The 57,617-nt window shown below is 37.7% G+C and overlaps 1 protein-coding gene and 1 pseudogene across 2 annotated transcripts; one reads left to right on the top strand and one right to left on the bottom strand.

Moving 5' to 3' along the window:
- Window positions 1-244: 244 nt before the first annotated feature.
- Window positions 245-46,237, bottom strand: CAND1 (cullin associated and neddylation dissociated 1). 2 transcript variants are annotated; one of them, XM_050750199.1, is made up of 15 exons: window positions 45,767-46,237; window positions 33,001-33,144; window positions 22,107-22,261; window positions 19,757-19,880; window positions 17,277-17,533; window positions 17,087-17,192; window positions 15,848-15,993; window positions 12,357-12,649; window positions 10,248-10,389; window positions 8,397-9,890; window positions 7,499-7,594; window positions 4,923-5,092; window positions 4,677-4,841; window positions 3,070-3,177; window positions 245-2,269 (listed from the first exon to the last, which is right to left on the bottom strand). In XM_050750199.1, the coding sequence occupies exons 1-15, from the start codon at window positions 45,832-45,834 to the stop codon at window positions 2,045-2,047; spliced, it is 3,693 nt and encodes a 1,230-aa protein (XP_050606156.1). In that variant the 5' UTR covers window positions 45,835-46,237; the 3' UTR covers window positions 245-2,044. The 2 variants fall into 2 exon arrangements, with proteins under 2 accessions (XP_050606156.1, XP_050606157.1); XM_050750200.1 differs by lacking the exons at window positions 33,001-33,144; window positions 45,767-46,237 and adding an exon at window positions 23,271-23,382.
- A 5,163-nt stretch (window positions 46,238-51,400) lies between these two features.
- Window positions 51,401-52,918, top strand: LOC126931628 (N-acetyllactosaminide alpha-1,3-galactosyltransferase-like; annotated as a pseudogene).
- The last annotated feature ends 4,699 nt before the right edge of the window (window positions 52,919-57,617 follow it).

Genomic DNA, 57,617 nt, shown 5'->3' with positions numbered 1-57,617 from the left:
GCATATAAACAGGTATATAAACACTTAAAGCCATAAGAGAGTAGTATCTGTTTCTTTAGTATTAAAAGAATTTCAACTGTTAGAAAAATGAGCTGGCTTGCAAAACAAAAACAAAGGGAAACAAAACAAAACATGCATCTTGAAAGTTAAAAACAAACTGAAGAAAAAGCCGGTTGAAGTATTTGGATTTAACTTTACCCAACTAAGACATTCATTCACACAACATATGCATGTCAGTCTCCTATTCAGTCCTAGAGCCTGCAGTATTGTAATTTATTGTGAAACCATGTAACCAAATACTTAAATATATCCACAACATCTATACCACAGAAATGCATAGTACATAATATACTAACATCTCAAAATAAACTTCTATTACAGTTTTATGCAAATTATGATATAAGATTATCACCTGCCACATTTTGAAATGGCACCAACTTCAACATCAATGCACTAGTCAAAATCCTTACTAGCAGTGATGTCTTCTGCATTATCATCTGAACATTCAAAATCAAGCTGTTAATCTAATAACCACAGTATGTTATCATTTAAAATCACTGTATATTTGGATGTTAAAGCAGGTAGTAATACAGCAGGAAGTGTTTCTAATTCACAGTTTCAAAAATAAAGGGTGCAGTTTTCAAATATCTGATTGCTTAAAATTGGTCACTCAATTTAACAACTGCCTCCTTCAATACATGTAAACTATGTTTGCACAGCATTAGGAGATGTCTTTTATTTCAGAATTAGTTCTTACTGTTACAGGAGCACCACAAATTTGAAGGAAGAGGCTACAGTGTGAAATGAGCTCACTGAAGGATATGTTAAATAAAATTTTAACTACAATATAAGGTACTGCAAAAGCTTTGCTCCCCAGCACAGATCCCTTAATCAGGAAAAGTAGTTAACACTTAGCAAATACAATATGTAAATTAGCTCTACAGGAGATGGGGAAAAACCTAACTCAACTAAAAGAAAATACTATTATTAGCTAACAAAGCTGTGATAGCTGGCTTCAGAATTTTCCTAAAAATAAAATTCAAAAGCATACACACTATTTATATCCTTTGATAAGGAATGTAGACATCCAAAGGGAATGAAAGAAAAATCTGGTTTTAAGAATTTCTAAGTGGAAACACACGCACACAAATGGGTAACTGAGAAAAATTGAGCACTTAAAATATTCAAAATTTAAGTAAGAAGATTTATAATAGAAAAAAGTGGCAAATTGTTATTGTGACTCGATTTGCTGAAAACATCTGCAAATTCACACTGGCATTAAGAAAACCAAAGTCTCGAAAATTCTCCTTTCTTTCTCTCCAGATAATGTGTTTTCTGTGCAAAAATAAATATCTGAAAATTGCACTAATAATACTTATTTTAACTTCTATATTATGAATAATCTGCACATGCTGCTTTACAGACAATACATATTTGTAAACTTGCTCATGCAAAATTAGTGTGCGCAACAGGGATATTGTTAATTTTCATACTTTAAAATGATACCTTATTATCTTTTAAAAATTGCCAAACCCTCTGAAATGGTAACAAATCTTACATGGATATTCTTGTCTGCCAGCTAAAAATCAATTTGTGTTGCGGAAAACAAAAAGTTGTACAAGAAAAAGAAACATGGTTTTTGTTTTGCAAGATTTTTGATTTTTAAACGAGAAAATTTATAAAAGAAAGAAATTCATGGTCACAAAATTTCAACATTTTAATCCTAAACATTACAGGGTAAATAGATACTGGACCTTATCTCCATACTCCATAAAATCCTAACTTTTAGTTTCCATTTCAAATGTTGCTGTAACCACTAAAACACTAGTGGTTTTACAACCTCTGGATTATGGAAATACACATTTCTGAAATAAATGCTACAAAAACAACAATGGAAGAAAGCCAAACAAACAGTCTCCACGAAGGAAAAAAAAGTGGAACATTTTGAAGCTTTTAGACACTTCTCTTTCCATGTCTTATGATTAACCTGTCAATTCAGTGCATTGTATGGTCATCTGTAATGGTCCCCATGGTGATCAAACATCTAACTAGTGTCCATTGATTCTAAGTTAGTAGATGATGAATCTTTCTGGATACTTTCAAAGATAGCCGCCAGCTCAGGGTTAGAACTGATCTGTGACTGGAATTCACTCATCAGTGGACTCTTCTCTGCTTCTGGAATGGTTAGCAGTGCTGCTACTGCTCTCATGGCAGATCGCTTTAATTCATCTTGTTTTTCAAACTCCTGCTTTACTGAGTTTGCCTTTACCTGTAACATGGAGTAAACTTAGATTACATGCTATAAAAGACAACTCTTACATGAACAAATTTGAGCACATAAGATCTTCCTGGTAAAAGTTACTCTCATAGGTCCATAAGGCATATTATATTCTAAGCACAACTGTTTTTAAACTTATTTTTAAAGAAGTTGTCTCCTTTTCTTTTAAGGGAATATTTTACACAAAGCACCATTATAACAACAGAAAATCTAGACCCACATGACTGTAACAAAGAGAGCAGGACACTCTTTTCAACTATCTGCTTAGCAAGTCCCATACTTTGGCCCCCATCAAGAAAGTACTACTCTAGCTACCCTATTCTTTGCTATATTCTATTAGACACTTTTTCAAACACACCATATGATGACATCTCCAGGTCTTTATTCAAAGCCTGTTTCATCTTCTTGGTCTAAAAAAAAAAATCTGGATTTTTCAAGGTTCACTGCAAATGTTGTCACCCTAATATGAAGCCTTCTATGACTCCCCTTCCAATCAGAAGTAAAACCTTCCTCTTTTGTTGCCTGATCACATTTTATCCCATATCAGTACTTCAAATATATATATCAGTACTTCAAAATGTTATATTGATATAGCAATAAACAAAAACTTTTAAGAATAGCAGTTAACATTGCTAAGTTTTATAAAACATCAGTATTTAATAGGTCAACTTTTTAAACCAACTGCTACATAGAGCACTGGAATACTTATATTTGGAAAGCTAGAGAAAAGAATTGGCTAGGAATCCCCAATACACCAAGTCTGACCTAGGTTGATACTTATCATTTCTTACCTTAGTTGTACATGTTGCACGTAATGGCTCAACAAGTCGGTCCAACCTCTGCAGCACTGCACTTGGACAAAGGGTAGAAAGTCTCACCAACATTAAAAATGTCAGCATCTATTAGGAATAAAAAATAATTTAGATTTGACATCATTTTCTAAAAACAAAATTCTAAATTCTGACAGATCCTTTAAAGGAAAATACCATGCAAAGTAAAGCTTCCTTTTAATGTAATCTGCCAATCAGAATCAGACAGATTTGTCTCAGACCTTATCTGAGTTAAGTGCTAAAGAGACCTCACCAGATTGTATTTTAGGTGAGGTCTCTTGAGCAGCATATTATAGGTGAGGACTCTTTAGCCCTTAACTCAGATAAGGTTTGAGACATCTGTCTCAAACAGATACGAGAACCAGAAAAGTGGTTTTCAATCTTGGTTGCACATTAGAATCATCCAGAGAGCTTCAGAAACATACCCATTCTTCAAGTCCCATCCCCAGAGTTTTACTGAACCTGTCAGAATACGGCCACAGACTCTGTTTGTTTGTTTTTTGAAAAGCTCATGTGCACCAGAATTGAGAATCACTGAACTGGAATATTACTGAGCTGGAACACAAGTTTCGAAATAAGTTTCCACTATCATAACAGAGTTGACCAGTTATTCAGATTAATCCATGCAAAACCTGATAACCCATAAACCTTTTTCTCTTGGACTATAAACTCATAGAATTAAACAAGCATGTCCTTTTAATTCTTGGTTGGGGGGCTCTCTTTATTGAACTTTGAGAGGCTCAGGTCACTACCACACATGGAAACCTAAGAGTAGGAGTTTGGGTAGTATGGCTGAATTACCGCTGAGTTACCACTTTTGCCATGCTTGGCCAAAAGCCCTAAATGGAAGAGTAGATGAAAAAGACACAATGCATGCATTTTTTATTTTTCAAATCACTCTTTTACTGTTCACATTTTAAATGGAGATGTTCATTTCATCACAGGAAAACAAAGAACACTTATACGCAAAATTCATTATCCAAACATAAGATGCAGTATGATTTCTCTCAAGTTGCTTCTACAGATTGCTTTGTATATCTGAAAAGTTCCATGTCCTCTAACAAAATTCTTGGTATTAAACACAGTATATTATATTGGAAAACAAAAATTCCTCCTTCAGGTAAATAATACAGTTACAATTCAGACTAGCCCCAAAGGTAGCTCAGGAGAATTAATCAAGACAATGCTAAGAAAACCCTCCATGGGTAGCAACTATGGTCCAGTGTTAAGTCAGGCCAAAAACTTACAGATTTATACTTTAAACAGCAAAATCTGTCGGGATTCTTTTGAGGGAAAGGATCTAGGGACTATTCACTAAGCAAGTGGGCACAGAGCATTTTGCATCCACTGCCACTTCCTCCTCCAATAAAAAGGGTTCTGGATCTTTCTTACATGTCAACTGGTGTTACACTGCCTATTACTTTTGCACTTTATAGTTTACAACGTGTTTATCAAAATCTTGACAGACAACCTGATTTTCTCAGACACATGAGTAAATTACAAGGGTGAAAGTTGCTCTAGCAAAGTCTTCTTCTAAAACATTGTATAAATAGGCACAAACATCTTACCTTAATATCATAATGGTCCTTCAAACCATCTTCAACATGATTTAGAAATTCAAAGATATCAAGTCTATCAAGACAACTGTCTAGAAGTGTGTACATACACTCAAAAGCTGCCTTTCTAATATCCAGACCATCATCAACTGTATGTTTAAAGGGACCCATTTCTACCTGTTAAAGCAAAAAAGAATGTGTGGATATATAATACTGAAGTTAAAGACAAGCTCAGATAAACAGTGTGATCTAACTTACCTCTCTTATAAGCTCCTTTCTAACTTTCGTTTCATTGTAAAGATGTGGAAGAACAGTATCCAATAGGTCCCTTATTAATGATGGCTTGTTATGTGCTGCTGAATTAAATGTGACCAAGGCCACTCTTCTCACATTCAAATCCGGGTCTTCCAAAGTTTTTAAGAAATCACCTGAAATATTACAAGAAAAGCAACAGACAGACATGGTAAACTTGAAATATAATATACATTATATTTTCTCTAAGTTGATATAATTTATTTTTGCTGGTGTCATTGTTATTTCTTCAGCGAAGGTCAGGGAAGAACCTGATGAAATACTAAGTGAACCATAAAGTTTCTTTCTGCAGCAAGGCAACTATCATTTCTGAAGGTGAATATATTTTCAACTGATAATCCACTCTCAGCACCTATAATGCAAAGGGTATGGAAGAAGAGTCCATAAAGTTCCTCAATATCACTTTCATAGATACAAGATATGACAGAGATAACAGCTAAAAAGACTAATAACATGCATGATTCTCCTTGGAGTTCACTAAAAGCAGCAACAAAATATTTTTAAACTAAGTTCAAAATAAGAATAAAAAAATGAGGTGAAGACAGACCCACTGCTTAATAAAGATGGAGTACTATTAGCGGATATACAATTCATCAAAGAAAAGAGAAACGTGCCTCCAAAAGCCCTACTTTATTTCTGTCTTCAATAAGAAATACATGAATTCACAGGAAAATAATATAAAGGGAGAAAATTGAAAGCTAACATAGGACAAAAGCCAGAGAAGGCATCTAGGTACTTTAAAAGTCTGCTTATTCTTGCAAATGTGGGAAAGAAAGTATAATGCTTTGGAGTCACATGGATGATGGTTCAAACCATTTTACTTGTTAAATGTATGATTTTGTGCAAGTTACTTTAGGCAAGAACCTGTTTCTCACCTCAGTTTCTCACTCAATAAAATGAGGATTATAAATCTTTTAGAGCTATACAGAGCAGAATAAACGGCACGTATATTGTTGAAGACAATGTCTAGTACACACTAAGTATTCACATGTAGCTATTATTCATCATTATATGATCTCAACTCTATCATCAGCAATCTTTTAGAATACACAGGGAAATGCAGGAGAGGTAACAAAAGACTTGAATGCCAACTTGAAAAACCAGCAATTTGAAAATACGGGAGGGAAGAGAGACTTCAGATACTGCAGATTGGCAAACTCAATGTTGATATCCAAGAAAGTTCCAGCACTGACTTAAAAAAAAAAGTCTGAGAGACAGCGTGGTTTCAAAAACAATATAAATGTACCAAACTAATTTCCCCTTCCCTTTATTTGCATACTAAACTGGTAGATTAGAAGAATAATTACAATAGAGTATATATCTGCTTTCAGGAAAGCATCTAAAATATTGCTATTATGGACAAAATGGTGCCATGAACTAGCAATTTCAATTTTTAAAAAGTTTCCTAGGTGGTTCTGATGTTCAAACAGTCATGAATATCGAACTAGATCATAATTCAATTACAATGCTAACTACCTGGTTGAGTAACTATATCAACAATGCATACTGGTTGACTGCTGTCAACATGGGAAGATATTTCTAGAGATATGGCATGGGCCTCTTCCTCTGTCCTGTTTTGCATAATACCAAAGTGCTCAATAAATATATCAAAGCAGAAAATGGGTGGGGGAAATGCCAGTAAGAAGTTTCTCATATAGACTTTAAATAATTTCTAGGCCCCAGCAATAGAACCTATTTGTGCCTCTGCCTTCCTTATTCTGAACTGGCAATCCCTTTCTATACAGCTCAAATTTTATATTGTATTTTTTTTTTCTTTCTGGCACACTGCAGAATGGCACAAAGCTACAAAGCTTCTTTGCCAAATCCCTCAGTCCTCCCGGATGGTTATCTCCATTATCCCGTCCTCAAGAAAGCAAAAAACTAAATTCTGAGGGGTTTTTGGCTACTATCAAACTCTAGGAAAACCAATGATAAAAACAAAATGCACGGAGGTTATAAAAATCAGAAATAATCCCAAAAGCTAATTCTTGTCTTCACAGAAATAGAGAAAGCCCTAGTTTTTCTTGGGTTATCTCCTCTTAGTTCTTCCGCGAATTAGCTCTCCCCCACTTTATTTTTTATTCTTAGGTTATTTTGACCTTAAATATGGAAATCTCCATAGATCTCCTTCGGTGTTAGACGTAATAATTGAAATCTGAGGCCTTAATAGTTCAAATGAGACTCATTTACATCTAGGGAGAAACTTCAGACTGGCCACATAAATCTAGTACCTTTCTGCTCTATCCACTAAAGCTATCTTAAGTCACCCCAAAAACATGGTTATCAAATATGTAGTTGACTCTAAAGACATGCTGGTATATTATAACTTCATTTATGTGTGCAAAATCATCTAGGAATAATTACAAACAATATAGGCAAATGCAATTTGTTAAAGTTATAAGATCATATCAATTTTATTTTAAACAATTATTTTAATTCCTTGATATTTCTAGTTACTAAATTCAAGAGTTTGAGAATTCTAAAATCCAAAAATCAGTATGTTTATCTTTGTTTCCACTTACCTATGCAGTTCTTTAACAGTGGATCAATAGGTTGTGGATGGTCAGAAATTGTAAATTTCACAGCTGTAACCACTGAGCTTCGGGCATATGATGAGCCTAGTTAAAAATAAATTGCAAGTCTATTGGTATGTAGTCCACTAAAACTCACGGACATCATTTTTAAACCACTTCAAATAACACCAGTGTCTTCAATTCCTTAGAATTTTCCTTGGCCAAGAAGGGTATTTTTTATTGCACACATGAATCCAAAGGAGCCAAGTTTACTCACTTATGAGCATAAAACAAAATCCTGTTAGATTTCAAAAGAAACAATTCCTTCTGGGAAGGAGGGACCTGAAGCAGCAGTGGAGAATCTCACCCTCACAAAAGAGAACTAGCTAAATCCAAAACCGCTCAAAAATCTTCAAATTTTTTACTAAAAAAGAAAGCAATGCCTAAGAATGAATGGCTATTACTGCTATTAATGTTATTACCTTCTACTTGTTCTAATCAGGATGACACTGGTAAATCTGAAAACTCTTCCAGGATCTTTCATTTGAAAAAAGTACTTTCACCAATTTTATTTATTGTAACTAGTATCAGCAAGCTCTTTAGATTATGTTAATTCATGAGATATGTCTTTTCCACATTTTAACATAACATAGCAACATTAAAATGTAGTCATTATGAGGAATGAGAACACATTTAACCATTATCTAATTACCACTCTATCTTTTAAAACAACAAAATGTCATTTGAATATCACTCTATACTACAAAAGACAGGTTTTTTTTCCATCACATACTTAGCTTTTAGGTTTAAGAAAATATAGACATGGCTTAACTTCTTTATTAGGCATCTTTTAAGGCAACCAACTATCAACAAAAAATTTTTTAAGGAAGAAAATCTAGATACCTACCTGATATCAAGTACCCCTTAAGCCGTGGAAGGAGAGTTTCTGGATCAATTAGAGTGAGTTTTCCTAGACATTCAGCAACAACATTTCTGGTTCCTTCCTCTGCACACTCACAGTGCTTTAGTAATAAGGCCCAGATGTTTTCAACATATGGTTTAAGGCCCACCACTGATGCAGAGCTAATAATTTCCTTCAAGGAATGAAGTAAAAGATACTGCCTTTTGGGCTGACTGGTTATTTCTTGTAGGACAAATGGCAGATATTCAGGAAGGTTGCCCACACTAATGCTGCCTAATGCATAGGATGCAGCTGATTTGACTTCTTCACTAGGAGATGAGAAAGCTTCTAGTATTACAGATTTTAGTTCCAACTGTCCACTTAAGTCAATATGATGCCCAACTTCTCCAAGAGAAAGTAGAGCTAAGAGACGAATGGAATCTGTTGACCTTGAGTTCTTGACATCTTGAATAAACTGACCTACTACAGCTGGTCCCTCTTTAGGGCATGCTCGAGTAAGGGCAGCTACACATTTGGCAATGGAATAATAAGACTGCTTATGAGTAAGAGCTGTGCTCTGAGAGTAAACTGGACCAGTCAGCATGCGCAACAAATCCATGTATCCTAAATTATTTGTTCCAGTGACAACCAGAGCTTGGAAAAAGTCTAGCATGGCACTAAGAGCTCCCCCCTGCAATAAGGGTGATCTCACAAGTCCAATAAGTTCATTGAGAATGGATCCACTTATCTTTGAAAGGGAGGAGGGATACACTTTTGCCAAAGTGGTAAGAAAACTGATAGCCATTTGTGAAACATGCATATCACTTTCGCTGATAAGAGGTGGGAGCTCATCTAGAACTGCATCAATCATGGCAGCTGTCAAGCTGTCACTATAGTTTTTTATTAGAATATCAAGGGCAGAAAGAGTACCCAGTTTCAAAGCTCTCTGGTTTTTCCTAAGAAATGAAGCAAGGATAGGAACCCCTTCTCCCAGAACAGGCCTCAAATCTATCTTCAAAGGTGACCCAGCAATCAGTGTCAATGCCTTTACTGTAGTTAACCTGGTAATTTCATTCTTTAGTCTCTCCAAGAAAATCTGAAGTGTATTAGGCAAGTCAGAACCCAAATTGTCTCCAAGGTTGCAAATAATTTGTCCCATACAGGAAATAGCCCTTTCCTTGACTTCCTGATCAATGTCAGCTGCTTTTAATCTCTTAATGGTACAGGTAAATAGATCTTTGATATAAGGAGTTGCATCAAACGAGGAAGGCTGATCTAAAGGACGAATTACTTTGACAAGCTGTTGAGTAACAAGAAGTGCTTCAGATGTAATTTTGTAAAATGGGTCTCCAACACAAGCCACCACTGGAGGAACCAAAGCCTGAACGTGAGGATGGAAGACTTGAGGAGAATGGTTACAGAGGATTACGTATAGACATGACAAAGCATCAATCTTCAAATTCGATGAGCTTGATTTATCATTCAGTGAGAAAATGATTCCTAAAAAGCCAACAAAAAATCCAATCATTGCTGTGCAGACTTTTAAGAAAGAAAAATGAAATATCAACCCCTAGAGTACTGCTAATGTTCCCACTTCATTATATTATTTCTATAAGTAGAAATTTTCACCATCTATAATAAATACTACAGCCAAATATTTTAGGGTAAGACTTTTTATTTACAAATTTCTAACTTCAGGTATTCAAGATGGTTAGATTAAAAAGTTAGCTCTACGTGCATATTAAGTTGTCACAAATATTCCTTTAAAAGGAAATCATTATTTAAGCTTATTTAAATCCTAACAAAAAGGCTATGCCCTATAATAAGTCCCAAAAGAGATTTATGTTTCTTTCATACCTGGTACAAGTACAGGAATGTGTTGTGTTAGGGCTCCAGGTAATACATTTACTAGCTCAGTTAACATGTTAAAACAACACTGTCGGGTCTTCACGCTTTTTTCTTTCATCTGTTTGTGCAGAGCTTTAACAATGTTGGGAACCTGCAATTATCATATACTCATTAGATGGTTCAGCTGTTGGTATTTCCTCAGTACCCTTAACATGAATTACGGAGAATGAAGATAAAGGGAAGAGTTTATCTTTTTTTGTTAAATTCCTAATTCAACTATCTACTGCTATTGCTAACACTAACAAGATCAAGTTTGTTACATGTATTATATATGTTCTCTTATAATAACTACATTTGCTTGATACTGATAAATTACGAAAAGCTATCATTTAGCTTTCAAGGGAGCAACAAAACAGTCTTCCCTACTTAATTTTTAATTGTGAAACATACATGACTATAAAGAAATTAATAGGCTGGGCGCAGTGGCTCACGCCTGTAATCCTAGCACTTTGGGAGGCTGAGGCAGGCAGATGACAAGGTCAAGAGATCAAGACCATCCTGGCCAACATGGTGAAACTCCGTCTCTATTAAAAATACAAAAATTAGCTGGGTGTGGTGGTGGTGTGCACCTGTAGTCCCAGCTACTTGGGAGGCTGAGGCAGGGGAATCGCTTGAACCCAGGAGGCGGAGGTTGCAGTGAGCTGAGATAGCGCCACTGCACTCCAGGCTGGCAACAGAGCGAGACTCCATCTCAAAAAAAAGAAAAAAAAGAAATAAAGTAAACAAATAATATTTTCAATAAAAAATTTAGGAGGTTAATTCATAAATGGTATTTTGAATGACAAAAGCACAGATAAAAGTCAAAGGAAACAAGATAAATTATGGAAAAGCAACCATTGAACAGGTCCTTTTCTTACTTTCCATTTGCTGTTACAAGGAATCAACCTCACTTCAAATGTAGCTACAAGCAGCAGGGGTATGATTAAAAGATATCTGCTCTAAACTTTCTAATGTTTGGTTAGTCAGTAAAACAAATAGGGTCTCTACTAACAAATCTTATGGATGCAAAGCTATAAACGGAGCTTCTAGAATACCTCAACAGCAAAGCAAGTAGAGATTAAAAATAAAAACAAAGCCAAGAAAAATCCCAACAACCAAACTACAAGGATACACACCATAATTACACAATGATCTAAGAACTAGACAAAACAAAAAAATTGTCTAACTTTCCACAGCATTGTCGAAATTCCTGGCAACTCTACTGAGCAATACCTGACTTCTACATACTCACTCACTCACATATATCCTCCATACACTTTATCTTATTTCCTTCTACAATTAATCTTCAACATTCACCTTTATGAGTAAGTTCACCACAAAAATGTATTTATTTGTACTACTTGAAAACAAGATAGATACCATATGTGTGTCCCATCCTCTCCACTGGTTTAATCACTGTCAATATCTGTTTTGTAATCTATAAAAATGGATCTAGTATTTGTGCATCCCATAGGGCTACTGTAGAGATTACATATAAGATAGGAGAATGCCTGGTATGTTATATTCAATAAATGGGAGCAATATAATAGCTCTAATGTTTAGGACCTTAGAAAAAAATGCCTTCAAGTGAAAAAAAAAGTGTATTTTATTAGTAAGTATATATGTAGTAGGCACTACACTGAATGCTCTATACAGATCATCCAGCTCTCACAACCACAGGTAGGTATTTCTAAATACACTCTTATTACAAATAAGAAAAGTGAGGTTTAATAAAGTGACTAACTTGCCCAATATCACACACCTAAATTAGAAGTGAAGTCAGTTATGTGATCACAAGTAGTATGACTCCACAGCTATAAGACATCTCTATTAACATCAAAGATAAAGACTACTTTACTGAATCTTAAAATTATTTAAATATTGTTTATCAAGTAAAACCAAGAATACTTCAATCAGAATAGTTTACAAGTAACATAATATGAACATGCATTAACTATATAAACATATCCTAGAACTTTCTGCTTCTCTATATTCTGGAACTCACATTTCCATACAAAGACAATTTTAAAAGCATTGCATTTACTATCATGATTTTGTAAACTGTACTTTAAAACCCACCTGACTCTGAAGCATTGTTAAAGGTGTTTCTCCCTGTTCCATCGCATCAGGGTCACATAGCCAACTTTGTACAGGACGAGTTTGCTTCAAAAGAGAAAGGTATGCGTGAAAAACATCTGCCTTTACATTCTCTTCACGCTCTTTAAATCTGGATATTAGTGCAGGAGAGACGGTCTTGTAGAATTCTGGAAGCATTTCATGCCTTGTGCTAACTACAGCATCCAAGCACTTCGCAGCTGCACGTCTCACTTTCCAACTCATGTCATCATCATCACTGTATTCATCATCACTCCCTAAAGGGTAAGTTTTAATGTAAACAGGCTATTAATGACAAGAGAAGTATATTATTTTAAACAGAAAATGAATTGATATTTTTAACCAAATCAGTTAATCTAACTTTCCGGTAACATATACAGCAACAGGTAGGTTTCAATAGAACTGGAACTTGAACAAAGAGCTTGTTACTTCTATAAGTCTGCACATAAATTAAACTTAAAAAACAAACATAATTGTATTTTTAAACATTTTCTCATTTATTTTGTAATGAACTGTGCTTAGTTATAACACTTTAAAATCATCAATTAACACATTCAACTTCTTTAGAATATAAATATTTATAGTCATAAATTTCCCAGCTTTTGAAACAAAATTCAAAGAACTTACTTAACAGCATAGAATCAAGCAAACTATCAGGGACTTTCTAAGAAAAACCATGAAATGGATTTGAGGTAATAGAGTAGGTGATAAAATGAATGGTTACCAAGCCCAAAACACTGTAGAACTAATTTTCTGGGAACAAAAAGAAGGTTGATATCAGCTTTGTGACTACAAGGCTTTTCACTCGACTTGTTGATAAGCTATGAGGACCAAGCATGTATATTCTAAACCTTTCACAATTTTGTCTTAATGTACTTTAAAACAAAACTATTTTTGCTTAATTATAACAAGAAAATGCTGCAAACTTAACAGAGAACCATTTTTCCCCTAATGCTAAACCTTAAACATTCAAAGCAGAAGCACTAAGAATTGTATCTCACTTATCTATACTTGATAGATAACATGTGTGTGAAATCTCCAGCAACTCTTTCTTTCTAACACCATCAGGTTTAATTAGTTGGGTAATATGAAGTCAGAAAGGTGGCAGAAATACTAGCAGTTATCATGATAGTCTAAAATTATCTCACAATAATTTCGTGATTCTTAGACAAAACTATACATAGCCTTGAAATAACTGAGAGGAGTGATATCTTTTTACTGGCTTTTATTCCAATTAGCTTAGTGACAGTCAAAGGTAGCCAGCTAGGCCTTAGAAGATTCTACAATATATAATAAAATAATAAAATTTTCCAACTCAAAAGCTTAAAATTCACCTTAGCACATTATAGGAAAATACAACCAAATACCACTAAATGCGAGGCATTTGCTTATTTACCAATATCTATTTAAATAAAGTTAAAAGATACTGCCAAAATATACTATCAAGAGCACATAAAAGTTTTTTCCATGTCCATACACTATGGTAATTGCATCCCAGAAATATAAGCTTTATTAAAAACAAGATTATAAAAAATTAACATGTCCCAATTCACTAAAATTATGTTGATTTTATAAATCACAAAAACACCATGGTAGAAAGTCATTTAATGGGTATAATTCATATTAACTGATAAAGCAGGTGAAGTACCTGTTTGTTATACAGCGCACAAAAGACCAACATTCAAAACCTGGAATACACATTGCTACTGATTTTTTCAAAATATATTCATATTAAAATATAAGCTAAGTTTTCCCTTCATTAATACAACCCATTTATTGATTGCCTGTGTGTCAGGCACTGTCCTAGGCACTGGAATAAAGCAGTCAATCAAGAGATTAAAACGTCGAACCTTCATGAAACTTACATTCTAATAGGTAGGAGACCATCAATTACAGTATGTCAGAAAGTAACTAAGTGTGATAAACAAAATAAAAACAACAAAATGAAAGAGTTCTGAGGTGGAAGACTACATGAGGGATGTGTGAAAAAGGAATCAGGTATGACTGCAAGATTTTTGGTCTGATCAACTAAGAAGAATGGAGGTACCATTCTGAGATGGAAAAGGCTAAAGCAGAACAGGTAAGGTGGGAGATGGGGAAGGGTAGGGAAAAGATATTTTAGATATCCTAGCAGCAATATTAATTAAGCAGTTGCATATGAATCTGTATTCACAAGCGAGATCTGGATTAAAGATAGGATCTGGGTTGCCAGCATACTGATAGTAAAGCCAGGAAACTAGATGAGATCAACAAATAAATCAAGAGTATAACAGGTAAGTTCAAGGACTGAGCCTTGGGATACTCTAAGTACAGTGGTCAGGGTGAAGAAGAAGAACCAGCATGGAAGATTGGAGTAATCAAAATGATAAGACTACATCCAGGCTAGAATGGTATCCCAGAAGCTAAATAAAGAAATGTTGCTGAGACTGAGTAATACAATAGGCAGAGTCAAACATTTGCAATCTTGTGCATCACTGGAGGAGTGGATTCGAGAGAGAATGGAAAGAAAGAAACTGAACTGCATTGAGGAGTTCTGTTGCGGAGGAGAGAAACTAGGCAGCAGCTGCTTGAGGTGTATATGGTGTTAAGAAATTTTTTTGGTAGTTGTTTTTTAAAGATGGGTGAAATTACTCACTTAGGAAAGTTGTTACATAAATTCCTTCAAAGAATCAAACTAAACAGTATTCTCAAAAACAACAAAAAATCCACCAACCTGTTTACCTAGTAACTTACCAACTTAAATATTTGTTACTATGATTCTTCCAATAGGAACAGAAACAACTGAACATGAGCAACCCCTATGTCCTTGAAGTGCTGCTACTCCTTTCCAGAGTAAATATCATAAATCATCATGTGATGGCATCAATCTTAGGAGCCTCAGAAACGTTGTAAGCTATTAATAAACGTTAAATGGGGCCTCAAACGGTATTAAGAATTTTTCCTGAACTATGAACAAACAAACTAATATTCTTTCAAACCAAGCTGCCCTAAATATGTATATCTACAGATTCAATTCTTTCTAAAACCTCGATTTATCTCCTTACAAAAATGCTTTGTAGAAAATTTGAATAGTACTTAAAACCAGAAATCATATATAGTTGCTAGCCAAGAGAAAACAAGTGGTAATGGTACTAGTTGTAAATATACAGATTTTTTTCTGTATACTTAAAGAAATAAAATTGGGACATGGTGAGCAATTTTTGCTACATACTTTTCACTCACCTTATTGAGAACATTAATGAATGATTTTTAGACATGATTTTTTAATGTGTTGCATAACAGTTCAATACATAGATGCCCTCTAACTTAATCTGCTATTGTCAAATATTGAGATCATTTCCCCTTTCACTATTATAACTAAATAAAACAAACAGTACAATTTGCACTAAGAATCATCTCCATTTATAACACTGTCTTTCACAAAAATTTAAAAGATTCTATTTAATTTGAAATACCTTGATCATCGTCATCACCACCATCAGCATCCATTGCATTTTCATCTTCATCTTCATCATCATAATTGTAATTTGGATCATAGGTAAGATATTTAAGACAAATATTTATAATGGTAGAAACATGAGGATATACTTCCTTAGGACATCTAAAGGCAAAAACAAAAGCTGCCTTGAAGAGCTGTACTTTTCTCCTTGATTCATTACCTGCCACAGTTTGCTTTATCACCAGCAATAACATAGGAGAGTAGTTCCCATACTATCTAGCATCAATGATTCTTGCTGTTTCTCTCCCATGGACTTACGATTTTAAAAGGTTTACCTTTCAAATTTTACTTATTTAATCAATTTTAAGATGAACTCCCTTAATCCCCATTTTAACTATGTTATGGTTAATGTGTGGCAGTATAGACAGAAATCGGTATATACTCAACATGTTATTAGAAAAACCAAACCCAGATGAATGTGCTCTTCAGTAACCAGGATTATTTGTGGAAATGCCAGTGCATATTCACCTAGGTTTCGTCTTCTAGTGATGTAATGAGAGGACAGAACATATAAATGCCCACAGGGCCAGCAAATAAAAGAATACTTTGTGTTTGTCAACTAAAGGAACAAAAATGAATCCAACAATTTCTGATTTTCATAATATGATATGATTAAAAGCCACTTCACAAAACCAGAAGTGTCAAGGGATAAATGCAGAAAACAACCAGTAAGGCCTCAAGACACCATGCTACTGCATTAGTCAAGAGCAAAAATTCTGTTACTTATCTTGTATTGCCTTCCAGTACACAAATATACAATTTTTACTAAGCTTTTAAAAAATATATTAGAATCAGTTTCCAAATTGACAATCACTGACCTAGCTAAATGGATGTGACCTAAGAAATTGTTGAAAAGACAATTCACTATTTATTTCTGACAAATAATTTATCCTGCTGGGCTTTCAGTACAGACTACATTATTACACTGGCATTTCTTCCCTTCTAAAGTAAACCCAAAATAATTATAAATACCTTTCCCAAATTCTTTGAAGTCCTAACAATGACAAGAAAAATTTTCAAAATAAATGTGATGACCACATTTTATAATAGCAAGATGACATTAATTTCAAATACTGTATTGTCTGTTATATCTGAAATCCAATAGGCCGCTTCTCCTCACACACCTAATGTAGATCTTATGATTCTATTCTTAAGGAAAAGTTTTTTGTAAAAAATAGAGATCTTAAAAACTTACCTTCTTACAAATGATTCAAAGGCTTGAATACAGTACTCTCTCAATTCATCATCATCTACATTGCAAAATTTTACCACCAAAGGAATTATCTTCTCAAGGTATTCACCTAAGAAAAGCATAATGGTTCTTTAAAAACATGCATTAATGTTTTTAATTAAAGAAAAGTTTAAAACTTTTAAAGATTTCTTACCTATTCTATGACCAGCTTGCCTACTAATAGCAGCAATACATTGTATGTAGGTTCTTGTTGTTGACATAGAATCATTTTTGGACAACTCTGACAACAGATGTTCAATAAGATCTACAAAAACTATATTTCCACAGCTCATAACCAGATGGCCAAGAGCGATAATAGTTCTTTTCCTCACTGCAAGTCTAGGGCTGGTCAACTGGGGAAGCAGACAGGTCAGAATTGAAGGATGGAAATTAACAAGAAGTCCTCCTTGCCTTAAAATAAAATAAAAAAAGAAAGAAAACAACAAATGAATTCAAGATGCCTGGCCACTACTAAATGTCTGGCCTCTGACCTCAATGTAAATATTCAGAACACAAATTTAGTTGAGACTAATTCAAATTCAGAGTGAAAGGAAAATTAAATTCTTACTTTATCTAAAATGCAACTGAAACCTGAGCCAAGTGAATGCGGCATTGAAATTTACATTGCCAAACTGACTCCGGGAATCTAGACCTAAATCCCCAATTATAGGTTATCTAATCAATTGGCTTGGGAAAGTATTTTTTAAAAAAACAAAACAAGGCTAGGCATGATGGCTCACACCTGTAATCCCAGCACTTTGGGAGGCTGAGAAAGGCAGATTGCTTGAGCCCAGAAATTTGAGACCAGCCTGAGCAACATGGCAAAACCTCATCTCTACAAAAAACACAAAAATTAGCTGCGTATGGTGGTGCATCCCTGTAGTCCCAGCTGCTCAGGAGGCTGAAGTGGGAGGATCACCTGAGCCTGGTAAATTGAGGCTGCAATGAGTCATGATCATGCCAATGCACTCTAGCCTGGGCCAAAACCTGTCTCAAAACCAAACACAAACCACCACCACCAAAACCACACAATAATCTTGTCACTTTGTCCTTCCAAAATCTCTAAATGATTTTTTGTGCCAGGCACGGTGGCTCATGCCTATAATCTCAGCACTTTGGGAGGCCAAGGTGGGTGGATACCTTGAGGTTACGCGTTCAAGACTACCCTGGCCAACATGGTAAAACCCTGTCTCTACTAAAATTACAAAAATTAGCCAGGTGAGGTGGTGGGCATCTGTAATCCCAGCTACTCAGGAAGCTGAGGCAGGAGAATCACTTGAACCCAGGAGGCGGAGGTTGCAGTAAGCTGAGATCAAGGAACTGCACTCCAGCCTGGGTGACAGAGTGAGACTCCATCTCAAAAAAAAAAAAAAAAGGTCTCTAAATGGTTTTCTGTATTCTGACTTTCTGTATTGCTTTTTTAAGGGGGGGGATTCATAACACTAAAAAATTGAGCTTCTCTTGAGTTCTCCCTCTCCCTTATTGGCTTTCCTCTATATATAGTTTCATTGTTCCTGTTGTTCCAACACCCTTCTTCCAAAGCATCGCAAATGTATAGTTCAATGAGTCACTACTACCCAAACCTGTGCCAGGACAATCACTGTTCGTGATTAAATCACACATAGGACAAAAAGTCTGAATTTTCAGTTTATCAAATTAAACATAAATTCCTCATCCACCACGACATGACCCCAATTTATCAGAATGATTTCCTACTGCTTTTCTATTCATTCTATATTCTAGAAAACGAGAATACGCTTCCCCATTCATATACTACTTAAGTATTCTACACCTGGGCACATCTAACTATTGAAGCGCTACCCATTCTTCAAAACCCAATTCAAATGCCACTTTCCATAAAAACAATTTTCTTGAATCCTTCCATTTTAAAACCCCAAACACACTATGCTCCCAGTTAGTCTTTAGTCCCATTCTGTCCTGTAGCCATTTGTGTTCTTATATCCTATCGTAAAATACAAGCTCTTTCAGTGCCAGGATGATAGCTCCTCACTTTATACGCACACATCCACACACCCACATGAAGGCACTTGATTGTTTTTAAGTTGAAATGAATTTGCCACAAAAAACATACACACAAATAATGGTGGCCTATAATGATTATGAGAATCAGAAATTGACAGGTCCTTTAAGGTATTTTCTCCTAGGAGTTGCTTAGGTCTATGTTCTAACATCTGACTTTCAAAGGAAAGTGAAAAAGCAACAAATATATAAAAGCCAAGGTCCTCCCTCCCCTAAAATATGGACTATTAATATGGTTACTGAAGATTACCAGCATTCTTTTAACTGGAAAATCCACAACTACCAGCACATCTCCTTATCTAAATACATCACTGAATGCAAGAATATATAAGTAAAACAAAACATGAACTGTTCTAAAAAATTTAAAATCACAAGTTTTATTAAAGAACTATAAAATGTTTACAATATTATATACTTATACATTAGTGTAATTAGCTTATTTCCCCCTCATTCCCAATCACACAAATTGATAAAAGTCACCATTTAAATATGAATAATTTTTCACTAAGTTTTATTGTATTTACTAGAAAGGGTTTTTAGTAAATCAATGTAGTATCTGTATTACAAGTAACGGAAATAAACAGGCACACTTACCTGCTCAGCATATCAGCCATAATATCCAAGGCTTCTAGCTGAACAGAGACATCTTCCTGTTTTGCTATTGCACTGGTAAGACGTCCAGTAATCTTTTTACATACATTAGCAGCTAATGCAGAGCCTGCATGAATAGGAAGGCAATAATAATTTCAAAGCAAGCATGTTGAATTCCCTCTTATATTCATGGTAGTTACCAAATATTTAACAACTCCACACTTGATCATGAGACACAAGAGATCCAGGGCAGAAAAACACATCTCTCAAAACAGGCTGCTTTTCAATAAAATAACTTAATAGAAATAAACAAGAATTAGACCAAATCTTTAACAACTCCACACTTGATCATGAGACACAGGAGATCTGTGGCAGAAAAAGACACCTTTCAGAACAGGCTGTTTTTCTATAATAACTTATTAGACATAAATGAGAATTAGGGATGACAACTTCATAAGGGGTAAAGGACACAGGGAAAATACAGATGTCAGCGGATTCTTTCTACTGGATACCAATAAATATTATAGATAACTAGTAATAGTAGATAGATAACTATTCTATCTACTGGATAATCTGTATGCATTGGTATGAATGCTAGCTATGGAGCCAGTAGTAGCTGCAGTGCTTGCACCCCTAAAGCAGCAAGGAGAGTTTTCTCTTTTTGAGTCTCTTCTAGTAGACTAGCCTTTTAAACTTCAGTGAATTAAAAAGCATATATTCTGAGCTCCAATGCTTAGAAGCTTCTTAAAAAAAAAAAATCAGCCATAACTTTTAATAAGGTCCTTTCCAACTCAAAGATTCCGTAACTTCATTATAAAGTAGAAACTTCGTTCCAGGACTCATAAATCAGAATTGTTACTACTTAACATGTCATTACTGATGAGAGAAAAAAAAGAACAAGTCACTCTGAAAGAATCTGAATGGTTAAAAAAATTCTTACAAAAACCGGAAATTGGCTCAATGCAAACATATTTCAATGAGAGAAAAACAATTTAAAAATATATACATAGCTAATACAATTATAAATAACATACCTCTGAGTTGTTGAAATGTTTTACTGAAATAAGTAACTATTTAATAAGGGTAAAATAACACTGGTATGATACATTGAAGAAAGCACCCTTTTTGGATTAAAAGATAATGGTTTTGAATCTTTACCCAATTACTCACCCAACTTTGGGTGAATTAACCTAATCTCTCTGAATTTCAGTTCCCCCATCTACAAACTAGAAGGAATAGTAAGACCTCGTATATGATTGATGTTTAGACTAGTTTACATATGCAGCCTTAAGCATGAAAACTAGCACAACGAATGATTTAAGTAAATAAGTGAAAATAACATACCCAGACTACATTATTTATTCTTTTTTATTTTTTTATTTTTATTTTTTGAGATGGAGTTTCGCTCTTGTTCCCCAGGCTGGAGTGCAATGGCACCATCTTGGCTCACCGCGACCTCTGCCTCCTGAGTTAAAGTGATTCTCCTGCCTCAGCCTCCCAAGTAGCTGGGATTATAGGCATGCACCACCACGCCTGGCTAATTTTGTATTTTTAGGAGAGACGGGGTTTCTCCATGTTGGTCAGGCTGGTCTCTAACTCCCAACCTCAGGTGACCCACCTACCTCGGCCTCCCAAAGTGCTGGGATTACAGGCGTGAGCCACCTCGCCCGGCCCCCAGACTACATTATTACCAATCTAAATCTTCCCATGAAATAGGTGATAATCTCACCTTTTGCAGATGAGACAATAACTTTTAGCCTGCTAATTTTAGCAATAGTTTAGTAGTCAAGACCAATTCTAAAATTTATATTACCTACACATTTCTGTCAAAGGTCAAAAGCTAAATTAGTTGACAAATACATTAATCATAGTTTTAAATTTGTTTAATTACCAAGTAGCTGTAAAAGGCTCAGCTTTCATTAAAGCTACCAGTAAACTGAACTATTTCACAGCTACGTCTGAATGGTGTTAAATTTTACATAGCAAATATGACGCAAAGTGAAATTAATACTGGAAATAGATTTTGGTTATCTCTTCCCTCACTGCATAGGTTGGCATAATTCTAGTCTGCAGTCATGGTACACACAGTATAAAATCTTGCTCCAACATATAAAAATCCTTCACCAAAATACATACTACAAACAAGTTCAATCGAAATATTCCTTTACCAGTTAATTTACTTCTAAGAAAAATAAGGCTTCAAGCTTTAATTTTCTTAATTGTCCAAAGGGATTCCTACGAAGATCTGTAAGGACAGCCACCTCCCTCCCTCCTTGGCCAGAAGGGGAAAAAAAGGTGGGGAGAAATACCTCCACATAAAAACAAATAGGAAGAAAAATGTGCTCTTGCTTACCACTGGAAGCTGGAGGAAGTTCTCCAATTACTGTTTTAAGACCAATACTTGAAATGTCTCGAAGTTGTTCTTTATCAGAAAGCATGTTAGTGCAGAGGGTATCTACAATTGTCTCTACTTGGTATTCTTTCACTTTACTCACTAAAGGGCCAAGACTGTAATACAAAGAAGAAATTATTTTAAAAAATCTAGATAAGCACAAAAACAGGAAAATACATAAGTAGAAATGTTAACCTTTCTGCCTAGAACTTTCAAGATAAAGTATATACCATGTCTGTATCATAAATAGTATACAAATAATGACATAAGAAAATTGTGATTGGTTAAGATTTTTGCAGTTGGTTTCCACGTTTTTCTCATTGATTTCCATCCTAGTATCATGAAACCGAAGCTGCTTTCCATATCATACCCCATGTCATACCCCTAAAGCTAATTAGTTGACAAATACAGAGAAAACTTATTTCTAATTTTTTTAAGAGACAGGTTCTCACTGTTGTTCACACTGGCCTTGAACGCCTGGGTTCAAGCAATCCTCCCACTTCAGTCTCCTGAGTAACTAGGACTACAAGGACACACCACCATGGCTGGCACAAAACCTTTTAATAATAAAAAGGTGAGACCGGATGCAGTGGCTCACACCTGTAATCCCAGCACTTTTGGAGGCCAAGGTGGGTGGATCACTTGAGGCCAGGAGTTCGAGACCAGCCTGGCCAACATAGTGAAACCCCATGCCTACTAAAAATACAAAAAAAAAATTAGCTGGGCGTGCTGGTATGTGCCTGTAGTCCCAGCTACTTGGGAAGCTGAGGCACAAGAATTGCTTAAACTCAGGAGGTGGAGGTTACAGTGAGCCGAGATTGCACCACTGCACTCTAGCCTGGGCCAGAGGAGACTCTGTCTCAATCAGTCAATCAATCAATCAATCAATAGGTGAATTAGGAGTCTGCTCCTGACGAGAAGTTTTTCCTACAATGGAAGTTCCATCTAACATAAAGATTTAGCATCCCTCATCTAAAAATTCAAAACTCTTTGAGTGCCATGGTGGAAAATTCCACACCTGACCTCATGTGCTGGTCAGTCAAAGCTTTGTTTCACGCACAGAATTATTTTTTTCCATTCCTATCCTCAATGTACAGAATTACTAAAAATATCATATAAAATTACCTTCGGGCTATGTGTATAAGAGATATATATGAAACATAAATGAATTTCATGTTTAGACTTGGGTTCCATCCCCAAGTTATCTCATTTTGTATATGCAAATATTCCAAAATCTGGAAAAATACAAAATATGGAACACACTCTGGTCACAAGCATTTCAGATAAAGGACACTAAATCTGCATCACTTTGCCAACTTTGACCCTTTCTTCCTATCACCAAACACCACCTCATGAACCAAAAGAATTTCCACTGCCCTTGAATCTTAATTTATAAAACAATGTGCCTTTTATATTCTTGTCTAAATGTTAAAAGCAAAAAGTAACTGCTTGTAAAGATGAAAACAAGTGAATACTACACTACCCTGTGCTCCCAAAGCACCTTGCATATACTTTTCTCATTACTATTATGGATGTTGTTACAAGTTTGCATTATGTTCACCAATTGAACCACTTCTTGAGGATGGAGGAAAGTCCTTCTTTTGTGTTCTTCTCATAGATTTTAGTAGGTAAGTTTGGTACATGAGTATCATTAAGACAGCAGCTCCCAACCATTTTGGCAGCAGGGACCGATTTTGTGGAAGACAATTTCCACGGATTTGCAGAGGAGGCGGTTTCAGGATGAACTGTTCGACCTCAGATCATCAGGCATTAGATTCTCATAAGGAGCCCGCAACCTAGATCCCTTGCATGCACAGTTTACAATAGGGTTCGTGCTCCTATAAGAATTGAATTCCACCGCTGATCTGACAGGAGGCAAAGCTCAGGCAGTAAGGCTGGCTCACCCTCTGCTCTCCTCCTGCTGTGCAGCCCAGTTCCCAACAGGCCAAGGATCTGTATGGGTCCATGGCCCAGGGTTTAAGGATCCCTATATTAAGAAGTCACTGTATTCAAAATTATTGAATAACAAAGACAGTATGACAGTATGGCCCCCTATCTTCAAAAACTTAACCATCTGGTTCATGAACTATGGAACTCACATAACTATTTATGAAATAAAGAAGGCATTCACTACCCTGTCATGATTAAAAACAAATTTAAAAAAAACCTTTTAAATGCAATGTCAGCATTTACAGGGTAAAAGACTGAACATTAACAGTCAGATTTTTAGGTATTAATTATTATTATTATTTTTTTTTTGAGAGACAGTCTTGCTCTGTCGCCAGGCTGGAATGCAGTGGTGTGATGTTGGCACACTGTAACCTCAGCCTCCGAGGTTCAAGCGATTCTCATGCCTCAGCCTCCCAAGTAGCTGGGACTACAGGTGTATACCAACATGCCCCATTAATTTCTGTATTTTCAGTAGAGACGGGGTTTCACCATGTTGACTAGGCTGGTCTTGAACTCCTGACCTCAAGTGATACACCTGCCGTGGCCTCCCAAAGTGCTGGGATTACAGGCATAAGCCACCATGCCAGGCTGGTACTGAGCTTTCATGAGGTAGTTAGAAAAGAAGAGCATTTCAAATAAGGAAACAAGCTCTTGTAAAGACCAGAAACTAAAACAAGTAGAATGTATATTGAAAGAAATTAGGAGTAAAAAGAACTGCTTGATACAAAAGGCAGATGGAAAACACCATAGGAAAAGTAATCGCCTATGATATTATAGAGAACTCTTAAAGTCTGGTCAATGACTTTAAATGTGATAAAATTGAAAGCCAACACATTTTTTGAAGCATAAGTGACATCATGAAAATTTAATTTGATAAATGCTCAGATCAGTGTCTCAAATAGATGCTCAATTGATGACTGCTGACTGCTTGACCAGAGAAGTAGAAGGCAGGGCAATTTGGTGATTTAAACGATAAAAATAAAAAAACTGAAAGGTTAAATACAGCCTAATCCAAAATGAAGGCAGTGCTAACGGAAACATGGCAGATACATGAAGAGACCGAATATGAAACAATAAAAATTGGGAGCGGAGTTAAAAGGAACTCAAAAAATGAATTTAAAGAGTTCTAGCTTTCAGCTGAATAGTGGCGAGTCACGACTGTAATCCCAGTACTTTGGGAGACTGAGGCAAGTGGGCTCCTTGAGCTTGCCCAGCCTGGGCAACAAGGCAAAACCCCGTCTCTACCAAAAATACTAAAATTAGCTGGTTGTGGTGGCATGCACCTGTGGTCCCAGCTACTAGGGAGGCTGAGGTGAGGATCACTGGAACCTAGTAAGTCAAGGCTGCAGTGAGCTGTGATCACAGCACTGCACTCTCACCTGGGTGACAGGGTGAGACCATGCCTTAAAAAAAGACAATGTTATTATTAGTTAGCTGGACATGGTAGTGCATGCCTGTAATCCCAGCTACTCGGGAGGCTGAGGCAGGAGAATCACTTGAAACCAGGAGGCAGAGGTTGTGGTGAGCTGAGATGGCGCCACTGCACTCCAGCATAGGCAACAAGAGCAAAACTCCATCTCAAACAAATAAAATAAAATAAAAATCATAAAAAAATTGAAATGCTGTATTTAAAAACTAACAATAAAAAATAAAGGGCAGTGATTATAAAACTGAATAAAAGAAAAAACAAGACTTAACTACCTGCTATCTACAAAAAACAATTTTAAAAAAACAGATAAAACAAGAAATAAAAAAGATACATATGCACAAAAACCAATCTTGAAACAAATGGGAGTGGCTATATAACTAACATCAGTGAAAATATATTTCAAGGTAAGGTGTATTACCAGAGATAGAGAGAAATGTCTTATACTCATAAAAGGGTCATACATCAAGAAGACATCACTATTATAAATGTGTATGTACCTAGTCATTGACAAAGACTCTGACCAAACTTTACTAAGCCACATCTGAGCACTCTTCTCAACAAGCAGTTCTTGACCCTGGGCCCCTGTCCTTGCCAGGCCTACCCCAATTGTAGTGAGAATATCACCACCCTTGATGTTTGTTTTTATGTAATGTTCCATCTCTGACTATTTCCGCTTTTTGGCTATAAATTTCCACTTTCGTAGTATTTGAAGTTGAGACCAATCTCTCTCTCCTATTGCAATAGTCTTTACACCTATCACAATAGTCCTGATTAAAGTATTTCTTACTGTTTAAACAAATGTCAGAACAATTCTGTCTTTAATATTATACAGTTTTAAAATCATCCTTCTCAACAGTCAACAGATCAACTAAACAAAAAAATCAGAAAGGACAGCCGGGTGTGGTGGCTTATGCCTAAAATACCAGCTCTTTGGGAGGCCGAGGTGGGTAGAGTACTTGAGGTCAGGAGTTGGAGACCAGCCAGGCCAACATGGTGAAACCCTATCTCTACTAAAAATACAAAAATTAGCTGAGTGTGATGGTGTGCGTCTGTAACCCCAGTTACTTGGGAGGCTGAGGCAGTCTGAGAATCGCTTGAACCTGGGCGGTGGAGGTTGCAGTGAGCAAAGATCATACCACTGCACTCCAGCCTGGGTGACAGACTGGAGTCTAAATAATAATAATAATAATAATAATAATAATAATAATCTGAACACTATCAAATACCTTGACCTGACACTTATAAAACACTTTACCCAACAACTGCAGAATATACTTTCAAGCATATATAGAACATTTGCCACGACCTACCATTTGGTACACCACAAAACAAATCTCAATAAATGTTAAAAGAAAGTACCCTGACCACAGTAGAATTAAATTATAAACCTGTAAAAAAAAAACCTCCAAATTATTTGGAAACTGCTTCTAAATAACCAATGGATTAAAAAAAATTACATCAAAAATTAAAAATATTTCAAACTGAATGATAATGAATATACCAAAATTTGTAGGATGTAGCTAAAGACAAACTTAGAGGAAAATATATACCTTTATACATTTAAATTAGAAAGAAAGCCATTAGGAAAGCAATAATCACAGAAGAAATCAATGAAACAGACAACAAACAGACAAAATTAATAAACCTACAAGTCAGGTCTTTAATTAAGATTAGTAAACCTGGTAAGTTCCTGATTTGATTCAATTAATTGATGATTAAAAAAAAAAGGAACACAAATTATCAAAATCAGGATTGAAAGAAAGGGATATTCACTGATGACATGATTGTTTAGGTAGAAAATCCTGAGGACTCAGCAAAAACGACTTTAACAAGTATGAGATACTATGGTTTATGGTTTATGTATTATTGTTAATACATGAATTCTTCTCAAACACTCCTAAAGCTTCAACACAATTTTAATCAAAATTTAAGCAAGCTTACTTTTAAGAACACAAGTTGACAACTCTAAAATTTACATGGAAATATAAAGGACCTAAAAAAACGAAACTACTCTTGAAAAACGAAGAATGAAGCCAGAGAACTTAAACTACCTTTTACTTTACATTTACTATCTACACCCATGTTTCTCAACAGGACAATTTTTGCTCTCCAAGAGACATGTGGCAATGGCTGGAGACATCTGTGATTGTCACAACTGGGAGAAGCGGGAATGCTATCAGCAAATACTGAGTAAAGGCCAGGGATGCTGCTAAACACTCTACAGTACACAGCATACACAGCTTCCAACAACAAAAAAGAATTACCTGGCCCAAAGAGTCAGTAATGCCAAAGTTGATAAACCCTGAGCTAAAATGAATGCAAGTGTTGTACCGGTATAAGTATAGACAAATAAACCAATGGAACAAAACAGCATCTATAAATAGACCCACACTTTTATAGTCAATTGATTTTTTGACAATGATGCCAAAGTAATTCAGTAGGGAAGGAAGGTCTTTTCAATAAATGGTGCTGCATCAACTGGATATCCATTTGGAGAAAAAAAGAAAACGTTAATTCCTACTTCATATCCTTTGCAAAAATAAATTCAAGATAGATCATAGAACTAAAAGTAAAGCTAAAATTAGAAATCTTATTTGGAGAAAACCTTTACAACCTAAGGTAAACAAAGATTTCTTAGGACACAGAAAACAATAACCATAAAAGAAAATTTTAAATTAACTTACAAATTAAATCAAACTGAAATAAATTCAAAACCAAAATTAAAAACTTAAGCTCATCAAATTCAGAGAAGAACTACAACTTGATAATAAAAAGTCCATGCACAAAAAAAACCAAATGGCCAGAAAACACATGAAACAGTGCTTGACATCATTAGTTACCACGGAAATAGAAATTAAAACCACACTTACACACCTACTGAGGTGGCTAAAATTAAAAACTGACACAACCAAATGGCTGGTGAGAATGTGGAGCAACTAGTACTTTCACATAAAGTGGTAGATAGACTTTGAGAAACAATTTGGCGTTTTCATAAAAAGCTAAGTGAACAAGAGCAGTTTCACTCTTGGGTATCAGTAAAAGATAAAGACACACGTCCTAAATGGGACTTGCACACAAACGTTCACTGTATATTTATTCACAGTAGTCAAATCCGTGAAAGAAATCAAATGAATAAACAATCAATGGACTACTAATCATTAATAAAAAGGCATGAACTACTAATATACACAACATGGATGAACTTCTGGTATCATGAGAGCAAAAAGAGCCAGACACAAGAGCACATACTATATAATTCCATTTATATGAAGTTTTGTAACAGGCAAAACTAATTTATGGTAAATAAACTCTGAATAATGGTGACCGTGATTGGATATGTTGTATGATAAAATTATACAATTTTGTCAAATGACTATCCAGTCATTTGAAAAAGGTCCGTCTTTTTCCCAGTGATGTCACCTTCATAACATATTTTACATCCTATTTTACATCACTGGTCTAGTAATGCCCCACTACCTCACTGCTTTGATTATAGAGACATAATATTTATAGGGCTGGCCGGGCGCGGTGGCTCACGCCTGTAATCCCAGCACTTTGGGAGGCCGAGGCGGGCGGATCACAAGGTCAGGAGATCGAGACCACAGTGAAACTCCGGACGCTGAGGCAGGAGAATGGCGTGAACCCGGGAGACAGAGCTTGCAGTGAGCCAAGATCGCGCCACTGCACTCCAGCCTGGGGGACAGAGCGAGACTCCGTCTCAAAAAAAAAAAAAAAAAAAAAAAAAATTTTTATAGGGCTAACCAACACCTCTCTACCTTCAGCAATTGTTCTACCTGTTCAGAGTTTTCTTGACTATCTTCAGAACATGCTCACTCTCAACTCTAATATATTTTAGTCAGTTTGTCTAGTTTCTGGAAAAAAAATTAATGATTTTTATAATTAATTTAGCATAAAAGTAACCTGAAGAGAACCAAAAACTTTATGATGTGAAGTTATCCCATCCAAGGACATGAGATGTCTCTCTGCTTGTTCAAGTACATTTTTGTATCTTAAAGTATTTTAAAATGTTTCTCTCATAAATTTGGAACAACAGAAAACTGTAATCTTACCTTATACCACACAACACTGCAATCCAAGTCACCATTGTAACATTTCTTGTTACATTTATTCCTATTTATTTTGTCTTTCTGTTGCTATAATAAATGGGTATTCATTTCTATTATCTTCTAATTGCCCACATGAAAAGCTAGTTATCAAAAGCTTATATAAAAGCTACTAATTTTATAAATTTTACATCCTACCTCACTGAATTCTTTTTATAAATTCAATTTTTCTTAACTGACTTGTTTTTCCCACATACACTTTTCAATTCTTATGCCTCTAATTTTCTTCCCAACCCTCTGTCTTAAAAGTGGTTAATACCCTCAAAAGAAACGGCAGAGAGATACACATATTTGCCTTGTCCCTGACTTTAGGGTGAATCTATCTGGTATTTTATAACTTTTGGGCTGAAATAACTGTGTGTATGTGTGTGTGTATTGGTAGGGCACTGAATGTGCGTGGGCTGAAGAAAGTGTGTGTGTGTGTGTGTGTGTACATGCATGTGTACACTTTTAATGTTAAAGAAGGACCTATCAATTCCTATGTTGTTACATGTTCTACCTGGAACAGATGATGAATTCTGTCAAGTGGGATAATACATTTTCAACCTGTTCTTCACTCTAATGACAAATCAAGTATGATGCTAGTTTTTGAAAGTTCTTCACCTCTCTAATTATACGAAGTAAACTAAGTGCTTTTTTTTTTTTTTTTGAGATGGAGTCTCGCTTTGTTGCCCAGGCTGGAGTGCGGTGGCGCAATCTCGGCTCACTGCAAGCTCTGCCTCCCGGGTTCACGCTGTTCTCCCGCCTCAGCCTCCCGAGCAGCTGGGACTACAGGCGCCCGCCACCACACCCGGCTAATTTTTGTATTTTTAGTAGAGACGCGGTTTCACCATGTTAGCCAGGATGGTCTCGATCTCCTGACCTCGTGATCCGCCTGCCTCGGCCTCCCAAAGTGCTGGGATTACAGGCGTGAGCCACCGCGCCCAGCCTGTTTTGTTTGAATCAAGAGTCAGTGTTGACTCTTACCAGTGTCTTGACAACTAGCCAGTTTTTTCTCCCTTTGACCTATTAACATTATGAAATAACTATTAATAAAGCATATAATACTGAACTGCCCCTTAAAATCTTAGTCACAGTTTGTTACTAATAATACACTGCTATATTTTATTTTGAACATTTAAATGAAGCTAGTCTATAATTTTCTTTTTTTTTTTTTTTAAGTATTATCATTAGTCAGGATCTGTTATCAGTATATAATTTAAATAAAAGTCTGGAAGGTTTTCATACTTACCCTATGTTCTGAAATAGTACTACAACTCTCTGTACTGGAATTATCTGTTTTTTTGAGGTTTTAAAGACGCTGTGAAATACTTCTGGATCTTTCTTTTGGGTGATGAATTCTTTGTTCAATTTTTCCAAAAATTGAAAGTTTTTGTTCAATTTTTCCAATTTTTTGATATGGCTGCTTAATAATCTATCTATTGGGATTTTCCATCCTCCAAGACCCAGCTCTTAGACTATTTACTAATTATCATTTTATCTTCTACTCTATTTATATCCTAATTCCTTTATTTTCTTGAATATACGTTATTTCTCCCCAACTCCTCTAATTATAAATGTAAAATATCAACAAAAGGTCAAGAAACTCAGGTTCCTAATGAGTAAAGATACATACTCAAGTGACTAAGAACTAAGATACATACTAAAGTGACATACCTCCCAACTCTCAATTTGGGACAAAGACTACTATTTTAAAGACTTATTTTTTTAAAAGGTTGAGAAACATTCAGGATATATTTTGAACAAAGCTTAATTTTGTTTATTAGGCACATGGCAAAAAAATATTAAAAGATAAAGAATTAAAGTGAAATTACTGACTCATCTGTATTATTCTACAACACCCTTTTTTTTTGAGACACAGTCTTGCTCTGTCGCCCATGCTGGCATGCAGTGGCACAATCTTGGCTCCCTGCAACCTCCACCTTCCAGGTTCAAGCGATTCTGCCTCAGCCTCCCAAGTAGCAGGGATTACAGGCGTGCGCCACCATGCCTGGCTAATTTTTGTATTTTAGTAGAGACAGGGTTTCTACATGTTGCCCAGGCTGGTCTCGAACTCCTGACCTCAGGTGATCCACTTGCCTCGGCCTCCCAAAGTGCTGGAATTACAGGTGTGTGCCACCACTACCGTACAACACCATTTTTTGAAAGACCCATTTTATTTTAAGCTTGCAAATGTCCCAAGTTAAAGAAATTTGTATTGCATGTCTGGAAATTTTATGCTAATTAGTTCTCATATTTTTATTTACTCTTACAAGGGATATGTAAAAGTTTAGGCTAAAACAAATTTAAAATCCTTTAAAAAGAAGTAACAGTGGAATAATGCTTTATTTAAATCGATACCAAAAATAATGATGTAAAAAAAGACATAATTCCATAATTTTTATGAGGCTAAAAGTTATACTAATAAATATGTAAATTAAGGATTTCTAAAAGTTGACATTCATAAACTAAATCAGTATGTTAATGGAATTTATTCAGAAATCAAATTATTTACCCTACCAAAAATAAGAAACCAAACTGCCAACATCATGCATAGCAAGAAGCCCCCACTGCATTGTACACACAATCAGAATCTCCGTAATTCTTAGAAAAGACTCTGTAACTATTGTATCATATGTATATTGCATCAACTGATGATGATACAATATACATATTGTATCATCAGTGTTGTTTTAACTATGGTTTAACTGCTGCTATTCTTCATTAAGAATTTTATTATTATTAGTTTTTTGGCTGGGCATGGTGGCTCATGCCTATAATCCCAGCACTTTGGGAGGCCAAGGTGGGAGGATCGCTTGAGTCCAGGAGTTCGAGACCAGCCTGGGCCACACTACAAGAAAATTTTAAAAAATGAGGCAGGAGGATTTTAGCCCAGGAGGTCAAGGCTGCAGTGAGCTGTCATCACACCACTGCACTCTTACCTGGGAGACAGGGTGAGACCCTGCCTTAAAAAAAAAAGAATGTTGTTATTATTAGTTTTTAATTTTCCTTAATCATTTCATTTTCATTTCATCCCCACTGGAATACAGAGATACACAGAAGCAAGTAGGGCTTTAACTCAGCTAAAAATGTAGGCTATAGTCAAACAAATGAGAGAATCATTGTTTTTGGAGTACCCTACATGTACTTCATAACAATTAAAAGAAAATACCATTTAGTAACTTATATGCTGTAAGGAAATATACTATATATACCATATACAAACACTAAACATTAGTCACCTAAGAATTCTAAACACAAACACTAGAAAGAGATAGTACAAGGCTAAGATAATTTACTACTTATCATGGAGTTTTTAAAAACAGGGTTGGGGGAGCAGGAAGAAAGACTCAACCAGTAAAAAACAACTTACCATTTGACAGCTAAATTCTGTACCTCTCCATTTTTATCTTCCAGTAACTTCAAAATCATTTTCACTACTTTCCTTTCACTATCATCATCCAACTTGATGGAATCTTTCTGCAGTTCCGTCATCAAATCATTTGTAGCCATAAACCTATCAAAAAAAAATTTGTTAATTTCAAAATTTTAGAGCATTAATTTAAAAAGATAATGATTTTTCAAATCCAGTGCTATACCATTCACTCAACAGGAACATCTTTTATTATAAAACTCATCCACTTTTTAAAAAAAGTGATCATAAATTTAATCTAAAAGCTACCAAGAAAAAGAGCAATAATGTACTTAAAATTTATTGTATCCAGAGAGAGGGTGAGAGAGTTTTTAAGTACTGATATGCTTTTATATGAGGTACCATTATCCAAAATTATTTTCCCCGGGTCAGTCTTAATCTCAAACTGACTAACAGGACTCTACAGTGAGCACTCTTTCATTCAAATTAACTGCATCACTGCTTTTAGGTAAGAAAAGTTCCTCTTTACTTTTTCTTTACATGGGATTTGAATTCTATCTAGGAAGTCCTTAACCACAAACATTAAGAACACCTTCCAAACATTAAAAACACTTTCAAAACAAGTATGTTGCATTGCGGGGGGTGGTCACATATTACCGGAAATTTTCCAAAATACCCATCACTAGGTATAGGCCTATTTTTTTTTTCATTCTTTTTTTTTTTGGTAGAGGGAGTCTTGCTCTGTCACCCAGGCTGGGGTGCAATGGCAGGATCTCAGCTGACTGCAACCTCTGCCTCCCAGGTTCAAGCTATTTTCCTGCCTCAGCCTCTCAAGTAGCTGAGATTACAGGCGCCTGTCACCAAACCCGGCTAATTTTTGTATTTTTAGTAGAGACAGGGTTTCATCATGTTGCCCAGGCTGGTCTCGAACTTCTGACCGCAGGTAATCCACCTGCCTCAGCCTCCCACAGTGCTGGGATTACAAGCATGAGCCACCGTGCCCAGCCACCAGGCTTATTTTCAAAATAGTGAAGAGGTGATTCTAGAAAGTAGCTCCCCCTGACATCTCCCACCTCCCCTCCCCTTAAGAACCACTGCCCAAGGAAGGAACAGCCTGGCAAAAACCCAAAGTGATTAATCATCTAATCTCGCTTTAAATGAAAGGAGTGAATAGTGGACAAGATAAATAGAGTCTCAGGTAAAATAAGGTATAAACAGAGTCTCAGATTTTCTTCTCCACATGCCTTACCAAACAATTCATTGTTTTAAAAGTGATTTCTCAGAATATGAGATAATCACATTTAAATAAAGCCCTAAGACCTCCTTAAAAGCCAAATGAACTTGTCCCATAATTCTTGGCTCCCCTCCACTTATGGAAGCAATCCAACTAAGATAACTAGTTAGCGTTCTTTTCTTTTATTTGAACCAGATTCAGTTTTAATAAAAATATATTATTTTGTACACTACAGAGAAATGTCAAAATCCATGTTTAAATAAAAAAACAACTGTTGGAGCCGAACTGATAAACAGCTATGGAGACAGTCCGCAACAGGGGTAATAAACTATGTGATAAAAGCTGGCAAAACAACTTAATAATTTAGAAATGCATTACATTAAGGTAATTTTAAGGATAACTCCAATAACTAGTATGTTCGTTTAATGCTGATCTGACAAAGTTTTACACTACATGCAAGTATGTATTATGACAAAAACCACAATTACTTTTGCACCAACCTAATAGTTTAATTCTTACCACGTTCTGTAAAACTGCTTATTTTTAAAAAAGCTTATATTTACACTGGCGCAATATAAGATCAATTAAGCATGTACTTTTAAAAAATGGACACAGCTCTCCTAACTGGAAGCCCCTCACCCATTTTATAATGTGACAAAACAAAATTAAAACGACATGATTTTCATTAATATTCCGGAAAGCGAAAAAACTGCATAACACATTAATGCAGGCACTCCTGCACACAAAGCACTGAAAACACCTTAACCATTTTACTTAAATAAAATCCATTAAATAATCATAATAGTTATTACCTCTAAGAACCACTGCAATGCCAGTTATCTGCTTCCAGAGAAAACAATGATCATCAATTTAAGCACAAAAACATAATTCCAAGTAAAAAGTTGTTTTTTGGTCCGGTATGGTTCTACCGGCACAAATTCATTCTTTACTTATTGTTTATTTATTCACTGTCTATTATGTAAGAAACCCTGGACTAAGAAATAAGAACAGATAAAAGGTGAATACACTTTGGCCCCCCTAACATCAAGAAGCTTATATTGTAATAAAGAAGCCTACTGATTTTCAAAAATCTATGATTAATGGTTAAATACTTTAAAAAGTTAAAATGAGCACTGTCAAAATTAGCAATAGATATTTTTAAAAAGCAGAAAAAGTAGATTATTATAATACCAAGAGTTTTTTTTGTTTGTTTGTTTTTTTGAGATGGAGTCTCACTCTGTCGCCAGGCTTGAGTGCAGTGGCGCGATCTTGGCTCACTGCAACCTCTGCCTCCCGAGCTCAAGTGATTCTCCTGCCTCAGCCTCCCAAGTAGCTGGGACTACAGGTGCCCGCCACCACGCCCAGCTAATTCTTTGTATTTTTAGTAGAGACGGGGTTTCACCATGTTAGCCAGGATATCTCTTGACCTCGTGATCCACCGCCTCGGCCTCCCAAAGTGCTGGGATTACAGGCGTGAGTCACCGCGCCCGGCCACAAAGAGTTACTTTTAAATGGTGACCCTGAAATCACAAAGTTCTGGGAATAATTTATTCCTTCTGTAAATGTGATATTAAAAATTTACATTATTAATCTTATTAAGGAAGTTGACCAGTTTAAAAGCTGTCCATGGCATGTCCATGTCTCTTCAGCATTTACTCTTTTAGGTGTGGTGCTAAGGGCACAAATCTCAATACATTTTATAAAACACTACTCAAGAGCATATGGAAATTATCACACCAAAGAGTTGACTGTTAGGTAGGATCTCAAAGGATGAATGAGGGTTTGTGTGGGAAAAATTGGTTTGGGATTTAAATTACTTTTTTTTTTTTTTTTTTTGGTGGTGGGGAAGGACAGAGCACCTCAGAGTAAAGGCCTAAGGAAACAGTTCAGTATGTGGAGCACAGAAACCTAATAGGAAGATGATGGGAATATAGGCTGAGGTCAAGATGGGAAGGGTGTTATATACTCATACACTATGTAATAAGAAGCTACTACATATCTGGTACTGTTCTAGTTGTTGCTGACAGAAGGGCTAACCAAAGCACACACAATTCTTGCTGTCTTGGAGCTTATATCACAGTCTAGTAAGAGGTATGTTAACTTTTTAAATTGCATATATGAGTAAGCACCTGTAGAACTAAGAACTAAGATAAATGCTATGAAGGAAAGTGTTATCAAGAAAACACTACGGGGCCGGGTGCCAGTGGCTCACGCCTGTAATGCCAGCACTTTGGGATGCCGAGGCAGGCAGATCTCCTGAGGTCAGGAGTTCGAGACCAGCCTGGCCAACATAGTGAAACCCCGTCTCTACTAAAATTACAAAAATTAGCTGGGTGTGGTGGCGCACGCCTGTAATCCCAGCTACCTGGGAGGCTAATGCAGGAGAATCACTTGAACCTGAGAGACAGAGGTTGCAGTGAGCTGAGATTGCACCACCGCACTCTAGCCTGGATGACAGAGTGAGACTCATCTCAAAACAAGAAAACACTATCGTATAAACAAAGTAACATGACCTAGACTGAATTGGGGGTTGTGTCAGGGAAGACTGATCTAAAGAGTGGGGGTTGGGCATAGTGGCTTACACCTGTAATCCCAGCACTTTGGGAGACCTAGGCAGGTGGATCACTTGAGGTCAGGAGTTCGAGACCAGCCTGGGCAACATGGTGAAATCCCATCTCTACCAAAAATACAAAATGAGCCAGGCGTGGTGGTACATGCCTGTAATCCCAGCTATTTGGGAGGCTGAGGCAGGGGCAATGCTTGAACCTGGGAGGCAGTCGCTTGAACCCAGGAGGTGGAGGTTGCAGTGAGTCAAGATCACGCCACGGCACCCCAGCCTGAGCAACAGAGTGACACTCTATCTTAAAAATAAATAAAGAGTGGGCAGAATTATGGTGAAGCAAGGGAAAATTTGTGCCAGGTAAGCAAGGGCCAGAAATTTAAAGAATTTGTAGACCATATCAGGATTTTAGCCTTTATTCTAAGAGCAATGGGAAGCTACTGAAAAACAGCTGGGTTATAGATGGGGAATAAATGCAACGATCAGATTTACATTTCAGAAACAGTACTCCAGCTATACTGTGGACCATACTTTGGAGAGAACCAATCTTCATTTGGCCATACCAATGGAGACTAGTTAGGAAAATGACTAAGTGAGAAATTATGATAGCCTGAGTTAGGGTTATTGCAATCAATGAAGATGGAAAAAAAATGACATACAGTTGATTCTCATTATTCCCAGGTTCCATATTTGCAAATTCACCTACTTATTAACATTTATTTGTAAAGCCAAAATTAATGCTTCCTATTTCACAGTCATTTGCAGATGATGATGATGAGTGTCAAATGGTGAAAAATTTGAGTAATGCAACACATACATTCCCGGCTGTGGTGGGACAAAATAACACTCTGCCTTCTAGCTCTAGCTCTCATGCTGTAAACAAGCATCTTCTTCTTGGCCTATTTCAGCCCATGTTTTTCACATGTTTGTGCTTTTTGTTGGTGCTCTTGTTGTTTAATATGGCCTCCAAGCACAGTGCTAAAATGCTGTCAACCATTCCTAAGTGCAAGAAGGCTATAATGTGCCTTCTGAAAAAAACATATGTGTTAGATAAGCTTCTTTACTGGCTGTGAATTCAATGTTAACGAATCAGCAATATATATTAACACATCTTTAAAAGAAACACTCATAAAACAAGGTTACAAACTCATCAACTGATTAAAATAATGTGACTCAGGACTCATAGGAACTAATTCCATAATTCCCTCAGAAGCAATGGTTCAGTACTTGCTAACTCAGTGTTTGTGATAATGTTACAAAACATATTACAAATACTGAGAATAGTTGGTTTGAATTTTACAAACTAAAATTAATAGTTCTTCAAAACGGATTAGACGTAGGGATGGTAAGGATGAGCTAGGAGGAAAGAAGTAAAACGAAAACCACAAGACTGGGTATTGCAGTCAGCTGATGTATCCTTGTCCAGACTCTTAATGTTACCCTGCAGCCACCATCACATCAGATGAATAAACTGCTCATCTTACAATAGAAGAAAGGATTACCTTTGGTTAAACTGCAAACTACATGGAAAGGATATTCCTCTGATCTTAAACAACAAAATCTCTGCCATAGTGAAGATGTGAAAATAAAAAATTAATGTCCTGCAGCCCAACTCTGTCTGCCCTTGGCCAAAAGTGGGCACTGATAAAGAAAAAAACAGCAGCCTCCACATTCCAGAAACTTATCTGAGACTCATACCTAAACCTCAGTGTTACTACCAACTGATCTGATGCTTAACAGCTAAAGCATATTGTTTCCTTGGATATAAACAATCTCACAGAACATCCATTTTGGACAAGGTCACCGAGCAACACAAAATACCAAACATTCCCCTCTCCAGTTAAATGAGTGACTGGTACTTCTTTACCAATTACAGCTTTCCCCTGCTTAGGTCAGCCCTCCCTATAAAATTTATTAAAAGGCCAAATCATAGAATTGACCTCTCTTTCTGACAACATTCAATCCAAAGCAAAGCTTCACTTCCTTAGACTCTTTCCCAAATTACCCAAATGAATAGGTTCCTTCTAAAATCCTTTGATACCCTGAAGTGTGTGTTCTCCCTGATTATTACAGACAAAAAACCCAACTTGTGTCAGGATGCCCATAAAACAGAATTACAAGAAGGAAAAAGTGGTTAAAAAATATATATATACCAAATAGATGAGCAAAGAAAATATCCGCTAAATGAGTTACATTAGGAGACTAGGGAGACTGTTAGGGATTTTAGGAGAGCAGTCTCTACGAATTCAGATGGGCAACAGCTAAGAAATCTGGGGTTTATCTTGTAGTCAAAGGAAATCAGTGAGGGAGGCAATGATCCGCTGCAGTATATAGAAAGAAAATTCTAACGGCCAGAGGGAACACACTGGGTTAGGAAGAGGCCTGAGACAGCAAGATTAATTTGAGAAATATTCATCAGGAGACCAAAGAAGACAGACAGCAGAAGAATGGTATCAAAGGTTTTCTGCTTGTGACTTTCAGTGGATGGTAATTTAACAGGCCAAAATAAGGATAAAGAAGGCATTAAGATGGGAAAAGAAAAAGATAAATGGTTACATTTCAGACTTCAATGGAATTTCCAGGTTGATATGACCTGCAGGCAGTGCCATCTCATTCCTTTATTCAACAAGTATTTTGAGGGCACCAACATAAGGAACTCTACTCTGCAAACATAATGATGAGTAACACGTAAGTCTGGAACTTACACTAGATCTAGGTATGCGCTAGATGGATAGATACCTTGCACTCACATTAACTCTCACCACAGCCTCTCCCATCATACATAAACACAATTTTACTCTTGTTTCCAACCAGAAATCTAGTTGATATGGTCAATTTTATCACTCAGTACACCAATTACCTTTCAGAGATCCTGCACATACACCACTGCTATATCATTTTTCCTCAGTTATTCCTTAGGGTGCTATGAATTTAATTGGAATAGTTTTTTTTTTTTTTTTTTTTTTTTTTTTTTTTTTTTTTGAGACAGAGTCTCCCTGTCGCCCAGGCTGGAGTACAGTGCTGCAATCTTGGCTCACTGCAACCTCCGCTTCCCGGGTTCAAGCGATTCTGCCTCAGCCTCGTGAGTAACAGGTGTGCACCACCATGCTCGGCAAATTTTTGTATTTTTAGTAGAGACGGGGTTTCACCATGTTGTCCAGGCTGGTCATGAACTCCTGACCTCAGATGATCTGCCTGCCTTGGCCTCCCAAAGTGCTAGAATTACAGGCATGAGCCACCGCACAAGGCCTAAATTGGAATAGTCTTGATATTGTTCATGTAAAGAAATCTAATTTTTACTAATCTTTCTTCCCAGTTTTATCTGTGAGGTACCTTCTTCCTCTTTCTCACTGGTGAGCCCTAACCACTGCTGATAACCAGTTAGTACAGTATATATCAAGATAAAAACATCTAAGTAAAATCAAGAAAGTTACTGCCATCAATCTGCTAAGTATTTTTAAAAGTGCCCAGAAATCACCTTCTTAATCTCTGCATATCTATTTCTTCTAATTAAGCCTGCTTTTCTTCAAGCACAAGTACTTAAGATAATTTCACTGTTTGCTGTTATGTTATTGTAAATGCCCACACCGTACTTTTAGCTATATGATAGGATCTGTAAGGTTCCTTCCAGCTCTGAAAACCTATGATTCCTTAAAAGGTTTGAGATTTTTTTAATAAGCATTTTAAACAGTTTCCAAAAGAAAATATCGTCCAATATCCAAAACACTTAAATAAATAAATCTGGTAATATAAACCTTTATCAAATAGGGAAAAACTTGCATTCTATAGTGTAGTGAATTATTTTAGGAAGATTCTATCAGGTGGTATTTAAACAAACAGTTTAGTTGACTTTACAATGGTTTCCTGAAGGTTCCTAAAATCCTATATAATCGAACTAAAATCCAATTCTACTTAAACAAGCACCTACTGAGAACCCACATGGCCCAGAGCCAGACAAAGCGAAGGATTCCGTTTAGTCAGACAAGGTCCCTATTCTTAAGGAGTTCTGTGGACAATATCCATCCAGCTACAATCAGTTATCTATTTCCTCTTCCCCAGTGAAATTTTATATCGTGTGCTTTACATTTTCTCTTTCTACCTAGAGTTTCATTTTCAACACCTGGCTTAGATCTCTCCATGGACAGGAATCTTCTTTCTTTAATGTTCTCTGCCACTTAATGCCTGACAATTACATACGGCCCCGGGTTATTCATCTTTTTATAATAGTGTTTTAACTATTCAACAAGCATGTAGATTTAGGGAAAGTAAGCACTAGATCTTAAACTTTTTGTAGTTCTTCTCAGGAATTATTAAAAGTATCTTCTAGCATGAAATATTTTATAACCCTAATTTTAGAGGGAAATGAAATTTAAGGCTTGAATCTTAATATCTCCTAGTCTAAACCCTGGAGAAGTGACATAGCTGGGTAGTTAAGAGTTCATGCTTTGGGGGTAAAGAGATCCTATAAATCCCAGACCTACTATCTAACTGACCTTAAACAAGTACTTCATCTTTCCAAATCTCAGTTTCTTCAACTGTAAATGAGATTGTTATCCTCTTTTACTAAAGTTGTAAGGATAAAAATCAAGCTCACAGTAAGCATTTATATTAACTATTATACATAGAAAGACAATGATATTTTCTTTAGTTCTGAGTCTTTGGAATATTTTAAATCAACTGGTGGTTGAAGCATATGAAAATAGAAGAACTGGCTGGGCACAGTGGCTCAAGCCTGTAATCCCAGCACTTTGGGAGGCCAAGGTGGGCAGACTGCCGGAACTGAGACCAGCCTGGGAAACATGGTGACGCCTGTCTGTATAAAAAAAAAATTAGCCGAGTGTGGTGGTGCACACCTGTAGTCCCAGCTACTCTGGGGGCTGAGGTGGGAAGATTGCTTGAGCCCAGGAGGTTGAGGCTGTAGTGAGCTGAGATGGTGCCACTCACTGCACTACAGTGTGGGTGACAGAGCGAGACCCTATCTCTAAAAAAAAAAAGAAAAAGAAAACTTAATTACCTCAATCCACCGAATATTTAATATTAATATTAATATTCACAAATGGAGTGTCACATGGTTCATCCACATTAAAGCTTTCGCTCTGGTATCTACCGAATCCCCTATCTATTGGTTAAATTATAATGTTTACTCTTTATTCCTTTATAGAACATGCATCCCTAGAGGTCCTTAAAATAACTATATATACTGGTATAAAAGTCTCAGTACACTCCAGAAGTGTTTTTTTTTTTAGGGGAAGTGATGAGAAGCACTGTTCTAAGGTACTGTCCCAAGGAATGTTTCTTCATTTTTCTTCTGAAGGTTTTATTTGAATCAGCATTCATTAATAACTTTTCACTAAACCGAGGCTAGTATGTAACAGGCAATATCCTAGTAATTAAGACACACAAATGCCTCTTCCTTTTTTTATAAAAGAGCTCCTAGTCTTTTTTTTTTTTTTTAAGGGTTTTAAAAAAAAAAAAACCTGCATGGGCGGGCACGGTGGCTCTTGCCTGTAATCCCAGCACTTTGGGAGGCCAAGGCAGGCGGATCACAAGGTCAGAAGATAGAGACCATCTTGGCCAACATGGTGAAACCCCATCTCGACTAAAATACAAAAAATTAGCCAGGCGTGGTGGTGCGTGCCTGTAAATCCCAGTTACTTGGGAGGCTGAGGCAGGGGAGTCGCTTGAACCTGGGAGGCGGAGGTTGGAGTGAGCTGAGATGGCGCCACTGCACTCCAGTCTGGCGACAAACACTCCGCCTCCGTCTCAAAAAAAAAAAAAAACAAAAACAACTACAACAACTCTGCATATGGCATCAGAGTTCCTAACATCGGCATTTCTCATCCTAATGCTTCCCCATTTCTCCTAAGTCTTAATATCCCATTTTTAAATAATGCACAATACTAAAACACAAAACAAATATTATACAATTTTTCAATAAATTGAGCCGATTAAGTCCTACAAAAAGATTCTTTTAAAATGCTGACATTTCCAAAGTTTTAAGCCTGCATTCATTCCTGTCCCTTCTCTGTATTAATGGACTATATAATTATCTACATAGACCTGAAATTTTATACCTATAAGCATCCTTTTGTAATTAGTCATGTCCACGCCTCTCAGAAGTGAAAATGTAATCTCAAATTAAGTAGCTTGCACAAGATCTTACAGTTCATAACAAAGAATCACACATGATTAGAACCCAGATCTTGTGATTAGGTCAAATTCTCTTTGGATTCTACCATGAGGAGAATAAAATTTGCTCTTCATGTTGGAGCACTGTTTTCTTCTCTTGTCCTTAGTACAGGCAGAGTGCTTTGCAAATGTTGGTCATTTCATAATGTTAATTAACCTTGCCCTCAAGATCCTTCTAGTGCTAGGTATTTTAAAATATGTAGCCACAATTCTTGGTATTTAAGCCAAAATAAATAAACTTCTAATGAGAACAAAGCATCATTTTTAAAAAAAGAACAAATTAAAATAAATGCCTATGCTAAAAATATGCAGGAAAAATTTCAAAATTCTTGACTCCAAACTCTAATTATTAAATGTCTGTTTAAACTGAACATATAAAGTGCTTTAGTTCCAAAGACCTATTAACCAGATGGCTACAGCACATTATAAAAATGTTTTTTAGAAGGCAGTTAATAAAAATATCTTAATGATGTCAAATTACTGGAAATCACATACTGGTCCTAAACATATCCTACCTAACATTCACCAACTATTAGGGATATACCAATATTACACTAACCCTCCAGGCAATGTTTTGATTCAGTACAACCAAAATTCATAATCTTTATCAAATTCAGCAGTGACTGTCATTTAGTATCAGAGCATTATTCTTTCATTTAACTTTGTTTTAAAAAAAAAAACCTTGATATGTATATGTTATCTTTCTTTCACAGGAAATTTAAGAAAGCAAGCTTTAGGCTGGGCGTGGTGGCTCACGCCTGTAATCCGAGCACTTAGGGAGGCCGAGGCGGGTGGATCACAAGGTCAGGAGATCAAGACCATTCTGGCTAACACGGTGAAGTCCCATCTCTGCTAAAAATACAAAAAATTAGCCCGGTGTGGTGGACACCTGTAGTCCCAGCTACTCGGGAGGCTGAGGCAGAAGAATGGCGTGAACCCGGGAGGCGGAGCTTGCAGTGAGCGGAGATCATGCCACTGCACTCCAGCGTGGGCAACAGAGCGAGACTCCGTCTCAAAAATAATCACATGTATGGTATCACCACATAATTTATTTAGCCTTTCTAAACTTATACCCATACAGAAGTCTGACTAGCTGAACAAAATTGTATTATTACAAAGTGCTATCTTCAGACTGAAATTGACCACAATCAGAATAAAATGTACTACCTTTACAGATGAGCCAAACTGACAGCAATGGGGAGGAAATCACACGACACACCTTATCCATTACTTGAATTGGAAGCAAGCAAAGCCCCCAAAATCAAAAGGCATTCCAATCCGTTAAACAACACAAAACTTTTATTTCCCCCAAGATTCTTAATTTTGGCGCTAGAACTACACAAATCTAAAATACACAAAACAAACTTATGTCACCTCAAAAAAGTTACAATACTAAAATTTTTACCATTAGCAAACTGATTTTTAAGCTTTAAATACAACACTTAAAAGCTGCCTAAGTAGAAATATTTTTTTAAGTAATATATGGTTTTGTGGTCATTGACTATTTTAATAAGCCAGTACATCAATTTAATCAGAAACACAATTACTACTTTTTCACGGCTCTCTCCTTTCACAAACCCTAAACGTTCTTCCCAGTCCACACGGTTTGGACACATTTTCAGGTGTTAACACATATTGTTCATACGAAACAAGCAAACGAGCTCTTTAGTCACAATTTTAGTTGACGACTATTTGTTCTTTCCTTTAAAATGCACCCAAATTACAACCACTAAAGCATTAGAGAACAAAACAGGTATAAGGAAATAAGCAACCTTTTTTTTTTTTTTTTTAAGATTGAGAACTTATTTGTGAAGAGATGGGAGGCGGGAAAGAATGCAACAATCACCGTAGCGTGCAAGTAAAAAAAACAAAAAACAAAGATAACCTGTAAAAATATAACAAATCTTGACTACGCATATTACAACAATTTGGAACCAACAGTACAGATCTCCTGAACAGAACTGCTGTAATAAAGCTTCATATTCACAAGCTCCGTATTAAACACCTCTTCCTTTTGAAGAAGATCCGTCTGCTATGATCAAGATCCAGCAATCCATCCCTTTGGCAGTGATTTTCGGTATGAGGACATGAGACTGAAACCCCGAGTTCCTAAGCGGGTTTTACCTGACAAGGGGAACTGACAGTGATGCTGGCGGGAAAACCCTACGAGCGAAGTTTCCTCCATCCTGGCTCCCCTCCCCCTTCTTCCCACCTTCACGAAAAGAAATAATCCAAAAAAAGAAGTATATATCAGCCAAGAGCGCAAAAGTTCACCATTCCACCCGAATGCAGCAAGGCCCACGCGCACCTGCGGGCAGAGAGGAGGCCGCCGGGTCCCCGAGTGGGCAGCAGCTTGGGCCCCAGCGAGCAGGGCGGCCTAGCGACGCAGGATGGCAAGAGAGTAGGCCCGGCGCCCGGTCTCCCGGCCTAGAGCAACTCCCTTCTCCACAATGGTGGGTGGTTTCGCCCCTTCGCGCTACCTGAGACGCGAGAATCGCCTCCCAGTGGGGCAGGGAAGGATGTGGGGGCACTTAGAGACGCAAACGGGGCCTAGAGACTGCGGCGGACAACTGCCTAGGATAAAGAATGGGGGGATGGGGTTGCAAGAGGGGAGAGGAAAGGGGCTCGGGAGGGATCGGGAGGCCAGCGGACCAGTGCGCTGGAGACCTCGGGGTAGCGAAGCTACCGGCTACGGCCGAAGGGGTGGGGCAAGGCCTGCGTGACGGCCAGGGCCGCGGCAGCGAGAACCCCGAGGTGGGGTGAGGGTCGGATCTCGGCCTCACCTAAAGTCCTTGTCGCTGGATGTCATTTTTTCCAGCAAATTGGAAATGTGGTACGAGGCGCTCGCCATGTTGACGGCCTCGATCCCGCCCGCTGGCGCTGCTGGAGCTGCTGCCCGCTGCCGCCGCCGCCACCGGAGCTCCTCCTCTCGCTCGCGGCGGCTCCCGCTTCCAGGGTCGCAGCGCGACGCCGACGCTGACTAGGGAGGCGCCTCGACGGGCTGCCCCCTCCCCGGCGAGGCGTGGGCCTGTCCCGTGGTAAGCCGAGGCTACAGGGCCAGCCTAACGACGGCGCTGTTCGCTGGAGAACGAGCTCATGGGCGGCGGGACGGGAAGCCAGACACTTCCACTCAGGGCCGTCTCGCTCCCACTCGCTCCGCACTCGCTCCCTAGGGCAAAAGGCCAAAGCCCGCCTCCTTCGCTCCGGGGGCGGGGTCGGCAGACGCGGGACGCTACGGAAAACTAAGGTCAGAGTTCACGGAGGCCTCCCCGCGCACGCTATGAAGACGAGAGTTAAAAGACAATTCGGTTGGCTGAAGGCTATGTCAGTTTTCGCGTGACCCGCCTTTTAGAGGCATGACAACGACAAAAAAGGGGCTGTTCTCGCGAGACTTTAAAGCAACGGTTAAAGGACAGGAGACGAGTGGAGCAAGTGGGCCGTAATCTGAAAATAATTTGATTATTTAATGACATTAAGAGAAAAAGATTACGAGCTTTGAGAAAGAGAAAGCCTAGGAGTAACGACAATTAAGGAGTTAGCTTGCGGAACCAACATAAGAATTATAACAGGGAGCTTTCGTTTGGGATCAGACGCGTGGCCTGCATTGCCTTAACCACCATGGGGTAATGTTGCCACGTGAAAACCACAAATCCCAGAATTCAGTCGGGTGATACACTGGCTAATAATGTGATTGGCTGCGGGAACTAGTAGCTTACTCATTGGCCCCCCCGGAAGGACTGAATGCTGGGATATGTAGTCTGAAGGGGAGCAGTGCTAGATAAAAACCTTTGAATCGCCGCGCACGCCGTTTCTGCCGCGGATTCTTATTTTGTCCAATACGGGGTTTTTCTGTTTTGCGGTATTTGTAGAGCAAGCTGCTGCAGTTTGGCCAGGCGCATTGCGGGTCAGTTGGTGTTCTTGCCAGAGGCCTAGCAGCGACTTCCTAGCGCTACTCCTTGCACCTCCCAAGGCAGCTGAGCCTCCCCACTTCTCTGGCCAGACAACACTCCTTCCGTGCATCGTAGAGCCACCTCTCTGACGCCAACAGGACCTTAGTAAGACTAATGGGTATGCGACAGATGACTGTAGTCAGGCCCTACTGTTTTCAAAATAGCTAAAAGACTATCTCTGTAGTTAGCTTTTGTAGCCTTGATAGACCTGCAGCTGTGTATTGTTCTGTCAGACAGACAAATCCGTGGAGTTATCGAAGTATTTACTATCCAAGTTTTTCATCTGCTTAATATTTGGGATTTTAAACACAAATTTTGCCAGGTAGGGGTCAACATCCCTGAAAGTGTTAGGGGTGGAGCCAGCTGACAGGCCTTTCTAAAAGAACAGAGAGCCTGGTGAAGAGATGAAAAATCAATCTCACTTGATACTCCTGTTAAAAACAACAACAAACCTTGAAATAGCTCTCTACTAGCACATACCTCAAATCTGATCAAATCTACCTGACCTTTACCATTGTTTTCTATATTCATCAACTATTACTGAGTACTTAAAAGTCAGGCAATAGCAGTTAATGAAACAGATGAAACTTGATTTAGCCTCATAATGTGTGTCTAAATTTCACACATACCTCTGATCTGCTCTCATGTGTCCTTTTACTTAAATGTATGTAATACAAAGGCCGGGTGTGGTGGCTCATGCCTGTAACCCCACCATTTTGGGAGGCCGAGGCGGGCAGATCAGGAGGTCAGGAGTTCGAGACCAACCTGGCCAATATGGTGAAACCCCATCTCTACTAAAAATACAAAAATTAGCTGGGCATGGTGGCGCATGCCTGTAGTCCCAGCTACTCAGGAGGCTGAGGCAGAAAAATTGCTTGAACCCAGGAAGCAGAGGTTGCAGTGAGCCGAGATCGTGCCACCGCACTCCAGCCTGGGCAACAGAGTGAGACAACGTCTTTAAAATAATAATAATAATAAATATATATGTAATATATTTTTTCTCCCCACTAATGCCATATTCTTTATTTTACCCATCTGCCATGATTAATATATCTTTCATCAAGTGATGAAGCACTGTCCTTAGTGCTTCAGCCACAATTAATTGCCTTTTGCTCTGAATGGCCTTTCCACCATATTTAATGTAAAACACACACACATACACACACAAAGAAGCAGGTCTTTTTTTTGTATGTGTGGACCTCAAGGCCTCAGTCATTTGGTATTATCAATAATACTTTCTTTTAGCCTGTGTCCACTCAGAAAGCAAATCATGGTTTGTCTTTTACTGTGTGTAAATTCTTTCACTTTTGAATTTCCAGCTGAACTATACTATTTGAAGTCAGATTCCTTAAATATACATCGTGTTTACAGCCACTTACTTGGTGTCATAGGCAATTCATGTTCATCTTTCTCAGCTTCAGTTTCTTCATGGGTAAATGATGATCAGGATATTACCTCAGGGTTGTTTTAAGAGTTAAATAACTCCTTACCTCAGGTGATCCACCCAACTCGGCTTCACAAAGTGCTGGGATTACAGGCATGAGCCACCACGCCCAGCCCAGCCAAATGTGGTGAAACTGTCTCTACTAAAAATACAAAAATTAGTTGGGCATGGTGGCAGGCACCTGTAATCCCAGCTACTTGGGAGGCTAAGGCAAGGAGCATCTCTTGAACCCGGGAGGCCGAAGTTGCAGTAAGCCAAGATTGTGCCATTGCACTCCAGCCTGGGCAGCAAGAGCGAAACTCCGTCTCAAAAAAAAAAAAAAAAAGAGTTAAATAAAATATCCTATATAAGGAGCCTAGCCCATTTCCTAGAACATAATAATATTTATAACTAATATGTCTTACATACTTAACGAAGGTCCAGAAAAGCATAAACATTAGCTATCGTCACATTATTTTAATCTTTTATTTGTCCCTATTCCCAAGTCATTCTACACAACCACTTCAGAGCTGTCCAAAACATTGTTTTTACAGTACTGCTTACTTACTGAAAACATTCAGTGACTGACTATTACAGAATAAAGTCCAAATGTTTTGGTAGTTGGTGGCCTTCATTTGTCCCTAAGCTTTTCTTTCTGACCTTTCTGTCACTGTTCTAATGTAGAAATTGCTTCTACTAAAGTTTTGAGTCCTTCAAAGACAGAAGGTCTTGTATATAATAATAATTGTTATAATTATGAGCATTTTTAAAATTTATTTAGTTTTTTGAGACAGAGTCTTGCTCTGTAGCCCAGGCTGGATTGCAATGGCGCAATCTCGGCTCACTGCAATCTCTGCTTCCTGGGTTCAAGCGATTCTCCCTGCCGCAGCCTCGAGAGTAGCTGGGTTTTCAGGCATGCGCCAGCACACCCGGCTAATTTTTGTATGTTTGGTAGAGACAGGGATTCGCTATGTTGTCCAGGCTGGTCATGAACTCCTGACCTCAGTGATCCACCCACCTCAGCCTCCCAAAGTTCTGGGATTACAGGCGTGAGCCACTGCGCCGGCCTTTATGAGCATTTTTTTTTTTTTTTCTTCCTTGAGAGGGAGTCTCACTCTGTTGCCCAGGCTGGAGTTCAGCGGCACAATCTCCGCTCACTGCAACCTCTGCCTCCCATCTTCAAGTAATTCTCATGCCTCAGCCTCCCAAGTAGCTGGGATTGCAGGTGCCTGCCACCACACCTGGCTAATTTTTTTTATTTCTAATAGAGATGGCAGGATTTCACCATGTTGGCCAGGCTAGTCTTGAATTCCTGACCTCAGGTGATCTGCCCACCTCAGCCTTCCAAAGTGCTGGGATTACAGGAGTGAGCCACCATGCCCTGCTGAGCACTTATTTATGAGTCAGGCATTGTATTAACTCAATCCTCAGAACAGCCCTATGAGATTGGTGTTTTTCACATTTTAAGTATGAGAGGCACAAAGAGGGTAAGTAACTGGATAAAGGTCACTCCTACTAGAGACTAGGAATGTGAAATAAAAGCAAATGGAATTAAAACCCTCTAAAGTTTCACTAAAGCAATTCTGATATGGCGTGAAATAAAGAAAACATCAAAATTCTTAGGGGAAAAAAAACACCCTCCAGGGCTTTATATGGCTTTCCATTCTTCCACCCTATTATTACAAGGAAGCTCTGCTGTAGGATTTCCCAAGTTGTGAACCCTAGGAACACTAGTTCCATTGATAGTAGAAGCAAATACTCTTTGGGTCTTGGGTTATGTGTTGGCTGGGGAAGAGGGGTGTTGTTGCTGAGGAGGGTTGTGGTTAAGAGAAAAAGTGCAGGAAACAGTTTTCTTTTTTTTTTTTTGAGACGGAGTCTTGCTCTGTAGCCCGGGCTGAAGTGCAGTGGCCGGATCTCAGCTCACTGCAAGCTCCGCCTCCCGGGTTTAGGCCATTCTCCTGCCTCAGCCTCCGGAGTAGCTGGGACTACAGGCGCCTGCCACCTCGCCCGGCTAGTTTTTTGTATTTTTAGTAGAGACGGGGTTTCACCGTGTTAGCCAGGATGGTCTCGATCTCCTGACCTCGTGATCCGCCCGTCTCGGCCTCCCAAAGTGCTGGGATTACAGGCTTGAGCCACCGCGCCCGGCCAGGAAACAGTTTTCTTAATGGTACCATGTCTCCGAACTTTTTTCTTTCTTTTTTTTTTTTTTTTTTTTTTTGAGACATAGTCTTACTCTGTCACCCAGGCTGGAGTGTGCAGTGGTGCAATCTCAGCTCACTGCAACCTTCACCTCCGAGGTTCAAGTGATTTCCCTGTCTCAGTCTCCTGTGTAGCTGGGGTTACAGGTGCGCCCCCTCACCTGGCTAATTTTTGTATTTTTAGTAGAAAAGGGGTTTCACCATGTTGGCCAGGCCGATCTCAAACTTCTGACCTCAAGTGATCAACCCGCCTCGGCCTCCCAAAGTGCTGGGATTACAGCCACAGCACCTGACCCACAGAACATTTAATATGGCAGCGTGTAAGAGGAATATGTAGTATGCAGCTGCTTGACACATTTGAGCATAGAATTTAAAGTTGTACCTGTATAATCTCAAGAAATGAGAATACCATGACCATGAAACATAATTTGAAAACCACTGTTCTGTAGGTAGTTTTTTCTGAACCTAATGCTGAGTGGATGGATGATGGGGAGGAGAGTCTTGGCAGAAAATAAGTTTGATGTTCATTTTTAAAACAGCCTTCTGCCAAGTACATGTGGCCTGTGCTCAATTTCTACATTTGTTGTAAATGAGTTAAAGGGAATAATAGAGCTATATTTATTCAACTAGTTGGTAATTTCTGAAATAAAATTCTGAGTTGAATGTCAAAGCCGATGCGTTTCCGCGGCATGCCTTGCCGGGCTGGGGCGGACACGGCTAAGGGGCCACCTGGGTGGGGAGGGAGGCACAGTCTTGCTTATGGTCCCTCGCCACGCGCCGGCCTTTGGCGGCGCCTGGGTTCTGCCAGTCAAGAGTTGGAACACGGCATCTTCCCTTCCTTGAATCCTTCCTTCTGCAGAAGGGAGCTCAGTAGAACTTTGTTGTTTTGCCTTTTACTCTGGGCTGAAAGAAGCAGATGATAAAGAGAAAATAGTGAATGTCAAAGGAAATGTAATTCCTCCCGTGCTGGTTGTCTCAACTGTGATTGTTGTGGTTTGGAAATCAACACCCAAGAAGGCTCTCTCTTGTGGATGTAGCACTTAAAACACCCAGAAGTTGTTGACAGCGGCGGTCGGAAGGGCCGGTGGTTTCCAAGCTGCTCCAACAATGGGACCCACAATCCTCAAGCAGGGGAAGAAGAAGACATAGACGAAGAAAAAGAGAAAGAACAAAGAAAAGAAGATGACAAAAAAAGAGCTTCAGCTATGGGACTGGTTTAATCCATACAATCGCCCAGAGGTGCTGACCGTGACCAGTTGGAATGCGCCGGTTATGTGGGAAGGCACTTAGAACAGAACCATCCCAGAAAATTCTTATGCCAAACAGAAAATTACTGTGGGTTTGACGGTTTTTGCTGTCGGAAGATATGTAGAGTATTACTTGAAGGAGTTCATAACATCTGCTGATGGGTACTTTATGGTCAGCCACAAAGTCATATTTTACATCATGGCCGATAATATCTCCAGGATGCTGTTGATAGAGCTGGGTCTTCTGTGTTTCTTCAGAGTGTTTGAGATCAAGCCTGAGAAGAGGTAGCAAGTCATCAACATGATGGGCATGAAGACCATCAGGGAGTACATGTTGGCCCACATCCAACAGGAAGTTGACTTCCTTTTCTGCATGGATGTGGACCAGGTGTTCGAAGACAATTTTGGGGTGGAGACCCTGGGCCAGTCGGTGGCTCAGCTACAGGCCTGGTGGCAGGGGAAACATCCTGAGGAGAATACTTATGAGAGACGGAAGGAGTCGGTGGCATACATTCCATTCGGCCAGGGGGATTTTTATTATCACGCAGCCATTTTTGGTGGAACACCCATTCAAGTTCTCAACATCACCCAGGAGTGCTTTAAGGGAATCCTCCAGGACAAATGACATTGAAGCAGAGTGGCATGATGAAAGCCACCTAAACAAGTATTTTTTCCTCAACGTACCCTCTAAGATCTTATCCCCAGAATGCTGCTGGGATTATCATATAGGCCATCATGCAGATATTAAAATTGTCAAGCTATCTTGGCAGCAAAAAGAGTATACGTTGGTTAGAAATGATGACTGACTTCAAATTGTGCCAACAGTTTTTTGAATTTGAGAGAATTATTATTCTGGCTACTTCCTCAGAAAACAACTTTAAGAAAATATTAATGAAACACCAACATCACAATCACATACTATTTCTCCTTGTAACTTTGAGCCTTGTAATATGAGAGGATGAATATATGGTAATCAGATGTAAATTCCCAGTGATTTCTTATGTATTCTGAATTTGGGGGAAATACTATCAGCTAAACCAGAAAGAACTTGTCATAGGCAAAGACAAAGCCAGAAACAGGCCAGGCGTGGTGGGTCATGCCTGTAATCCTAGTACTTTGGGAGGCCAAGGCGGGTGGATCACCTGAGGTCAGGAGTTCGAGATCAGCTTGGCCAACATGGTGAAACCCCATCTCTACTTAAAAATATAAAAAATTAGCCGGGCATGGTGGCGCCCACCTGTAATCCCAGCTACTCAGGAGGCTGAGGCAGGAGAATCACTTAAACCTGGGAGGCAGAGGTTGTAGTGAGCCAGATTGCACCATTGCACTCCAGCCTGGGCAACAAAAGCGAAATTCCATCTAAAAGCAAAAAACCCACAAGCACTCTACATGTGTCAGATAACATCCTGGAGAAAATAGGGTGGTAAGGGAAGTGTTGGCAGCGAGATATGTTGTAGGGGGTTATTCCCTTGATTTCAATGTTTTCCTGTTTCTGATGGATCTAAAGAATATGGAGTTGATTTGCAGCCGGAGAACTTTCAGTAAGGACACCGTTTACCTTGGCAATCCTCAAAAGACTTCAAGAACAGATTGTTTCAGGCCATCTGTAGTCCATTCTTTTCTCATCAGGATGTCATTTGGTTTCTGTGTGAAAGTTTGGTGGAGATTCTCAGTAGATATTATGATGGTGCATGGTCAGAGTCCCAGGGAACCTGAATGAACCAAGGTGCTCAGTGTGAAGTGAAAACAAAGCCTCAACATGAGTGCCATGAAATAGCAAAGAGAGAGTGCAAGAGAGGGGCTGATCACTGTGGGGTCAGTGCCACCTTGCAGGAACACATGCCATGAGGTTGGTGCTTAAATACATCATGGATCCAGGCACTGAATGGGAGGCAGTGTGGGTGATTTCCAGCCTGGTAGACCCCATGACTGACAAACAGCAGGGACTTGAATGGAAGATGCTTCTTGTTTTGCCCAAGTTGTATTCAGTCTACCAGACTCTGCAACTTGTGTCTTCAGATCCTTGGTGAGGAGATATAGATGCTGTCAGAGAAGGCAAATGCCTGCAGTGGATTGAAGAGGTTTTCAAGGACTTCCATTTCCAGAATGTGGGCTTCATCAGAGGACAATGGATCATCAGCTAGTCTCACCACTTAGCTAGTCTGGACCTCAGGGTTCCTGTGCCCCTCATACCCCAATTTGGAGGGCTGACATCAAAGAGTAACCACTCATTTTCCATCTGCACTATGGAAGTGTAACAACTGGACGTGTAACTGGCAAAAGAGTTCGGCAATTTGTTTATAGAAAGGAGTCAAAATAATAATGAGAAGTGGCAGAAAGAGAGCAAGACTTTACTACTCGTATTAGCAAGGGAAAGAATGGGTGAAATTTTTTAAAATTTCCGCTCTTCCTTTTGTGGAGGGAATATAGAGCTTTTTAGGAAGAGAGGGGTTTGGAATGTAGGAGAGGAAGAGGGTGTGAGGAGGCATGGTTTGTTTTAATAGCTTTATTGTTAATTGTTGTTTGATTTGGTGAAGGCCCTGGTATCATTTTGGGCTTAATTGGGTTACATATTAATTGCAGTCAATTTTGTGGTCAATTTTTTTTTTCTTGGACATGGGGTCTCACTCTGTCTCCCAGGCTGGAGTGCAGTGGTGTGATCTTGGCTCAATGCAGCCTCGACCTCCCAGGCTCGGGTGATCCTCTCCTACCTCAGCCTCCCTGGTGGCTGGGACCATAGGCATGCACCACCCAGCACAGCTAACTTTTTGTATTTTTTTTGGTAGAGTCGGGGCTTCACCATGTTGCCCAGACTGGTCTCAAATTCCTGGCTCAGGCAGTCCTCCCACCACGGCCTCACAAAGTGCTGGGATTACAGGTGTGAGCCTTTGCATCTGGCCTGTAGTCAGTTTTTAGCTGGGAGTGAGTTTTGGCTTTGACTGGGGAGAGAATTTTGGAGGTGTCTGGTTTGTGTTATGATTTGGCCTTTGACATTTTGATGGAAATATATGACTAGATATGTGACTATGGCATGTACTTAACAAGGATGTAAGTAAATAAATATGCATAAGGCATGGGAGTATAGTATGGGAAAGAAGGGGAGTGGCGCTTTACAGTACATTTTGAGGCTGTATTTTAAGGTGAAAGGAAGCAGATATATAGTTTGTCTAAAGTTATATTTTGAGATTGGGAGAAGGGAGGAAAGAACATTTTGAGGTTGTAAAACACATTTGTGGTTTATTTTCAAGTTATATTTTGAGACTGGGGAGAAAGTTGGAAAGGAAAAAAGTTTTAAAATGCAATTTGAAGTTAAGCTGTTTGGTTGTAATTTTTATTGTCAAATTTTATTTTATTTGTATGGAAAATGGGTGCTATAATTGTTTTGGCTATTTGTTGTTGTTGAGAAGGGGCATAGTTTGGGGGTATTAAAATGGAATTGATTTATTTGGATTTGGAAATATTTATGAGTATTTGGGCCTATAGACAATATTGATTGGACTGATACAGTTTGAGGTTTAGAAAGTTTTGGGGAAAGTCTGTCTTATAGTTTTACATAGAGGGTATAATAGTAGTAAGTTTTATAACACAGGGATATGTCTACCCCTATTGGCCAGGCCAATGTTATAAGTAGTTTTTGTCACTAAGATGGTCCTGACCTGTATTAGAATGTCCCCTATTGATTTAGTGACAATGTAGTGTCGCACGTAGATGTAATTTTTTGGTGTATATTTTGTAGGGCTATTTGAGGCATTTTTGAATTTTTAATTATGTACGGTTTTTATTGTTAATTGTAATTGGATGTGATGACAGGTTGGCTAATATACATATTTAATAGGCTATAAATAGGGATATGGATATTTATGAAGGTGGCTTTAAGTCTTGTTTAGTTTTTGAGGGTGGATTAGTTCGGTTAGTTGTTTTATTTAGAAGGTAGTATTGAACATGGGCTAGGCCTTTTTATGTGATGAAGGCAGAAAAAAGTTTAATAAGAGGCATTTTTATGGAAATAGAAAAGCAAAGATTAATGTTGGAAACTGTTTAGATGTTAAAGTACTTTTAGTTATAGAGGTGGAAGGCAGTAGCAATTTGACTTTTTCTTTGTCCATGTTTTAAGGAATAAGCTTAAGTTTGTAAGGCCTCAGGAAAGAGGTAGTAGTAATTTTATTGAGTTTAAGTTAGAAAAATGAAAGAAAAAAATTGAAAGTATTAGTTTGGAAATTTGTAGTCTAGAAAGAATTTAGGATTTAGCTAAAATTATAGAAAATAATAAAAACTCAGAAACAGTGGATAAGACTAGAATTTAATTACAGGTGTACTATAGTTGGGTTTTTTTGAAACTTTTTTTTTTTTTTTTTTTTGAGACGGAGTCTCACTTTGTCGCCCAGGCTGGAGTGCAGTAGCAGGATCTCGGCTCACTGCAAGCTCCGCCTCCCAGGTTCACACCATTCTCCTGCCTCAGCCTCCCGAGTAGCTGGGACTACAGGCGCCTGCCACCACGCCTGGCTAGTTTTTTGTATTTTTAGTAGAGATGGGGTTTCACCGTGTTAGCCAGGATGGTCTCGATCTCCTGACCTCGTGATCTGCCCACCTCGGCCTCCCAAAGTGCTGGGATTACAGGCGTGAGCCACTGCGCCCGGCCGAAACTTTTTTTAAATTTTTGTTTTTATTAAAGACAAATTATGATAGGACAAATTTATAGGCAAAATAAGTTTTAGTTTTATTATATTTGTCTTGATTATTTGTATAAAGTCAGTAAGAATAATTATTTGTCACATAGGCTTTTAAAAAAATTGACTTTGTTGGAACTTTGTTATAGGGAATTTTAGATTAGATCTTTTGAAGTTTTGATCCAGTCATGGGTTTATTTGTGTCTTTAAATATTTGTATTAATTGGGCAAATTTTTTATTTTGAGGTCTCAAGAAAACTTGGCGCTATAGTGCCTGTTAGAAAGTGACACTTTTTATTTGTTATAGGTTAAGAATTTTGTATAGAGACTGTATAGACAAAGTATGAGGTTAGTTTTGTAAGGGGCTTTTATTGGCTTTATAGGTTAATTTTGGTATTTTAAAGTAGTTTGTAAGTATGTTTTTTAAATTAAAATTTTGGTAAAATAGTGTTTTTAATTGTGTTATAAAAGAAAATAGATTTTTTTGAATTTATATAAATAAAATATTGTTATAAATTAAGTATATTTATAAATAGTTTGTAAATTTTGGAGAGATTAGAGAAAAATATGTCTTAAATTTTCCTTGTAGGAGTGTATTTTATCTGACTATTGAAAGTTGTCAATAGTTAAAAAGAAAACGTTTTTTGGATTTTGTGAAACAAAAGAATTAACAGTGTTTTATTTTATTTTATTTTATTTTATTTTTTTTGAGACAGAGTCTCGCTTTGTCGCCCAGGCTAGAGTGCAATGGCCGGATCTCAGCTCACTGCAAAATAAAAAGTTATACAAAGTTTTTTGATTAGTATAGTTTATGTAATTAATTTCTGTTTTGTTTGATATGTTTGAACACAGTAGGTTTTATGGGAGTCGTGATATTTTTTTATTTTACTGGCATAATTTTTAAAGTTATTAGATATTTGTATTTAAGAATATTTATTAGAGTTTTATAGTTGATTATAAAATTGTTTTGAAAATAATTAAAGTAAAAGAATTATGGATGACAAAAGTTTTAAAATAATCATGGTTAAAGTTTGGTTTTTTTTGTGGCATATAATAAGTTCATATAATTATTATTGATATATATTGAAACAGAATTATAGGAATTTTATATAGTTTTGGAATATATATTGACAATATATTTATATAACT

Source organism: Macaca thibetana, chromosome 11 (genome assembly GCF_024542745.1).
Source record: "Macaca thibetana thibetana isolate TM-01 chromosome 11, ASM2454274v1, whole genome shotgun sequence".
NCBI lineage: Eukaryota > Metazoa > Chordata > Mammalia > Primates > Cercopithecidae > Macaca > Macaca thibetana.
The sequence above is the reverse complement of the archived record's forward strand: the minus strand, read 5'-3'. Positions and strand labels throughout refer to the sequence as shown.

What these genes read in the sequence shown, in the direction of transcription:
- CAND1 (XM_050750199.1), bottom strand. Translation starts at nt 45,834, where the DNA reads ATGGCGAGCGCCTCGTACCACATTTCCAATTTGCTGGAAAAAATGACA. An exon ending in TCCAGCGACAAGGACTTTAG is followed by an intron (nt 33,145 to 45,766) that starts GTGAGGCCGAGA and finishes TTTTTTTGATAG; the next exon opens with GTTTATGGCTACAAATGATT. An exon ending in AGGACCATTATGATATTAAG is followed by an intron (nt 3,178 to 4,676) that starts GTAAGATGTTTG and finishes TATTCCTAATAG; the next exon opens with ATGCTGACATTTTTAATGTT.